Source organism: Castanea sativa, chromosome 12, assembly GCF_040712315.1.
Source record: "Castanea sativa cultivar Marrone di Chiusa Pesio chromosome 12, ASM4071231v1".
Classification (NCBI taxonomy): domain Eukaryota; kingdom Viridiplantae; phylum Streptophyta; class Magnoliopsida; order Fagales; family Fagaceae; genus Castanea; species Castanea sativa.
The window spans coordinates 46,699,160-46,771,248 of record NC_134024.1 but is presented as its reverse complement, the minus strand read 5'-3'; the positions used below and the strand labels follow the sequence as shown (position 1 = coordinate 46,771,248).

Genomic DNA, 72,089 nt, shown 5'->3' with positions numbered 1-72,089 from the left:
CAACTCCCAAGTACGTGACTAACCAATTGCGCGGATCCCAGTACGCGACTTCAATCACCAACTAGAGAAGATTGTTGGTTGAAAAGTTCTTCAACTCATCCACACGATGAAGATCAAGAAAATACTTGGTTACAAAACCCTACAGTGCACATTACACAACAACTTCTTCACAAGAGAGATGAACTAGGGCAAGAACTTTGTCTCTAGTCACAATTTGCTTGAACAAGGATTTCTCAATGCTTGTGCAACTTGTGAACACTTTGACGGTCCTTAAAATAATCCTTTTATATGTCTAGGGTTAGGAGAAAAGAAGGCCCAAAGACACGTCCACGGATTGGAATAAAAATAGAACTCAAAATCTGTTTTTCTAAAACCTCGACAAATAGAGGTGTCGAGATTACTATCGAGCAGCTGTCAAGCTACGAGGCTGGAACAGCTCTTTAAACCTCGACACATGCTAGTTGTCAAGCTTTAATGAACTTGCACTTTTCAGCTTGTTTCTTGAACAGACTTGATGACTTCAACACTTGATCTTGAAACACAGTTTCTTGAAGCATAAAACTCATCCTAAATCTACCTAAATACAAGTAAAGTGCGTTTTGTCAAAGGATTAATCAATTACATAAAAGAATGACATATGTTCTAAACAAGTGAAACACATATGTCCTAACATTATCCCAAAGGCCTATAATCGTGTTCTTCTGAGTATTGCGATCCCCTTGCCTATACCATTGTACTCTTGACCTTTGGTGCCATAATATGTCTTCACTATCCAAAAGATCATTAATCTCACCCTCAATTTGTTTCTCTCCTTCCCCATCATTCCATTTCTATCTTGCAATACCAAGGCGTTGAGTGCTTTCCTCTTGTTCAAAATTTGCTTTGGGATGTGGCCAAAAACCAAAGCATTCCATCTCAATAAATTTGTTGCACAACTCTGTAGACTAGCCGCAATTCCTTTAGGAGTGTTTTGATTCGAGCAACCCTCCCAAGCCGATTTTATGATCTCCTTACATTCCTCCTTTTTTGTCCACATGGCTTCAAAATGAAATCTTCTCTTCCGTGGCTGACTTGGAGTAATTTTATCAGTAATTAATAAGGCACAATGGTCAGACGTCGAGTCTACCAAATGAAGAACTCTTATCCCTTTTGTTGGGTTCTAAGACTTTAGGTTTAAATGTATTAGAACTTTACTTTGTAATGTTGGCAAACCATGATCAAAACGTTTAGTCTTGTTTTAGACTTGTTCAAAGTATGTTTATGTGTGAAGTTGGAATCGAGGGGACTGTAGGATTTACTGTGTAAATCTGCCTGGCTCGATCGATCGAAAATTAGACTTAATCGATCGAAGCTCGTGCAGATTGTTTTTCAGCAGAATTTTTCCAACTCAGCCCAAGCCTGGTTTGACGTATAGGGTTTTATGTTTTACTCTAGGTATAAAAAGGAAAACCCTAGCCACGTTTTAGAGGTTGTTGCAGCTGTTATTTATGCTATGTATCTGAATCTCTTGTGAGATCTAGAGATGTTTGTCTTCACATATACTTAGGGTTATCAAGAATCAAGATTTAGGTCGAGAACTTGATGATCATTCAGTTGCTGCATTAAAAGCTTAAAGATACACAAGAAGTAGTGCTTGTACTTGCTAGGAATCCAAGAAAGAAGTAGTCTGTGGACTCGGAGTTGTCACGTGGTCGTAGTAGTAAGTTTCCTATTCGAGGTAGCAATAGGATGTTAGTGGTTTAAGTCGCTATTATGTAAACTTCAATTCTTTCATAGTGGATTTGTTTTACCTTGAGGATAGTTAGGTTAAATCATCTCCAAGTTTTTACTGGTTTGGTTTTCCTAGGTTATCATATCGTTGTGTTCTTTATTTTTCGCACTTTACAATGATATGATATATTTGTGTTAACTTAGATTGTTTAATTTACCTAAGTTAATCACTTGGCTAAATAACTAGGTTAATCTCTTGGCTAAATAACTAGGTTAATCTATTTGTGTTTAAAGGGTCTAAAAATTGTACAACTGGTATCAGAGCGGGTTAGCTCTTGTGTTTAGATCCTTTGATCTAAGAGTTGGTCCTTAACCCCTGTTATCATGGAACACGATCACTCTCTTGTGATCCTATCTCATTTTGATGGAAATAATTATGCTTATTGGAAAGTAAGGATGAAAGCATTCCTAAAATCTATTGATGAGAGAGTTTGAAACTCCGTTGAATATGGATGGAAGAAGCCCACTACTCTAGTGAGTGAGTGGCAAACTTCTCTGAAAGAAGTAGCCGCTTTTAACAGAAAAACTATGAATGTTATTTTTAATGTTGTTTCTATGGAAGAATTTAAGAAAATCTCAAATGTTGAGGTTGCTCACACTACATGGAATATTCTCCAAACCGTGCATGAAGGCATAAAGGCAGTTAAGATCAATAAGTTGCAGCAGTTAACAACTAGATTTGAAAGAATTAGGATGTCTGATGATGAAACCTTTGATGAATTCTATGCTAAGCTTAATGATATTGTTAATTCTACTTATAATTTGGGTGAAATATAAGATCAACCTAAAATTGTTAGGAAGATACTTAGATCTTTAACTGAAAATTTTAGACCCAAAGTAACTGCCATTACTGAAAGAAAGGATGTGGACTCCATTCTTGTTGATGAACTTGTAGGATCTCTTCAATCCTATGAGTTGGATCTACCTAAGACTAGCAAATCCAAATCAATGGCTCTTAAGTTTGTTAATGATGTTGATGTGAATGGATTTGATAATGAGCTCTCTACTATAAAGATTGTCTGTCTTACCAAGAACTTTAGAAATTTTCTTAGGAACAAAAACAAAAGGGCAAGAGGTAAATACAATGCGAACTTAGAAATTTTAGGAGGAATAAACCCACTTAGGTGAGCAATAATGATTCATTAGGTTTCTCATTATTGACTTAGAAATTTTGTTGACCTACTTTTTCTTTAGGTTTCTCATTATTAATGAGAAACCTAAAGAAAAAGTAGATCAACCTTCTAATAATTCTATAGGTCAACAATGTTTTGGTTGTCAAAGGTATGGTCATGTGAAATCTGAATGTCCAACATTCTTGAGGTCTAAGGGTAAGGCTATGGTTGTAACCCTTAGTGATGATGAAGTTTTTGACAATGAGTTTGGTAGTGATAAGGATGGAAACTTCATTGCTTTCACTGCTACTGCTATAGTTGATGAAAGTGTTGTTGTTGAGGAGAACCCTTCTGATGGGGAACTCTCTGAGGATGCAGATTTGCAAAAAGCCTATAATAAACTTTGCAAAGGATGCTATGAGTGTTGATTTAGACTTAAAGAAAATTGTATCTCTTGAACTTGATAGGAAAAATTTGCTTGTGAAATTGTTTGATGCTAATGAATTGTTGAATAATGTGAAGACTAAGAACATGCTTTTGCTTGATAAAGTTAAGAATTTGGAACATAAATTATCTATTACTAGAGAAAAAACTAATAGGTCTGCTAGTTCCAAACTTGATCATATGTTGAGTGTTCAAAAGTCTCCTTCAGACAAAACTGGCTTAGGTTTTGTAGAAAGCATCTCTGTGCCTGAAACATGTACCACAAACTTTGTTCCTTCTTTTGAGCCCCATGTGAGTGAGGTTGTCAAACCTGTAGAAGTTACACCTCCTAAGAAGATTAAGGTTGATTTTCAAGAGTCTAAATCTAAGACTTATAATCCTTCTAAGGGCAAGTTGCATGATAGACTTGCATGGGTTTGTCATTTTTGTAGAAAGTCTGGGCACATACGTCTAAACTGTTTCAAGTTGCAAGCTATTAAATGAGCAAATAAGCCAAAAGTACATGTGCCTCAAGCACAAAATCCTATAATACTTATTGGTGAATTGGTAAAAGCTTTAAACCTTTATCTGGAGTTGCTCAGGATTCTAATTTGAATAATATCTTCAATGCTAAAGTTACATCTAAAAAGTTTTAGATGCAAAAGGCTTGACCTAATTGAGTCTTTTTGACATGGTCCTTGTGCTTCATCGCTCTTTTTTGTGACATTTGTTCTTTGTTGTTTTTGATTTCTTTGCCTTTCTAGGATTTGCATTGCATAACATTCATGCATTTCATTCTAGGTTGTTTTTGTTATTTCTTTTCAAAAAACAAAAAACAAAAAAAAGGAAAAGGGAAGCAAAATGTGTTTTGCATTTTTTTCTTGGATTTGAAATCAAGGTTGGTCAATTTATCTTTATGTAACATGTTTATATACCTTGTTTAGCTTGGATAAACTTATTTTATTGAACTTTACTAGTTTGAGCTTTGTAGTGCATGTTGTGTGGGAAGATGTTTATAGTTTTTTATCACATAATCTTAATCTTGAAATTACATGTCTTTGATTGTCAAACTTGAACTTATTAAGAAAGGCATAAATAACCATCTCATCATTGTTTACTAGCCAGTCATGAACACCTTAGTGCATATTGTAAGATTTTGTGCTCAAGAAGGTGTAGCACATGCACAAAAAGAACATAAGGTGTGGCCTCAGTTTAAATGCTAAAATTGGTGTGTACATTATTAGACTATAATGAATTCAATCAAATAAAATTGGTGTGTACATTATCTTGGCTATTTTAATAGGTTTCAAATCAAATAAAATCGATGTGTACATTATGAGACAAAATCAAGAAACTTAAGTGATTGCAAGCTTTTATTCTAGGAGATGTGGGAGTTATATGATGTAACTCTTTAAGAGACTCTTTCAAATTCATGTGATGAATTTTGTAGATATTGTGCTTGATTTCTATTCACATATCACCTCACATGTATCTCAAACTTTTGCTAGTTGCACACACTACACAAGTTACTCTTTGATAAACTTTGTACATGTTATTACGTGTGATTTTGTTTTGGCCATCTAAGATTGAAACTTCCTTGATTGTTATGCAAAATATGTTTGTAGTTTGAGAATTTAAGGAAAATTGATTGAAAATCTTACTTTTGGATAATGAGGGTTAAATTCAAGGGTTTTTGAATAACTTTTCATCTTATACTCATGCCTTTTATTCATAAAAGTCTATACTTTGAGGAGTTTTTGCATCAAAACGGACTATTTTTCAAAAAAAAAAAATTTGATCAATTGAGTGTGTTTTTCGATCATTTGAAAATGCAATTAAAATTTTGGGTTGTATCTATCCTGATCGATTATGCTCGATTGATGCTGGATCGATCGAATGTAATTTTCGATCGATCGAACCTATTTTTCGATCAATCGAAAATCGCATAGAGTTTTTTTTAAACCTTTAGCTTTTCATGTGTTTATCACTTTTTCAACTTTTTCAAAAGCTATTCTCTCTCTCTCTTCGATCTGTCAAGGAGTCAATTCAAATTTTTTTCGTTTTCCCTTGAATCTTTTGTAAGGTTTTTGTCTTCTAAGGCCGGTAAGACCTTTTTGCCCCTCCTTTTTCATTTATTTTCATGTTTCATACATTTTTGTCATGCATATTGGGCATTTTTCGAACCTTAAGAAAATTGGGGATTTTGATGTTTTCAACCTTTTCTTTGGAATTTGATCAATGGGTTTTTGTTGTAGGATAATATAAATCAGATCCTTGTGAAGTAATTTGATCAATTTGTTGAATTGGGAAAATTTTAATTTTCTTGGGCTTGAAACTACCCCGATTTGGGGTTTTTGTTCAATTGAGCTTAATTTGATGAAATTGGCTTGTTAGATTGATTGATTTGATCATTATTTTATGTTATCTATCATATGTAATGATCAATTGATTAATTTGTTGAGATTTGTGAAAGTGGGTTTTTCAAAATTTGGGGTTTTTGATATAAACTCTATGCTTAAGCAAATTTTGTGATTTTAAAGTGCAATTGAACTTATTCTCACTGCATTAGAGCATTTATCATGTGTTGATATTGTTCATGCATCATATAGATTGTTATTTTTTCTATATTTTTGTGCTAACTTGCAATCTGCCCTTGGTTTTTTTTTTTTCTTTATCTCTGTCTCTTTTGTGTCTATCCTTTTGATCTTTAGCATCATGACTAGGAATACTAGAGCAAATAGGAAATCCTCTTCTTCTTCTGCCCCCACCTTTGACAATGAGAGATTTCTGAGTGAGAAAAACCAAGAAATGTATGAAAAGCTGAACAATTTAAGGTCTGTGTGGGTTGAGCGGAAAGTAGTGTTAGATGGTGAGATTCGAAGAAACTTTGAGAGTAGGGGTTGGCTTCCTTTGCTAGACATTTCACATCCCCCTCTGGCTGCCTTGATTAGAGAGTTCTACTTGAACCTCTCTGTCCATTCCTATGATTCCAACACTCTAGTAAGGAGTTGGATACGAGGTGAAGAGTACACTATTACTCCTTCGGTAGTGGCTGCTGCTCTTAGGGTACCTTTGGTTCAGCATCTTGTTTATCCTTACGATGAGTCTCCACCCTTTAATGAAATTATGTCATATCTTACTGGGTCTTCTATCCAGTGGGGTTCTGATCCTCAAATCACTACTCACGAGTTGACTAAGATTTGTTACCTTTTTTTCCGGATTTCGTGTCATTCCATCTAGCCTATCTCTCATATGCCACTATTCCTTTGGAGAGATGTGCATTTTTGTATGCGCTAGTCACAGATGCTTCTATGAGTTTTCCTTATCTTTTCCTTTGTTCTGTGATTGAGGTTCATAGGAGTAATTCTGTGTCTCATGGTCTTTTCTTTTCTATTTTTATTCATCGGATTTTATTACATCTAGGGTTAGATGAGTTTTTGGTGACTAAGCCCATTCATATTATAACTCCTATAAGTGACATCTTTCTTAGGCAGAGGGCTGCTCATATGCGAGCCAGCTCTAAACCTTCTAGAGTAGATTCTTCCTCTGGTCCTCATACTCTTCCTCCTCCTCCTCCTCCTTCTATAGGTGATCCAGCTGCTGATGAGTATGTCGATCCGACTGCTGCTGCTGCTCCTCCACCATCTACTTCGAATGTTTCTAGCATTCGACGTGAGTTGGATACTGTCATAACCGTACAGGTGGCTCATGGTCAGCTTTTAGTGGACGTGCTTAACGAGCTTCAAGCTTTGAGAGCGGATTTGGCGAGTTTTAGGCAGTCACCTCCACCACCTCCTTTTGATGATGAGTGAGTGCCCTTTGGCAATTCGTCACAAAAAGGGGAAGTCCATATGGATAGGATAGGAGTTTTTTTTGCTAATAGGGGGAGATTTGTTTTTGTTGATTCTGGAGCTGTGGAGATGTAGATTGTATCTAGGTGTCTCACCATGTATTTACATTTTTTTTGGGTTGTCTACGATTGGGGAAGATACTATGATATGTTTATTTCTATTTCTTATTTCACATTGTGCTATATTGATTTTTTATTTATATTTATAAGGCTATTCATGATATATGTCTTGTAGTTTATGATTATGTGAAATCAAGAATTTATTTTGTTTACTTGTATTTTCCACACATGCGCATATGTGTTTGTTAAGTGTTACAGGAATATATAAGTTGATTCAGTCATGCTGCTGTCTACATTTACAACTGATAGATAGTAGTTAGGTTGAATTTGTTTTTGTTGGGCAATGTTTTGTAATGGGTTGTTCTTGTAACATTGAGCACTTTGTTTAATTTGTGTTTTGTCACGGATTGCCAAAAGGGGAGTTTGTTGGATTCTAAGGCTTTAGGTTTCAATGTATTAGAACTTCAATTTGTAATGTTGGCAAACCATGATCAAAACATTTAATCTTGTTGGCAAATCATGGTCAAAACATAGTTTCAATGATTGCGTTGATTTCAATGACTTTTTATTTTTTACTTTATTATTCTAGTTTTGTTATACCAAGTTTACAAAAACATAGCAATCTTTGGCCTTATTATGTTTCTTCTTCTTATTTTTTTTATAAGGCTGGATTATATTAATTTTTTAGGAAACATGAATTACAATTTTTTAATTCCAAACTTTTTTTACATGATATTTAAGTATGTGAATATAGGCTTTAACATTCATCGAAGGTTTTATTCTTATTAATATTTATTGGGATATTTACTTTGAATAATGGACAATCATACTAAATATAAAAAATTATTTAATTTATACATAATATGATGCTAAACTAAACCTACAAAAGGTATAAAAAAAAGTGTTTTAGAAATTTTTTTATTTAAGTGTGATTTCATTCTACCATCTTATCATGCTATACCAAAATTTGGAATGAAGATTCAGGATTTCATTCTTATGTTATTACCAGCTAATAAATAGTAATAGTTCTCCATTGCAGTTCCTTGTAATATTTATTCTTATTCTCATGTAAACATCATTACAATGTGTTGAATGTGCCTTGACTTGACATGCCAATATTTTTCTTGTAATACTTATTCTCCAACATGTATGGTTTAGTGACATTGTGCAGTTCATCTTAAGTAGATAACTTGAGTTCAAATGTCCATCTAATCACTTGTGGTGATATATATATATATATATATATATATATATATATATATATATATTGTAAATATGGACATATACCATACAAGAGGTTATGAATATGAATATGTGAAAAGTAAATTTGAACACAATAGAAGTAAGAGGAAAAAAAAGGGTTTTCACATTTATCCCAAACACACATAAAGAATAAACTTTAATTAACATCTTAATATAACATATCTTTTTAAAAAGAAAATAATATAATTAACATATAAACACACCGCTTAACCCAATAAAAATTATTTCTAGGTTTGAGAATCCAATTGGACCCAACAATATTTTATTTATCCTTCAAAATTTTTACTTTTCTTTCATACAGGAATTCCACTAACGTGTATGCCATTGATTGGAAATGGACCGCCAGCAAAAAGAATTTTGTATTTTTGTTTAGAGAAATGTTATGTCTACAATATTTTCGTAACATTTTCACACCAAATTCTAAGTGGCAAGTTATTACTGGTTGCTATAATTAGGGTAAAAAAATAATTTCAGTGATAGGTTCAAATTTGAATCAATAACAACTAACCACCTATGATTTATTGTGAAAATATTGTGGACTTAGATTTTTTTTTTTTTTAAGGAACATATGGATTGCTATTGCTTCCTAATATCATGCACCACAAATGTATTTTGCTTCATAAAGAAGATAGCGAGTTGACTATTATTGTCTGTATGTGTGGATGCAATTTTATAAGTACAAAACATTATTGTTGGGAGTTTTTTTTTTTCTTTTGGACGAATCTGAAGAAATAACCGTGTGAAAGCTAGCTGTCCCATTTTTTAAGGCACATATTTTTTGTTTCTTCGTGGTCGTGCAAATTTATGTCGTCATTTGTTATTTCTTAGTAGTTATGAACGAACCCCTTCGGAAGTTTCCTATTCCAAAGATGCCGAATCAGAGTACTTATGAATGACAGCTGTCCACAGTATCCACTATAAAGTCTGATTTGATAACGGAGTTAGTTTACATTCACAAATAAATTCACAATTTTTGTCACAATTTTCCTATATAGAATAGTAAATTATGATTGATTACTTATTATTTTCACATTGATTCACAATTTTTTTTTCCCGCTAAATTTGATTACTTGTGGTACTAATTTTTTTTTTCTTTATTAATAACCTTTTGATTGCATTGTAACAACTTGTCAAGGATTCTAGATCCTTGGAAGAAGTCATCGTAACGAACCCTTCTATATTCATTTTTGAATTTTTTTTTTTTTTTAAATTTAGAGTCTTGTTGTAGTTTATGTGTGCACTCTTATTTTCCTAAATACTTTTTCGCATCTTACTTCACTAAATTTGAGAACGAAGTTTACAGAACAAAGAAATCAATCACAAACACTTTCCGATCACCACAACCAAGATTATGGTAGATCTGGGTGCTCGAGTTTCCTCGCTCAACGAAAAGGCAGACAGAATTCAAGAAAGAGTAACGTTAACTACAAATACTATAAATTTTATTACATATTATTATTAATCACAAAATATAAGATAAAATAGAATAATTCAACAGTTAAAGTGAGACCAACATATATATTTTGATTGGGCAATAACATTCTATATCAAAACTATTAGCATTTTGCTTCAAGAAAAAGAAACATATGGTCCAAAATAATGGAACACTAAGTCTTAGGCGTTACTTAGTCGTAAAGTCTCTATTCTTTGATAATTAACTAGTCCAAGACCAGAAAACCCAAGATATTGGAACCCGTTGTCCCAAGAACAGCATGCAAAAGTACAGGAAAAGGTTAATGAGTTGCAAAAACATTACAAGAAATCAGAGATACAAGTTATTATTTTCCTATTTAATTAATAGCTGGCTCTTCCATGTTTTTTTCTTTCACAAATCTTCTGGAGCTTATGAGTTTGGAGAGCTCGAATTTAAGAACTTGTGCTCAAAATTAATGGACAAATATTATGAGTTTAATCTTGGACAAAACTGTTAGTATATATATTGACCACACAAAAAAGAAAGGAACATTAATCCTTTACATTATTTACACAAAATCAAGCATTTCTCATTCTAAAAAAAAAAAAAAAATCAAGCATTCTCAGTTACATAACCTAAAGCATCCTTGTAATTATTCCACAAATCAGATACCACGGTTGATACCATCTCTGTAAAGCCCTCTATAATCTCTGGGAAATCATTGAGCAACCCTTCAAAAGAAGTCCTTGTTTTCTCCACAAGACCTCCAATTGCCGAGCCCGCAACAGCAGCAGAGCCTGTGGCACCATTTATAAGAGCATCAAACACAGTAGAGATGATAGTCTTTATTACTTCTATAAGAAGCTCTAAGATATATTCCAAGCATCCCTTGAGAGCCTCCCCGACTTGTTCTAGCCCGCCTTGGAGCGCTTCGCCGGGCACTTTGAACGCATGAATCAATACTATGAGAAGGTTGGCGATTGAAGTGAAGAACAATTTAGTAATTAAGTTTGATAAGGTGATTATGGCAAAGAAAATGAATTTCAGAATGAAAACCACCATTTGGTTTGAGAAGAAGAGAAGAAGAACAGCAAGACTTGAGGAGGAAGGCTAAGAATTTTGTATAATATGTTATAAAACATTCAAAGAGTGCAAGTTGGTAAAAATGATGTTATTCTATATAGAACTAGTTTATATATATACAAAGACCGTTGAACATTTCATTGAGATTGTCTGTTTAGAGGTAGTTGTTGTCCTCACATCTCAGAAATTTCTGAGTCACCCTTTCATACGTAAACAAAAACCATGGCAACACTACTATTCAATTGTAATTAATGGTAAGTGGTTGATTAATTAAACATTGAAGATAAAATATTATAAGCAACTTGTAACTAGTAAGGCTAAGTCTTATGTGTTTGGATGTTTTGTCAATTTTATCTTTCTATTAACATGAGAGCATTATTCCATTCTATTGACTCTATGACCAACCAAAGACAAAGAGAATAGTGACTACTATATATAATTTTTGCATTTTTTTTTTAAATTTATCATTTTATAGATACAATATGATTTGAACATATGACATTGACTCTATAATTAATGATTTTTATTATTAGGCCAAAATGCTTACTATTAATTGATTTTTAATGTATACAAGATTCAAATCTAGGTACCTTATGTGGTCATAAGAGATTTTATTAATTGGACTAATTAAAATCCACCACACATGAGATTTTTTTAGGATACAAATTAAGAAACCTTGGTTACATATTTCTTTATCAAAGTCTTTACTTAGAAATTGGGATATATAATGGATCCTATTATTCTTTAAAAATTTAAATAAATAAAAACTATATTGATTCTTTAATATTCTAATTTCTAGAAATTCTACAATTCCTCTCTTTTTAGTAGATACGCATTTCTAAGTAGTCAACCTTCTATAACAAGTCACCAAAAGATGTATTATATAACATTTCATGCTAAAAGTGTAGTGATAGACTGGTCCTTAATTAGAAGTGTCAATCATGCTAAAAGTGTAGTGATAGACTGGTCCTTAATTAGAAGTGTCAAGTTTAACATCTTGAAATCAAGATCCAGATTTTAGCTTTTTTTTATTCCTTTTATTTTGTGTGTTCTTATTTTGGGCTAAATAAGATACAGATTTTAACTTGATAATTGATAGGGAAAAGTGGTTTTTTTTTTTTTTGAGAAAAAAAAAGGGATTTTTGAGGGGAAAAAAAGGGAAAAGGGTTGTTTAACATATCAAGCATAAGCTCTCTCTCAAAAAAAAAAATCAAGCATAAGGATTAATTATCATATTCCATCATTTGATTCAAAGCCAGCTGATACAAGTAAATTGAATCAATGAACTTTGACTATAGTAGCTTTATTTTTATTATTTGATGCCGATGTATATAATACCTAACCAAAACTTTATTAATAACAAATGAACCTTCACATGGTAGATTTCATTTCTTATCTTTTTTTAATGCAGGTAATACCTAATCAAATTAGGCTAAAAATATTGGAAGAGAAATCGTCAAATATTTTACGAGTTACATCTGCATCTCTGATTATTAGATCCAAAAATCCAGCTGACCCACATTATTTTAAAGAAATTACTATTGATGGACTGACCCTAATATGATATTTTAGTCCAGAGTAGTATCAAAAAATTTCAATAACCTTCTCACTCACTTCCAAGAGTAGCGCCTGAATAGGATTCTTCTATGCTACCTTTAATGTTTTTAAGGCTAGCTACCACATACTCATGGTCCCATGGAGGCTTTTTTATTATTTGTTTTGGATTCCATTATATTGAGTTATTATTCAATTTGTCATAAGTTTCAAACTTAACGTCATGTGTGACTATTATTACATGTATAAAATGAAAAAAAAAAAATTTTAAGCAAAAAAAAGAAACATAGGATTCTTCTTTACCTTTAAAGATTAGTGTCAGAAACTCAGAGTAAGATTCTTCTGTGCTACCTCTAAATTGTTTTTAAGGCTACCATACTCATGGTGTTTTATTATTTTTATTTTTAATTATATTTTTAAGAATCCATCTTGGAGTTATTATTCAATTTGACATAACTTACTATATAATAATAAATATGAAAAAGTTTTTTTTTGACTGAAATATGAAAAAGTTAATGTAATGTGTAACTCTATTATTATAGTCTATAAAATAACAAAAATTTTGAATTATGTTAACATACGACCTAATGGAACCTATCATCAGATTTTTCTTTTTTCTTTTTTTCTTTTTTGAGAAAGAACCTATCATCAGATTTGATGTAACATATCATCAAATTTGATGTAGAAATGTTTTATTTAAGCCCATCAAAATTTAATGTGCGCAAATAAAAAATTAAAAAAAAAATTGTCGAGTTACTGCTTAATGTGTCCATGGGTTATACTTATCAATGAAAGTGACAAAATTAGAATCATAGTCCGTAGTCCCAAAATAAATAAATATTTTTTTTAATTGTGGATATTATAGAATTCCCTTTAGAAATCAATTTTAGAAGTTTTGTAAACACATAAATTCTATCCAGAATGAGCAAGACTAGCATTTTCCACGCAGAAGTCAAGGTCTATTTAGTAATATAAGGACAAACCATGATGCGTTGGTTTGAGGTCACGGGTGAAGGTTTATATAGCATAGGGATAAGCAAGATGTGATTAAAACTTTGAAGTTTGAACATAAAATTTTAAATTTACGAGTTTCTTTGGGAAGAAGCAATAATACCATCCTTGCAAGTTACTTGCAAAAACTAGTTTTCTTATTTTAACACAACTACGCGTTGCGGCTTTTGATCTTATAACTTAAGAAGTCAAGCAATTGACCATTAGCTAAAGCGATCATTGCTATACTTTTCCATGAAAACTTTCCAAGGACCTTAAATTCCTTGAGAATTAACTAGTCCGCTTATTATATTAGAAAATCGTGTGTGAATCGTCATGTTTTGAAGCACTTGATGGAGAAAAGAAAATCTAAGGCCGTAACTTTTTTTTTTTTTTTGCCAAAACTTTGATATAGTAAACTGTGAGTGGTGAGAAAAAAATACAGAGTCAATGTGAAAGTGATAAAGCAACTGCTTACAGTATAGCAAGACAAAATTGTGGTAAAGTTGTGGCAATTGTTTTTCTTTTGAGGTCTTAGAACCACTAATTAGAGGATTGCAAGCAATTACCATGATTTCTTTTTTATTTAAAAAAAATTTAAAAATTCAATAGTTATTATAATGGAAGGAAAAATTCAAAGCCCGATTCTTTTTATAAAGAAGAGCATAAGTTCCGATAGAGTCTCCTGTCGTAATAAGAAATTTAAAGAACAAACCCTATTTGCACCAAAATTAATTAGTATCTTACTATTGTCACAAAGCAAATACTAGAGTTTGAAATTTTGTCATACCTATCAAAAATAATTTTATATATATATAATAAAGGGAAATTAATAGTAGTATAATTCTATACGCGTAACGCGTCCCCTCGCTTTTCCTCTATTGTGAAGTTTACTTACAATTTGGTCAAAAGTGGCCAAGTGAATTACGCTAGAATCCAGAGTTGTCAACCTCCAGAATCAAGGTTTTCTCCTTTGAAATGGACAAGTGAAATAAAGTTTAAGGAATATATGTTCTACTTTCATTCGTACTAGTACTATATGCCTGGTTAACCAATAATTATATATAAACTAAAACAAACATTTCAATAATATAAATTAGATTATATCATAAATTGCACCTTCTAACTTTGATCCTTTTAAAAAAAAAAAAAAAATTATTTCCAATGTAATCCTTTGTCCATCTATATGTCCAGACTACATATGTAGTTAAACTCCACGAAAACGACATAATTTTGCTATTCACCGCATCCAAACATCAAAAAATAAACCTCCTAGTTCCTAATAATTTATAAAATTTATGAAATTATAATTCAAAAATCAACCAGGAAATAAACATTATGGAAACGTTTTATGAGAAAAAACCATCTGAAATTGCCACCATCAATCACAAGGTAACCCTTGCACAACCCAAAAATCATCCATACACAACAACAAATCAAAAATCCGAAACCCATTCACCACAACATTACCACTGGGACCCCAAAGACACCCACTGAAGTAATTTCCCCACAAAAGTTGAAACCAACCCAATTTGGCCAAAAATCATTACGACACCAACACTAGTTTCCACCAAGAGAATCAATACTGTACTAGAGGTCGTTTTAGTTTGGTATGGAAAACAAAATATTTTGGTACCAGTTTATATTGATATACCATTTCAGAATTACCATTATATATATATGAACAGTATGATTATCAACATAAAATTTAAAATTCACATATTTTATGAGTCTAAATATTATCTTAAATCCCATAAAAAAATATATATTATCTTAAATACATTAACCAATATATTTGCTTAAATAACATGTCTTTTAAAATATTGAAATCTTAACAAATTTTTTTTATTATTGTACTAGTCAAAACATTAATATATACTTGCCGAAAGGCTCGAAATATGCCCTATATAGCTACTACAGGTCCGACCTTGTATTTTTTTCATTACATTTTAGAGAAGTATTGATACTGGTTTAATGGCTAGTACAGTATTGACTTCCCTCATTTACATACAAACCAAACTTTTCATTTTCAATTAATTTCAATTAAACTATGCCAAAAAAAAAAATTAGAAGACTTGGAAGAGAATTTGGCTAAGGAAGTTATGTGAAACTCAAAATGCAACCTGCAATCAAGCTTCATGAGAAGCTCAAGATCGTTTCCCTACAATTGAGGTCATGATAGATGCACATGCCAAATTGGCAAGCTAAGCCTTAATGACCCGATGAAATGTAAGTTATATATATTCCAAAAGAACTAATTGAGTTATAATTAGAGCTCTTCTTGATAAAGTTATATAGCCCAGCTGATTGGTTTAGTAAACAATCGTAGTGAACCCAGCACCAGCACATACTATACACTCTTATCCAAATCAATTTACATTGTGCAATATCACAATCTCACCCACTTAAATTCCTAGTATTTTTATCTCAATTCACATTGTGTTTTAGTGTCTTTGAGCCATATTGTGTTATTAAGTTGGCTTTGATACTATTTGTAAAATTAAGCCCAAGGAAACATTAACCACATTTGAGCTATACTCAACGTGGAACTTAGCGTGGGACACAAACACACTTGTCCAATCCAATCCACAATTTGGAGCATCACAGCAGCCACTAACACGAAACAACATAGAGAGAGAGAGGAGACATGAAGCAGTAGAGAGAGAGAGAGAGAGAGAGAGAGAGAGAGAAGTTCTTATTGATGTTTTTAATAGTAATTTTTATTTTTTATATTTTTAAACAATTATTATAGGGGAAAATTTTGTACAGTACATTCTAGATATATGGAAGGCCAAAGAGCTATATTGGAAACATATATAAATTAAAGAATTGAAATGAAAAAAATTGAAATTATATAAATGAAAATGAAAACATAACAAAGTTAGAGTGTGAAATTGTTATTAGCATTATATCCTTACGATGCATTATTTAATCAAGATTCATGTGTAAACTAAAGAAAATATTTCAATAATATAATTAATATTGAATATAAAATATTTAATAAAAGAAAAAAATTAAATTAAATTATATGAATGCACATCATGTAAGTCCACATTTTTATCAAAAACCAAAAATTATAACATATTTGTCAGGGACGATTTGAGAAAAGTGCTGAAAATGCTAGACTAAGCCCAAAATTTTACTAAAGTTCTTTAAAGTGTGATGAAATGAGGAGAGTCAAACCCAAAATTTCAATATTTAGTAAATAAAGGCTGGTGGTGCATCACAAGAACGAGTCCAAAGTGCTAGACAACTACATTAAGTTTGAAACAGTTTTACACATACAGCAAATATAGGAATTTAAGAGAGGTGGTGAGGGAGAGAGAAGATTTTTGTGTCACTATTTTCACCCCAAGACCTCAAAATGTTACTACTCTCTTGTTGTTGGATAGGCTTTTGTTTTGAAGTTAAGGTTTTAAGGGGAGAATGAAAATTGGTTGTATTAAATATGATATGGGCTTTATAGGAAGCTTTGGGATGTCCTTAGGGACTGCTCTTAGCAAAAGGAGTGAAGTTATTGACCCCATGTTGTTAAACAAGTGGAAAAGTTTCAGATTTGCCTTAGCTCAGGAGAGGGGAGGAGTTTCTTTAGTTGTAAATAAGGAAATTCACTAATCAAAGCTGATTGGCTACACATTCCCAACTAATTCAAACCCCGAGAGAGTTGCTCTATGTGGCAGAGTGCATCAAAAGCCTTCCAAGAAGTCAGCTTGTTTTAAAGTCCTAAAAATGTTTCGTTTGAAACTTCAACCATACATACAACAAGAGTTACTTCCATGATGTCACAAGGGTTTGGACCATGCTTAAAAGAATAGATATAATATAACAACCATCAATAATATTATAAAATAATTTAAAATAAATAATGAACCTCCTTTTAAATATCTTGAAACTTTTAGTAATTTAGTTTAAATATTAAAAAAATATATAGAATTTAATATTTTTAAAACATTGGTAAAAGAGTTTCACTCTTTTTTTTTTTTTTTTTTTCTAAACAGTTTCACTTAAAGTAAGTAAACCAGTGCACAAAAAGTCATATGGCAAATTATATCATACAACTTGTAATACTTTCATTGAGCTAGGTAGTGTAGGCCTAATGTGTAGCACCCAATTATTATCATTTAAACAAAAAATTGTGTAAGATTATTAAAATAATATAAAATAAATAATAAAAATTATTCAAAATTTCTTGAAATTCTTGTTAATAGAATTTCAATAATAATTGTGGGGGGTAGAAGGACCCAAATGGGCATATGGGCCTTTGGACTGTAGCATGGAGGGCCGACCTGCTCCAGAATTAAACTCTACAAATTGGCCCATACGCTGAGGATCCGAGGGTACCGCCGAGAGCGAGCTTCTCCTCCGACAAATCCAAGAGAACTCAAAACTTCATTATGAAGGTCAAGGCATAACTCTGGAAGGACTAATGGTTAAAGGGAGACACCCTGAACCTTCTAGATGCACCAGTGTTAAAGAAAATATCAAGTGCAAAGGCTGCCACCTCCGCATTAAAGGCTCTGCACCTACCTCCCTGGCCGCATTAATGGGGAAGTGACCCCTGAACAGTAAGACAAAAACTTCTAGTCACTGTCCAGGGGGGATGAGGAAAGGAAGTATTTAAGGGGAGTGGAGGTCAGAAAAAAAGGAGGAGGGAGATCAGCAAAAAAGAAAGAAACTAAGAATTGTAACTTCTAAGGAAGAAATATCAATAATACAGAAGTGGTCCTCGGTTTATGTCCGAGGAGGCCTATTTTCAGTTATCCTTTGTTATCTACATGTGTTTGTAACTCTTAGCTCATTATTAAGTTCTCAGCGCTTCTAATCTATGTTACAAGCCCACGCTCTACAAATTTTATTGTCTAAGTCTCATTAGGCCTGAGCCCGTAGTTGTCTTTGGGTCCAGGTGCAATTGTGTACTTACAATAATAATAATAATAATAATTATTATTATTATTATTATTATTATTATTATTTCCAATAGAATTTCACTTTGAACAATCATGTTGATTATTTCAATGTGCATCACATGTCATAAGGAGAGAAGAAAAGGAGAGTAATATAATAAAGGGAATCCACTTGCTGCAACCATAACATGAAAGATATAACTTTTATTAATATAGTAAATGATATCATTTGATTTCAACGTTCACCTATATAATTTACAATTTTTTAGTGAAATTTAGATTACTATAACTAAATGCCAAATTATTTTGTAATTTCACAATCCCCGTGTAATATATTAGATGTATTATAGTTTCACATGGAAATATTTTTTAATTTAAATTGGCTTTAGTTACAACTTATGTGACTTTCAATTACTTATATTTAATAAAGATTTATTGAGAATGTGAATTAAAAATATTCTAAAATTTCATGGTTTAAAAATAATTTTATTTTAAATCTAGGATTTAATTTGGAATCATCTCAAAGTATAGGAAATATATGAAATTGATCTAAATCTTTAACCAAGGATGATCCACTTAGGCCAAGGAGAATATAACTATTTGCAGGAGAGAGAAAATAATATTTTTTTCCAAAAAAAAATCACTTAGAATGACTGTGACTTCTAGTCTTCTACGCATTATCTATGGTACTATATTCCGAAAAATTACCTTCTATTAGCTGTTGGAACTAAACTTGTCCCATTAATTAGGTCATATATATGCATCCAAACAATATGACAGCTACTTAAATTTTGTTTTTTCTGGCACTATGCTTATTCTAATTGAACACTTCATTTCATGTAAGAGCGACATTTGGTTTATCTAAGTGAACTGTGGACATGCTCAAAGGTTTAAAATTAGCTGTTAGATTTGCCAGATCTATTTCATTATGTCTTCTACTGGTAATGAAAATGTCCAATACTTTCTTTTGTTATTTTCAGAGAGAGTTTTACCCTCAATTTGCCTCACTTCAATCTAACCCGTCGTTCAACCTAGGTAAGATTTATTGGCTAAGGGTTTAGTTTGGGTCTGGTGCATTGAAACATTGAATGGAAGTTTTACCATTTGCAAAAGATCAAACTTTTCCTCCAACATAGTTTGAAAAGAAAGTTTCATGAATCCACACAGCGTAACAAATCAAATGAATATCTATGTATGCTTTTAATCAATGAACTTTTTTTATGGTCCTGTAACTTATTCTGATAACTTGATAATATGATTTAGTAGAGGTGGTTTCTCACATGTATAGATGAAAATTCTGTTCCTGAGAAAACACCAATACTTGCGTAATGCCATTCCCCAAGCATACTTCATGAGGCTAACATCAATAGAAATGCCCCCATAATTCATGATCAAATTTATTAATACACCAATTGAAGAGACTACCATCCATAAAAATGCCATGAGAAAATCTCCTAAACCCACTTCATAAAGCAGGCACATAAGATAATTTTCAGACAGTAAAAAAGTCTGGAGCAGCCACATAAGGTAATTTTCTGACAGTAATAGTCAATAAGAAGAGCAGTCATGACATTATATGGAAGAAACAGCTATCAATTTAAATGACCAAATGAGAGGGAAAGTAGTTAGCATTCAAAACTATACATTATTGTACACTATACATCAGAAAATTGTTCGAGTACTTGCAAACCAGAGCAAAGCAGATGGCAGAACCTCTATATACAAAGAAAAGCACTCAAAAGCCACAAATTTGCTGTTTATAAGCCTCCCCTTTCAACTAATTATTCACCTTGAGTTTATACAAATTGTCAACGTATTCTTCTGTGTCCCAAAGGAATGAGCCAAAAGCAACAGCCTCCAAAACCAACCTCTTCATGCTAGAAAATGAAGTCAAGATCACCTCATCATTCTGAACTAAACCTGTCTTCTCATCCCCAAAAAGTGCACTACTATGACTCTCAATCAAGTTCACAGCCTCCTTAGATTTAAGTTTTGCACATCTCTGCAATGTCTCAGGATCAAACCCCATCACATAACATTTCAATGGTTCAAGTTTCATTTCCGAGTTACTTGACCCTTGACTACATGACACAGATTGTCTGTTACTAACACGGCCAAAGAGAAGGGCTTCCAATCCATAAGAACACAGCTCTTGGAAGTGAAGGGAGGTCTTGTGACTGAGATGAAGATCCTGGTTTGCCAAACCTACGGTTCGCTCCAAGCAGTGTCTCAACAAGGCTGACTTCAAAAAGTAGCCATACAAGATGGATGCCACATATACTTGGCCAAGCATGAGCCGTGTGATCTTTGTTGTTGCCCAATTTTCTGTGACACTAGAATCTGCTCTCAAGCCAGTGACAGCAGTGACATGTTCCTTAACCATATCCAAAACCTCCAAGCTGTGAATGGACTCCAGCTCCCAGTCCTTCGAAGGCCATATCTCTAGTCTGCCATTATAAACGCATCTAGAAAGCCTTGGAACCAAAGGGACTTTGATTTCAGAAAATTTATAAAATATTGACAGGTACATGACATCTTGAACAGCTATTTGGCACTCATGCTCCTTTAGTTGTGCAATCCTCCTGGCATTCAGATATATTTCAGGTCAAATAGAGAGAGAGAGAGAGAGAGGATAAAATACTTTGCTTCTGATAAATATATACAAAAAAAAAAAAAAAAAGTTCCAAAAATGACTATTTCAGTCCACAAACATCAATGGAAGATCAGTGCTAGTTTGTTTAATGTAGTGAAAAGTGTTGCTTAGCAGAAACCCTCTACATTGGTGAGCAATTTTAGCTATAACTAGCACATTCAACAGTGTAAGTAGAACCTAAGCGTTCCGTAGCCAACTATTCTTATGGAAAAAGGGGATGAAACATATTTTCAACAGGAACCAAACACAGTGTTCTACTAATTTAACTATTGTGTTACAAAGGATTATGTTGTCCTTTTAAGCAATGGAATTCACCATTATAAGACTCAGCATATGATATACTACACTACAAATGAGCTTCAAGCATTTGATTTAAATTTCTCTTTTGTTATCAATACATCTTAAATAGTTTTTCAGAGTTTAAGAATGTGATATTGAAATATTGAATGGTTGAAATTCTAACACAGCAAATGGTCAGGAGCCAGATATTAGAAAAGTGAAAATTAACCATATGATCCCAAATTTTTGTGGTTCTCTAATAAAGCAAGACTGCAAGACTTTTCAGCCGCCTAAAATCCAACATACAGTACACGTTCACCTACATCCAGTGAGCTGATATTAACCTCAAGTATTGGTTCTACAACATCCAGGAAATTTTTGAACTTGCATCTTAGCCTATATACATACATACATACATATATATATATATATATATATATATATATATATATATATAGACACACATTTTAAACTCATTCAACTGACAGAAAGCAATACACATTCAAGAGGGGCAATACACATTCAAGAGGGGCACAGGGTGGAATACTTGGTCTCCATCCACAGGAGCCAGGTGACTGAGCTGGTCCATCATAAGTCCATGGAATACTATTCTACAATTAATTGATATAGACACTACAACTCTCCTACAGTGAGTTCGTCCACACATGGTCACTTCCCATGCAATCAGTGTCGATCATGTAGAGTATTAGAATAGCAGAAACTAAGAAGGTTGTTAAATTACTGATTATCCTAAAAGCTTAAGTTGTTATGTTATTGATGATGTCTTGTTGCAAGTCATCATCAAGATACTCTAAAATATTTAAATTTTCAAACAGATGGCACTTCTCATTAATTCCATAAGTCTTAAAGTTCAAATTGTGCATCAGATTAAAATTTCGAGCTAGCATGCCCATAAAGTTAGAAAACTTTATATAGCATGAGAAGTTTCAAATTATCTCTCAATTTACAGGACACCTAAAGTAGTTAAAAATCATTAAATTGCAGTCCTTCATTGTATAATCTTTCAAATGAAAAAAAAATGTAAACCAATTGCAACTGAATTCATCATGAGTGGCTTCAATAGGTGCTCAAGTTAGGTTCAACAATAAGCTGTTAATAGATCTTATCATCACTTGAAAGGGGGATCAGAAAGACCATTTCATGATCCAACAACAACTTGGTTCACAAATCCAACCATCTGATTCAATTCCACACTCATAAAATTTTACCATCCAGGAGATTTGAATGAAATCATATGGATCGAATTATCAAAACAAACTGAAGTTGTCGCACATGATCTACAAAATGCAACCTTTCATAAAGTTGATCAAATCCTAATTCACTAGAATTCACAAGTCTAATCAATGGTAAGAAAGGAAACAAACCTTAAGAATCCAGAATAGGCCATGCATTTCTCTAATCAATCTTGTTAGTTACAACAAAGTTATAATTGTCTCTAAAATGTCACTAGTACAAGACTCTTATAATCTTTCATACAGACATGATATTTCCTTTAAAAAAAGGACCACCTCTGGCAAAACACAAATTAAGAAAATTAATTGTTCTATTCAATGAGTGTCCAAACCAAATCTTTCTTTTAATTAGCAGTTTCCCATGCCCAGGATGATATTTATTTAGGTACCAGGTCATGTCAAACTAAAACACCTTATCATAGATATATATGTCTCAATATAACGGCCTGCATCTTGATGTAACAAAGATGTCATTAAATGAGCACATGACAATTGACATAGACATTACTTATTTTAATTGTAAGCTACAAAAATAGCCGCTTGGTTTGAACCCACGACCTTATCTTCCATCCATTCTTGTGGGCATTTGAGTCAGAGCTCATTGGCCCAACCAAATTTGTAACGTGACATTATCTTGTACAATAATTGCATAAAAAATCTTCTCTCACATAGGAAGGGTCCCATGTTTGTAGGCCCCACACCCATGTGAGAGTGACATATGCAACCGTTACACAAGACAATAAATCTTTTGAAGGACTTGCGTCATGGCTTTGCAAGCTTACTTTTTTTTTGCATTTTTAAATTGGCTAAAATATTGTTTTCATCCCTAATCTTTTTAAAGAGAGGCTCTTTAGATAGTTTTTGGGATTTGAGAAGGGAGCAGTTTGGCTAGTTCAGTGCACTGGAAGTACTAATCCTAATCCTAACCCATTTGAGAAAAAGTTACCTTATTTTTCTGCTAAAGTGGGTTCCATTACACGTTTGATAGGTTACATTGCTCCAAAAGTCGTCTTTTAACCTCTTTTTTTTTTTTTTTTAATAAGCGATTCCAAAAAATGAACATGCAATAATTTAGGAGTGAAAGTGAACCTTATGCAGTCCTTATTGTGGATCATGTCCACCATTATACTAAAAAGATTTCCACTTATTTAAGATGTTTAAAATTATTGAGACAGTTTTACTGACTCAATAATTTTAACAGCCCTTTGAAACGGTGGAAACTTATAATTTCTCCTAATTTAGGGGGGAAAAAAAAACTAAATTCATGCAAACTTTTTTAGAGACTGATTCAAATTTAAACCACATAAAAAAAAAATCCCACCGAAAGAACCAAAGAAAATTATATAAAAAAAAAACTCATAAAGTTAAAGTCAAAGGCCAACAAACTCACCAACTCCACATAGATACGTGTAAACAAACGAGTAATATATATTAAAATTAAGGCTAAAATAACCAAAAGTTTTTTATTTTTAATTTTAAAAATATATACTTTTTATAAAATTAAAAAAAAAAAAAAAAAAAGTTAAGAAACCTGTGAAGGGAGGCTTCGTCAGAGTGAGAGCTGAGGAGCATGCGGGAAACGGCGGCGTTTCGATCATCAGCCAAGAGCTTAAGTTCTTCAGTGACAGCCACGTGGAACAACTGCCTGTGATTTTGCAACACACTGCTTAAAAACTTACCCGCCTGTGACCGTTGCTCTAGCGGCGAGTTCAGGCTGCTATTGCTACTGCTAGAAGACTCGCAGTGGTGGCTGCTAGCGCCGGCGCTGGCAATTACGGAAACGCCCCTGGGCTTGAAGGAAACGACGGTGGGCTTGGTGGGGAAGGTGAGGGTAGTTTTGGGAGAGAAGTAAAAGTAAAGTGAGCGAGAAGGGAGAGTGGTGGTAGCAAGGTCCATCAACTGGGTTTTTGGGATTTGGGTTTCTCTGTTTTTTTTTTTTTTTTTTTTTTTTTTGGGATGAATGGGAAGTTTTCAATGATTTATATATATCTGTGGTAGTGCTTATGGATAAGGACTTATGACTTCTTTTTTAGTACTTTTTTGCACTCGGACTAGGAGAGTGTTTGTGTGTGGGTGGGGGGGATATTTATTGGAGATACCGAGATAGAGTATAACAAAATCTCTAATTATATCAAAAATTGAATTTTGGGAAAAAGTGTAATAACTTTTAGATTTTTTTCGTTGTGGTTAGTATCATGTTTGGTAAGACTCTGTTTTTAGAAGGGTTTGAATTACTTTTATATTTAAATACTGAATTTAGAAAATATATTTAATCAATTTTTAGTTTTTAAATAATATTATTGAATGATACTTTTGTAAATATTTTAAAAATTGTAGGTTTCACTAATTAGACCACATGTCATCACTTAAAAACACACACACACATACCAAACATACAATTATATTTTTTTTCACTCTTGAAAAAAGGTTATTAGAAATATAGTATTAAACACATCTTTTGCATTATGAGTACTTTAAATGCGTGTTTTCATAATACTTTTTAAAGCATAGTTTTTACATTATTTTGAACAACAATACTCAAACACCTCTACCAAACAAACTCTAGTTTTCTTGAGCTTCAAGTTTTTGTTTTTTGTCATATGTAGAGTCCGTTTAGGAACAAGTAATTTAGCTAAAACTGAAAATTTTTTGCTGAAAGTATTGTAAATAAAGCTAAAATCTCACTGAAATTATACAATCGAACTCATAAATAGTATTAAAAAAAGGTAATGAGGCCTATAAATAATAGCAAAAATAAACTGAATAGTAAAAAAAATATACTTTTCTGCCAATGTCTTAGTATGTTGAGAAAATATGGGAAAAGCAAGGAATTTTTGTTTTGAATACTGGGTTTTTTAACCTTAATTTGGTTCCTAAAAGAAAAGAAATTTTCGAATCTATAAATAAACTAATTTCAAATAGATATTCTATTTTTTAAATTAAGGATACATGGTAGCTTATGTGACAAAAAAAATAATATCGTTGTTATCTGCGTATAATTTTAATACAATACCAAAAAATTAGAGAATAAACCAATAAATTTGAAAAGATAAGGACTATTTTGATGGATAAAATATACACCAGAAACCAAAATGGTAATTTACCCAATTAAAGGCTTTTAGATATTTTATCCATGTTTCCATTTCATTAAAAATAAATTTTTTATTAAAAAACTCTTAGATTTTTTTTTTTCCTTACTAACATCAATTTATTATCTACCATTAATAACTTGTCATATCAACAATTGTGAAATATTTTTGAATAAGTAAATATTCAATAGTGAATATCTGACATTACTCTTTTATTTGAAATAGATTCATAATACCATCAAGTTCTTTAAATTGTGACTAATATCTAATAATACTGAATATTAGAATTAGATGAATAAATAAAATATTTATTGGTTAGGAAATTTTAGGAAAACAACTTTTTTAAATTTTTTTTTTTTTTTAAAATTCTTTTAGATTTATTTTAGTTTTCTTTTCACAATTTTTTTTTTTTAGATGATTTGATATTCGCAACAGAAGTTTGGGGATTTAAACCCTAACTAATTCTTCTAAATAAAAGAGAGTAGGATATTGTCTTGAAGAAGTATAAGGTTCTTTCTTCTATGAGAAATGATATGTCCACAATATTTTTACAACAAATCTTAAGTGGCAGGTTGTTACTGGTTGTTATTGTTGGGGCAAAAAAGTAATCTTAGTGTTAGGTTCAAATTTGAACCAATAATAACTAACCACCTATGATTTGTTGTGAAAATGTTGTAAAAATGTTGTGGACGTAGCACCTCTCTTCTTCTATATATCTTTTTTTAATTGATATTGGTTATATTGTAAGTCAAATAGATATCCATATTTAACTCTTTAAAAAATAGATATTTCAAAATTATACCACTTATTTAAATGATTTAATTGATGACATGAACAAATGATTAATAGAAGTGTTAACTCTTGATTTATTGATCTTGTAAAATACATTGAATTTTAATTTCCTATGGAATGCATGCATATATAATAAAATAAAACATCTCACAAATATCATCCAGATTGAATAAAAATAATTACCTTAATTTATAAGGGTTTGACTTACCTCCAGTACTTTTTTAACTAGAATCACTTTTTGTTTTAAGGAGAAATTGTCATATCATCCACTAACTAAATAAAACGTGGAGATTAAAACTCATTACTACTTGTTATTGTGTATTTAAAATAAAAGAACTTGTTCAGATAGTAATTTAAAATTATTAAAAATTTGATAATAGAGATTTAGGTAGCTAAAATATAATAATTTTTTTAGGGGCAAGTTCCTTTTATTTCTCTCTCTCTCTCTCTCTCTCTCTCTCTCTCTCTCTCTCTCTCTCTCTCTCTCTATATATATATATATATATATATATATATATATTCTCTTGCAAATTAATGTAATATGACACATTTTGTTAGGGTGTACCCTCAACCATCCGATCATGAAAGTACGATCGTGATTTACCCTTCAACACTCTCCTTTTGAAAGGGAGAGGAGTCACATCCGTGTACAAGTTGGACACTACGGCGGGCACACTGGAATTTTGCCACCCCAGCACACTGTAATGTTGCCACCCCGGCACACTGTAATGGACCAGATATTTTATTCTTTTGTGGAACTGGAATTTTGGCCTTTTTCATTAAAAAAACAAAAGAGAAGAAACTTTGTCATCATATTATTATTATTCATCATCATGTATTAAAGAAATAAGAAAATATCTTGATAAGCTTCAATTATTGTGAGAATGCGACAACCAAGTAATAACCCTCCAGTCAATATAGCTTATCTTATCAACCCAAAACAAAAAACCTCGCGGTCATTATTAAATAATTAAAAAAAGCTAAAAATAAAAGAGGGGGTTTAAATTTTCTAGTTCAATTAATTCATATTTTATTTGTTTATAAATTAACAATTAGAGATAAATTTTTTGAATTTTGGACATTATTAGGAAAGGTATAAAAAATGTTTACAAAACTCTAAAGAGTCTTATAATTGGACTTGTTGCACTACCTATTTTCTACCTAATATCGAGAGTTCAAATTTCTCTCTCCATTATAACTATCCAAACTTTTTTTTTTTTTTGAGAGCCAACTATCCAAACTAAAAGACCCTTTTGAAATGAGTGATATTTATATATTGAATAATATCAAGTACAATCTATAGAAAACTGAATTCGTCATAAAGAGATAGAAAGGCAGGACTACTGATGCTCGAGGCCACCGCTGTCGCCAACATTGACAACCTCCCCACTACCACCAGTGGAAGAAGTAGTGACATAAATATGAGGGAATTTTTGCATCGATGTTGTTTTAACTGTGATTTAAAAAGTGCATAGGGCTATTATTATGTTTAGTGGCATGGTACCCAAGCAATTCCACCTTTGCTGTTGTTGAAATTGTATCCTTGTCTTTAGAGCTGTATGGGAATGGCTAATGATAAATACAAAGTTAATGAAAAATGGGATTAATTGCAAATCAAACTCGTGTTGATAGTAAGTTGCATTAAATTCAATTGTAATCATGCTAATAATACGAAGTTAATATTAGCATGATTCATTAATTTGGGTTAAAATCAAGTGTCATTTAGTCTAGAAGAAAAAATAATAACTGTTAGAAATACTAAATGATTGTATTGTATTTCTCAAGTACTAGAATATACATGAGTACCTTTATATAAGAGGTAGAGTATGCAGTACAAGTAAATGTGTTATAAAAGTAAACAAGATGGGTCTAAAGCCCACATACCCTAATACACCTTAACAGGTCCCCTTCAAAACTCAAGGTGGATGTGAGACCAACTTGAGGTTGTCATCCAAAGTATGAAAGCGTCCCTTAGGATGTGACTTGGTGAAGATATCTGCAAGTTAATCTTTAGAGGAGATTGATATCAGCTTGAGAGCACCATGGACAAGATAATAACGGATAAAACGACAATCGATCTCGATGTGTTTAATTCGTCTATGGAAGACATCATTGTAAGCAATATGAATAGTATTATGGTTGTCACAATAAGAGGAGTAATAGAGGATGTGGACACACCTAAGTCTTTAAGAATCCATCGTAGCCAAAGAAATTTAGATGTGGTATCAGCAAGGGCACGATATTCTGTTTCAGTACTGAAGCAGGCCACGTGAGTTTGTTTCTTACTTCACCAAGAAATCAGAGAAGAACCAAGAAGAAAGTAATAATCAGTGGTGGACCTGCGATCAGTGGGATCTCCTGCCTAATTGGCATCAAAAAATGCACAGAGAATAAAAGAAGATTGAGTAGAGTAGAAAAGACCATAGAAGAGAGTACCATTTAGGTATCGAAGAATGCATAAAACAGCAGCATAATGAGTCGATCATGGAGCGGACAGATACTGGCTCATCTGGTGAACAACATAGAAAATGTTTGGAAAAGTGACAGTGAGATAAACTAGGCTGCCAACCAAGCGTTTGTAAAAAGAGAGATTAGACAATGGTTTCCCCTACGAGGGAGTTAGACGCGCATTAAGCTCAATTGGAATGTCAACATTCTTGCTATCAGTAAGTCCAGCTCAAGACAAAAGTTCAGATGCATACTTGGTTTGAGTATTATAAAGTCCATCTGTAGAATGAGTGATTTCAAAACCCAAAAAGTAGCTAAGATGTCCAAGATCTTTCACCTCAAACTGCTGATTGAGAAAATTCTTGAGTTCTTGAATGCCACTGGTGTTAGAAATAATGAATGATTGTATTGCATTTTTCAAGTAATAGAATATACATGAGTTCCTTTATATAAGAGGCAGAGTATGCAGTACAAGTAAGTGTGTTATCAGGGGCGTAGCCAAGAATAATTACTTGGGGGGGTCGAGTTGTAGGAGAGAGATACTAAAATATAATTCAACCTATTTTCATGTGATTCAAACCACGAAAATTGAAAACTACGATAATAATTTTTCGGTCCTTTGTATGGATACTCTATATTTTTAGGTAGATATGAACCTGTTATGAGATAAGCAAGTCAAATTTCATCTTGTTCGTTGATAGGAAATTCATATATTTATTTACGTGATCCTGGATCATGGTCTGTCCTTTTAGATTGAATTCTTGAACATTTGGAGGGACGCTCATCAGGCATTAAGTATTAACATTTTTTTCTACAGATTACCTAAGTTTTGAATGACATACAACTTTTTCTTAAAAAATGCATTAATTGTTTGTCATTTGCTCATTATTTGGCACCTGATTTCAATCCAAAAAAAAAAAAAAATCAATTCAAAAAATGATAAACTAACTTGGAAGAGAGATATAATAAATTATCATAAAAAGAATTCATTCTTACACATTCTCATGGCCCTCACCCCACCCGGACCCACTCAAGAGACAAACAACACAAAAGCCAAAAAGGCTAAGTCATAGAGTCAGTGGGTCAAGAATAAAGAATCCAATAACAATAAATACAAAAAGATAAAGTCAAATAAATATAAAATTGCTTTTATGGCAAAAGATATCACATACACATACTTGATATTTCTATTATGCTATTTAGTATTTAGTTCAGTTCTAGAGAAAGAGAGAGAGAACTGAGATGAGAATGACTGAATGAGATACCTTGAGGAATTGAGGTGAGGGCTTTAGGATTTAAGGTTGAGCGATGAAGGCTAGGTTAGGTTAGGTCAGTTCAGCGGCTAGTGGAGCTACAGCATTATGGCGAGCCGGAGAGGCGTGACCGCTTGACATTAGGACTGGGAATTCAGGCAACATGAACTGAGGCCGTCAAGCAAAATGCAGAGGCATGACTACGTGAAGACTAGGAATTTAGGCAGAAGCATGAGATGATGACTGAAGAGTTTTTTATTTATTTATTAGGATTAGGGATTTCAGATTTGGGGTTGGGCTGGGCTGGAAGTGCCTTTAGTTTTGAGGAAAAGAATTTTGTATCATTAAGGATTTTGGGCTGGCTGGCTGGGCTGAATGTGGACAAATATTTTTGTTTTATTTGAAGTTGTATTGGACTGGTTGTTGAAAATAATTTGGCGGGGGGGAGGGGGGGGCGGATTTAATTCTTGGAGGGGCCCATGTCTTTTTTTTATATACTCAAAGGGAAATTTTAAAAAATTTAGGGGGGGCAGCTAAGTGACTCCTCCCTTGTGTGCTATACAAGTAAACAAGGTGGGCCTAAAGCCCACATACCTTAATACACATTAACAAAAACAATAATATTAACTAATTGTTGCTTCTGTTACTATGTTTCCAGGGGAGTCTAATTCCATTTTTGATAAAATATTGCATACCCTTGCTTCTTATTAACATATGAATTGTTTAGCGAAATCAAATGCATCTTATAAACTAAAAAAAATTGTTACAAATCCCTTTATTTGTACTTTACGTTAATGTTAGGACATATGTGATTCATGTTAGGAATATATGTCAACATTTTATGTAATTGGCTAATCCTTTGACAAAACGCACTTTACTTGTATTTGGGTAGATTTAGGATGTGTTTAATCCTTCAAGAAATAAGGTTTCAAGTTTAAGTGTTAAAGTCATGCAAGTCTGTCCAAGAATCAAGTGAAGAAGTGTTACTTATTAAAGCTCGACAGCTAGTATCTATCGAGATTTAAAAAACTGATTCAACTCAAGGCTCGACAACTGCTCAATAGATAGGGTATTTGTTGAAGTTTATGAAAAACAATTTTCAGTTCTGATTTTCATTCAATCCGTGAGTGTATGTTCGGGCTTTCTTTTCTCACAACCCTAAACATATATAAGGATTATTTTAAGGCCCGTCACAAGTTGCACAGTTGCACAAGAGCACAATTGCACAAGTGTGAAGAAAAGTGTGACCGGAAACCTAGTTTGCCCTAGTTCATCTTGAAGAAGTTGCTGTGTTTGTACACCGTAAGGTTTTGTGACCAAATAATTTTGTGATCTTCATCTGTGATGAATTGAAGAATTTTGCAACTAACATCCTTCTCAAGTTGGTGATCAAGTTGCATACTGTGATTCGCGTATCTATTAGTTAGTCACATACTAGGAGTTGTGCAATACAAGGAGAGATTGTCACTACAGAACAAGTTCAATTGGATATTGCAGTAAGAGTTCAATTGTAGGTTGGTATAAGGTACCGAAATTCCTAAAAATTGACCAAAATAACCTAGGAACCTAAAAATGACCAAAATACCCCCTAGAACCTAGAAAATGACCAAAATAACCTCGAATCCCTAAAATAGACGAAAATAACCCCGAAACGTAAAAATGACCAAAATTTCCCCATAAAACTATAAAATGACCAAAATACCCCCTAAACCTAAAAAATGACCAAAATACCCCTGAAACCTAAAAAATGATCAAGATACCCTCAAACTTATAAAGTGACAAAAATACCCCTAAACCTTTAAAATTACCCAAATAAACCCAAAACCTCTAAAATGGCCATAAACGACCTAAAACCTCTAAAATTACCAAAAATGCCCTGAAACCTCTAAAGCGACCAAAATAGCTCTAAACCTATAAAACGAACAAAATACCCCTCAAAATATCTAAAATGACCAACATACCACTAATCCTATAAGATGAACAAAATACACTCGAAGCCTTTAAAATTACCAAAATAAGGGTTTAGGGTATTTTGGATGTTTCGAGGGTATTTTTATTAAATTAAAGGTTCTAAGAGTATTTCAGTCATTTTGTAGGTTTCAAGGGAATGTCATTAATTTTTTAGGTTTTAGGGGTGTTTCATTAAATTTTAGATTTCGGGGCTATTTCAGTAATTTTCTAGGTTTTGGAGGTCTTTTAGTCACTTTTTAGGTTTTGGGGATATTTCAGTCATTCTTTAGGTTTCCCGGGTATTTTAGTTATTTTTTAGGTTTAGGCAGTATTTTGGTCATTTTTTATGTTTAGGGAGTATCTTGGTCTTTTTTTTTTAGGGGGGATTTTGGTAATTTTTTAGGTTTAGGGTGTATTTTTATCGACTTACAAGTTTAAGGGGCATTTTTGTCATTTTATAGGTTTCGGGGTATTTTGGTCATTTTTAGGTTTCGAGGATATTTTGGTAATTTTAAGGTTTAGGGGTTATTTTGGTCATATTTAGGTTTCAGGGGTATTTTGGTCATTTTTTAGGTTTCTGGGGTATTTCGGTTAGTTTTTACGTTTCGAGGATATTTCGATCATTTTAAGGGGTATTTTGGTCATTTTTAGGTTTTGGGGGGTATTTTGGTCATTTTTTGGGTTTTAGGGGTATTTTGGTTATTTTTTGGGTTTTAGGGGTATTTTGGTCATTTTTTGGAGTTTAGGGGTATTTTGGTCTTTTTTTTGAGTTTTGAGGGTATTTTGGTCATTTTGTAGGTTTCGAGGTTATTTAGGTAATTTTTAAGTTTTGGAGTATTTTAGTCATTTTTTAAGATTTTAGAGTACTCTGGTCATTTACATTTTAATGGCATTTTGATAATTTTGATAATTGGGTAATTAGGTGGGTTGGGGTTTACCCATAATAATTGGGTTGCATTGTGTTAGGTTGGGTTGGGTTTGGGTTTGGGTTAGGAGCAATTAATTAAATGAATTTTAATAAGTAAATAGATTTTATATACCCAACCCAATTATAGCCCCTCTAAACCCACCCAACCCACCCATTTGACACCTTATTATATTTGCACACATGCAGCCGACGTAAAGCTTCCCAGCAGGCCCGCAATGATCTAGAGCCTCTCTTCTTTGCGGTTCGGAGGAGTAAGGAGAAAGCCCAAGCCCACATTTCTTCTTCTTCTTTTTTTCTTTTCCTTGCTCCTTCACGTGTCTCCACTCTCCAGGCTGCTTCTCTCTATTCTTTATTCTTTTCTTTTTTCTTTTTTCTTTTTTTTTGTTGAGAAAAAGCTTTATTCTTTATTCTTTATCTTTGCTTTTATTTCTTTCATTTTACTTCACATGCGGACTTCTCTTTATTCTTTATCCTTGGCACTTTTACCACGTCAGATTGAGTAGTGGGTCACTTCTTATTCTTTAATTTTTTGGTCTTCTCTTGAATTCATGCCTACCTGGATGTAAGTTGGCTTGATTCAATTGGTCTGCCCTTGTTACCTGCAACACAAAGATTATTATACAATCAGTCACAAAATAACATAAAAACAAGGCTAAGTATGCAAATTTGATGGTACTTTATTGTATATATTTCATGCACATCACGCCTCTAAGTAGCTTTTAGTCTTTTACAAAGACACTTGCCACATGTTACAAAAGGCTGCAGTGTAGTGTCTTAAGTTTGGAAAAATATTGTGTGACATTCATACACATTCACTATTTCGCACCCATCCATAATTGATGTGGAAGTCGTCATGTTTTAACGCATAAAAGTGGATATGAAAATTGAAAAAGATGTGAATTAGTAAAATTCTAAAGACTCTCTCACTAAATAAAACTGAATTTCTTATTGATGTAAGGAACTGAATGGAGAGAGTACAAAAGAAAAAATTAATTACAAAGCCACTACCTCTACTTATACACGAAGCAAACAGCCCTAATCCTGTAACTAATTCCCTGATTTAATGGAAGAAAACAGTTATGAAACTAATCTCTAACTAACAATACACGTGTGCTAATAACAGTAACCAACTTCCAGCTGGCATGTACAGCTGTCTTTATTGCTCCAGCCTAATGCATAAAGTCTTGATGATAAGGCATTGCTTCTATAGTTTCTAACACCTTTGCACTTGCCATCACAGTCTTGATGGTGTTCACTTGGTCAACATGCTCTTCTGTTTTGACTGCCACATTACTACCTTTCAATTCAAGTATATTACCCTGTTGTGCCTTCCTTGCTTGTGCTCTGTGCTCCTCATTTTTGACAATTACCAAAATAACTTTCAAGTTTTAACAATAAAATGAAAACCTCAATAACTTCATAATTTGCTTTAATAAATATTTTTAATAAACCCAATTTGCTATTTGTCACCTAAAAAGAAGTTAGGATAAAAGGATATAGTGAATAGGGAGAAAAAGGACCTTTCGTTTGTGCTACTAATTTAAAGGAAGACTGGGTATTGGACTTTCTAAAATAAAGCATAATCTAAAAAGAATGCTTAAAATCAATTGAATATACTAATTAAGCATGGTCAAGTTTAATTCAAGGCCTTTACCACTCTAATTATTACTCCATTACTAGCTAACAAAGCATAGTTATGGAACTCCATATCTTATTCATGTACTGCACAAGTTTTTGCTATTCAAATCTTACCTATTTAAAAAGAATGAACTTGCCATGAGAATTATGCACAATTACAATCATGATGTATGTTACAACAAGAAAAAACAATCTCGCCCAAGTTCACAACTTTACACAACAAACACACAAAAATAAGGAAAATCTGTATATAAATGACAAGCACCTGGAGCATTTCAGCTCACTGCAGAAACAACAAGAAATCCAATGAACAAAGCCACCAAGGAGTTACCCATACTAACATTTGCAATCAAAGAAGCTGCACCAAAAAAGAATCCAGCTAATGTGTTAGTGCTCAAAACAACCACCATCCAATTATCCTCAGAGCCAATCCTAGTCTCAGTGTAGTTTGAATCCTTTAGATATTTTGCATATTGAGGTGTAGTATAATTAAAAAGCACCAAAAATGGGTCTAATTTGGGCACACAGACAGGCAATATGACCCCTTGAATTGTGTGATTCTCTTTTATGTCACAGCCATCCATGAGCTTGTCATATTCGGTGACATTAGGCTTAGTGCCAGGAGTAAAGCTGTAGTGAAAGGTGTTTTTACAAGTTTTGTTCTTTAATTGGCTTGCAATATTATTAGCTAGGCAAGCTGCATTGTTGTTCTCAGTGAAGTTGGGGGAAATTAGTGACATCCTATAAAGATTAAGTTCCTCCAAGAGATATTTTTCAGCTGTAGCTGTGAAGATGTAAAAGTTGCATTAGTTTGAAGATTAAGTAAATAATGCACCAAAGTTAACCCATTTAGCAGTAGTCTTCTCTATGTTCTACAACTAGCTACCAATGTTAATTGATAATTTTATACTCTGATGGAATTAAGCGGTGAAGTAGGGAGCTTGAGATTTTTGCATTCAAGGTTTATAATATGCCATTGTTGGAGCTTGAGAAGAAAATGCTAGTCTATCCTTTGTCAATTCCTTAAATTTTTTTTTATCTTAACAGTATAGTAAAGTACAGGTATAGAGAAAAGAAAAAAAAAGAAAGAAAGATTATTTAGCACCAAACACCAGTTACTCATCAACATATGAAATGGTTAGTGTACAATTTTTCTTATACAGGCTATCCTATTCTACAGCAAAATACTTTTAAGCACTGTTCCAATAACTTTGTCATACTTTCATGATTTTACAAAAGGTTGCCGCCTGATGGCTCTGGATTTTGTTTGATTAAGTTCACAAAAAACTAGTTTAGCAACTTAATGAAATGCTGTAAGAATTCTATGTAATCCTAAATATACAGGGCCCATTGATTGGAATTGAGCAAATGCCTGTTCCAAAACTTTGTTTACCATATGGCAGAGTGAGAGAGAGAGAGAGAGAGTACTGTCACAATCACTAGATGCTTTTCCTTGCACAACATGAAGAACAAGAAAAAAGAGGGAGAGTTTAAGTTTAAAGAAGGCCATGTTTCAAACTTGAGTGTCATACACAGCAGTACATAAAAATAGATAAGAGAAAAAAGAATGCAAGAGCTTTTAGCTTTTCTTAGCCATAATTGTCCTTTGAATATCTTTCCTTGTTGTAAGTTGCCGTGCATGTCAAGGTGCTCTAGGTGCCATCTCTGTTTCTTGTACCAAAGTGAAGTGTGACTTTTATGGCAACATTTTGACTTAGGAACCTTAAATGTGGTGTTTACTGTTTCTTGGTAATGCTTTCAGTAAATGGTTATGAGGATAGCCATCCAATGCAAAATTTTAGTCACTGTTACAGTTACTTCGTCTTTCAAAATTTTAATCCTTAAACATTTTTTTTTGGGATGAGCTTTAATCCTTAAACTTTAATGTATCTCACAAATTGATCGTTCCATCTATCGTTGTATGCCCAATAAAGTTATACTTAAGAGATGTGAACAATTTTATGGAAACGTTAAAGTTTAAGGACTAAAATGACAAAAACAATTTTCTCAAAAGAAAAATGAAGACAAATAAAAATTTAGGAATGAAAATGATATTTCATGTAAACTTATAGGGTGAAAATTTTGTTTTAACCAAAAAAAAATGATGATAAATAATAATCATATGTGTTGTCTGGAATTAGTATCTCATTTCCTTCAAAATTTTGAAGAAAAAACACTAATATGAAATTATTGATTAAAAAAGAGGGAAGCTCACATATGCATATCCAATAATAAGAAATTACGCACCTTTTTATTTTTTGACTGAACAAGAAACTACCTTAAAATAGAAATTAAAAAAAAAAAACCCTTAACCTCTTGTTCCTCAATTTGCTCTTGTTTTCCTAATGTTTAGGAAAAATATTTTGTTTACTAAATGATTTTGGCTGATAAAATTCAAAAAGCATAAGAATTAAAAAAATATGTATATATGTATATATATATATATATATATATATATATATATATATATATATTAAAAAGTCTCTCTTTTCCCCCTTAGAATGACCAATATGTCATGGGCCAAGCATATAATATTGTTGTTTTTTATTTATTATTTTTTTTGAACTCTTTGCATAAATTAAATTATTGGGGACTAGTTGTAAATTGTTATTTTTGGAGACCAATAAGATTTTTTTTTTTGGAGTTCTTGGGGAGTAGTTGACCCCTCTGCCTTGTAACCTAACTAGTTATCACTTCTTGTATTTCTGATGGAGCCATTTAGGGTTCAATTTTTTTTTTTTTTTTAGAGAACTTCAACCTATGGTGTTCGCTCCTGATGATAGCTCTTCATCATCAAACTAAGACACCAATTAGTTTTTAGTGTAGGCAGAGATTGAATCTCAAATCTCTTATTTAACCATCAAAGACTTTACCAGTTGAGCTAACTAGAATTCACAGGGTTCAAATTCTTCGAATCTAACTATTGAAGTATTAAAAAAATTTAAAAGAAGAAAAGTAAAAAATGGAGGAGGTTGTTAATTTGTTAAACATCCCTTAGCATCATCACAACAAAGCAATTCTTAAAAATGGCCACTCACATAATTCTGTGAATCGCCACCTAAATATAAAAAGTGTAATGCCATATTAGTTCTTGATGCATGAAATACGAATAATTTTATATAATTTTTTAGAAGTCAATTATATTTTTGTTTTTAGTCTATTGGATTTTTTTTAGGAAGGGATTTTATTTTAGACTTATTAATTAATCAATTTATTAGTATTTAATTTAATTTTCTATAATAAGAATTCAATAATTAGGCTTTGGCCCAAGTCAATTATGATTAAAGTTTATTCATTATTATTATTATTTTTTGGAGAGAGTTTTAACCCATAGCCGTCCGCTCTTAATGATAACTTTTTATTATCAGACCATTACAACAATCAATTTTTGGTATAGGCGGATATTCAACCCATATATCTTATACAACTATTGAAGACTTTAACATTTTGGCTAACTGGAACTCACAAAGTTTATTTATTATAGACTATATATAATATAATAAATACATTATTGCAGTTCAGTAAGAAAACATTTTCACATTTTAAACAACATTACACACTTTTTCACACACTATTTTATCTATTTATATTTCAAAAATTTACAAACAATATTATTTAAACTCTCCCGCTAAATGGATTTTTAATACTTTGCAAGGAGTTGGACATGGATTAAACAATCTTGCAAAAACACGAAAGGGACACATATCACTGTCTTCAAGTAAACAAACGACACATTGTCTGAACTTAACTAAACGTGGCATTCTCGGCCCCACCTCCTTTTTTTATATTACCAAAAATACTCTTTCTCCCCTCTCCTTCTCTCTCACACCCACCTCATGCACCGACACACAAACAGAATCACACACGGTCACTCTGTCTCTCAGTCTCAGTCTCAAATCAACGTAAGCCTTGTCTGCTTTGTAAGATTGAGCTCTCAAATTTGCGTATTTGAGTAAGTGTTTTTATTGCCCGGAGTTCATTATTTTACCATATTTGGCATTCATTTCACAGGGTTGGATTCTAGTGATGCTTGTAATGAGAACTAAGTTGTTCCTGGTCCTTTCCATGGGCTTCAAAATCATGACATAAGACATAAAATATGATCTTGAGATTTTATACTCCTTTTAAATGATTTTCATGCTAGTTTTTAAGAAATTGTAAGATTGATTTTCCTTTGGTTGCATTCCCTATAAATTTCTTGAAATTTGTCAGTACTTGGGTAGTTGGTCACTGCTATTGGGTCAGATTTTAAGCAAAAGATCGTCTGAAAATTTTTATTTGTCTGGAAATTGCCAATGTTCTTTGGGCCAAATGGAACCCATATAAGTATGGGCGGTGAGTGAGGTTGGGGGTTCAAGTCCCTTTGGGTGTATGAGTAACTTACCAAGAAAAAAAAAAATTCTGGAAATTGTAATCTGGTTTTGACATTTCAAATTGAATTGGAATTCAGTACCCACATAAGCTGTACATATGCATGGTTTTGAAACATTTAGTGTAGATTTCTTCTGTAGTTCCTTATTAATTTCTGTTTGTGGTCATGCAATTCTTTCTGAATTAGAATTTCAATATATAATGGTGCTTTTGTTTTGTCAGGATAATTCAGATACTGATGCTTTATTATTTGATGCAGCCAGTGAAAATAATTGATCCCCACTTGGTTTCATCGTTTTTTGACGATTACAAGAGGGTGTATTTGCATGCCACAACAGAGTTAGAAAATAGACGAGCCTGGGTTGCCGAGTGCTCTTTGAACATCCAAGTAACAATGGGAGTTGAGTGAAACATTTGTTTAGTAGGGCATCTTCAGACCAACACTTGTCATTCCCTGCTGGATCACATGTTGAATATACATTTCCTGAGGTCAGTGATAGCATTCTTTCTTATGAGAATTTTGTGAGGAATAGTCTTCTTTCAGCTTGCCTCTTTCTTAAGAAATTCAAAATTTAAGATACTCTTTTTTTACCAAGAAGTTACCAACCATTAAGTGCAAACTTCATAGTATCTCTAGCACAATTTTTAAGTCTTTGCCCCGTTGGATTGACCCCCCACATGGAAAAAAAGAAAAACAAGATTAGACCGGCTTGGGGTTGAAGTTAAGGAACTAGGCTATGTGAGCCATCTACGTCCTTCTCCCCAATTGAGGTGAAGAAGACTTATTCTAGCATCTTATGCAACCTTTTATAGTTATCATAGAAGTCTGTTTATTAATAACCATGTCTCTTTTGGTGTTAATACATTCCTCCTTATGCTTGTGACACTTGGTATACCCTCTTTTTTACTCAATTACTTGTTCTTCTTCTTTCAGCTATAGGATTGCTTTTGTTTCTACTCAGTAAATATGCTCTTAGGTCTTATCTTTTTTTTTTTTTTTTTTTTTGAGAAAGATTGTCTTATCTATTTGATGTATAGAATTTACTGTGGTGATGGTGGTTCACCTTGTTATATATGGGCAAGACTTAGGTGTTCCTTAGGTTCCCTTTTTAAGATTATGTCATGTGGATTTTTTCTCATGGAATGAAAGTGTATTTTTTAGTTAAGTAGACATGGTTGAATCTTAAGAGAGGAGTGTCGTTAGTAAGAGAAACGAATACATATATTTGCGGGCAATTAGAGTGAGTTATAAAATAGCAAGATGAGGAGATAATGGTTGAAGGATATTCATGATCTTCTGCCACCAGAGTGGTCTCAAATTAATTAATACATTAAACAACGGTTTCATTGTTAGTTTCTCTAGGAACCAGCAATGATTGTTGTGAGGCTGTGCACACTGCACTTGTTGGGTCAGAATTCTACTAACTCAACCATAGAAGGTCATTGAGTGAGTCAGAGGAATCTAAGGAACAACAACTAAGTTTTGTCCTATATATATATATATATATATATATATAGAGAGAGAGAGAGAGAGAGAGAGAGAGAGAGAGTTACACTTTTTTATAGCCATTGATATTCACAAGATTTAAGGGAGAAAAAGACACCACTTAATATGCCATTAATATAGATTATCGATTGCCACATTAGCTAACTTTTCTTAAAAAACCCACCCACATTCATTGTACCTAACGCTTAATCTTTTTCCTAAAAAAAAAAAATGATGGAAAATAATATTTTCTTAATATTGTTCATACTTCCTTATCTCTCATATATCCAATTTCTCGTAGATTTTGCTATTGAGGGAGGTTATTGCACAAATAATAAAAAGAAATTAGAAAATTAGTAATTATTTAGTAATCCATTAATAATGATCCCTCCCCCCACTGTCTCTGATCATAACAGTACCAGTTAGTCAATCTCATTCTATAGAATTTGTAACATGGGATCCTAACTAAGGCAGAGCTCTTTTGAACATTTAATATTGCATGGCCATGTAGTAAATTGTGTAAAGAAATAAAGGCAATAACTGAGAAATTTATCAAAATTAAACACAGAATTGCATCATCAGCAAAGTCTTGACCAAGTAACAATTATTAGCTGCAATTTTCAGTATCCAAAGAGGATGAAACACGGCAAAATCAAATAGGGACACAAGTGCAACTCAGGTTGAATTAAGGTTTTGTATTTTTATTTGTGTAATAACCTCCCTCAATAGCAAAATATACCAAAAATTCAATATGTGAGAGATAGTTATGGAAGTATGAACAATATTATGAAATTATCATTTTCCTTCATTATTAAAAAAGAAAAGAAAAAGGGAAATGATTAAGTATTGGGAACCGTGAATGGATGGGTTTTTTAAGGAAAATTAGCTAATGTGACAATTAATAACTCTATATTAATGATATGTTAAGTGGTGTTTTTTTCACCCTTAGATGTTATGAAAATTAGTAGCTATAAAAAGGTATAACTTAAATCCATCTCATATATACACACATACACATATCTGTCAACCACCAGATTTTTGCTAGTGCACGACATAAAGCTGAACCTTTTTTAAATATTTTTTTTTTTGGTAAAAACCTAAACTATTTTTGGCCTCTGCAGTTTTCCTTGTTACTCTCTATGACACTCATATCTTCCTCTTATGATTCAGTAAGTAAAATTAGATTTTTTTTCCTTCTCAATATCTTACAAAATCATACAATGATATTGTACATTTAGGTAATGAACTTCCTTCTCGATTCATTTCATTGATATTGTACATTACCATTAAAGAAAGGTGAAAGCATAAAAGACCCCCTCTTCCCCCAAGTTAATAAATTGCATACCGAGCCCAAGGAATATGGCCTTCATTACTTATCTGTGCCTTGAATGATCCAAAATGGTATCTAGAGATGTGTAATTTCTTATTACTGAGCATTCGGTGCATCCTATTATTATGGATTCAAATATCCTCAATTCTCATTAGGAGGTCGAACCAAGGACCTATGGAAGTTGGGATAGCCCTGTCCCCATGGGCATTTTTATCTAGTTTTAGGCTCCAAATACTTCTGTTGTAGGTTATAATGGAATAAATTTGCAGCTTTTCTTCTACAATCCTGACTTATGGTGGCTGAGCGGTATGGGAAAACAGTCCTGGATATGGAGAATTTGAAGGTTGGGGCCATCTATTTGGCTTCCGAAAAATTGAGAGCCATATTGATAGTGCCACAGGTGTAAGGTTTTATATGCCTTCTAGAACATTTTTCTTAGGTTTTTATTTTGATATTATGATATGTACTCTATAAATTTTTTATTTAAAGGTTGTTCAAGGTCAACGGACGGCCTTTCTTTATCTGTGGTGGTAATTGGATATTGTCAGATGGGTTACTATGTCTTTCAAGGGAACGTTACGAAACAGACATCAAGTTTCATGCTGATATGCATTTTAATATGACTCACTGTTAGGGTGGTGGATTGGCTGAGAGGACAAAATTTTATCATTATTGTGATATTTATGGACTTTTTTCGTGATCTCTCTCTCTCTCTCTCTCTCTCTCTCCTATGTGTGTGTGTGATCAATTATAGAGGGTGTATAGAAATAGAAACATAGAACAAACAACCACACAAGGAACATACAGATAGAGACTTACATGGTTCAGATTTAGACACATGTCCGAAGGCAGGCATTAAGAAGAAAAATTTACTAGCAAATGTGACTACAATAGTTGCACAAAACTAAACCCCATATACACCCAATGAGCTCTTTCTTACTAATAACAAAGATTATGGCTACAAAGTTGGTTTGGTGACTTTTTGTGGAGATTACCCAACCAAATAGGATTAGGCAGTACTATTTGCTTTCTCGTACACAACAAGAAGATGAAAAACAAACCATACCAAAGTCAAGCAACTGTTCTTAGTGCACAGGTAAAGGTTGAGTTCCACATTGAGAGGGAAAGTAAGGAAAGTGAGAAGTTGATGGACATAGTTGGGTCTAAACCATTTTGCTTAAGCTGTTTGAGTGGTACCCACTAGTGGAGCCAGAGGGGGGCGAGGGGGGGCACCTGCCTCCCCTGACTCCTAATTTTTTTTTTTTTGTTGTATTAGTAGTTACATGGAGGAAAAAATAAAAAAATAAAAAAAACTTCTACTTGTTGAAAGTGACCAAATCATGCTTTTGTCTTGTCTACGTACAACTTGCTCCTATTTCATTATTTTTTTATATCATTATTTACACAATTTTTACTATTTATGATACTTTTCACAGCATTTTATCTTTGAATAATGCTAGAGATATTACAAATTTTATTACTTATATCTTACAAATTTGTATGTCACCAATCACAAAAAATAATTTCAAACATTTATTCATTATATTTTTTAAGTAACACTAATCATATTTTTACTCCATTAGTTTGTAAATTTTTTAGTAGCTATGAATTGGTTGTTTTTACTCCATCAGTTTGCTTACAATTGTTTATTTATTTTGTTATTATTGTTGATTAATGTTTTTTAGATAAATTTCACTTTTAATATCGTCTTTTAATTTTGCCCCCTCTAGACTAAAATCCTAGCTCCGCCACTACCCCAATATATATCAATTGGTACCTCAATATATATCATTAGGCTCTTGTTAAACCCTAGGGACACTTCTGAACCCAAAAAATTGGTATTATAGTTATGGTTCAACTTTTGGTTTGAAATTTTAAATGTTTGTTATCTATCAATTTTTTTTTTTGGAGTATCTTGGTGTTGATGTGGTTGGTGTGAATTTGGTTATTGTTGCATTTGATGCAACTCTTGTATGCACAATCTGGATTTGCTAATGACTCACACGAAGTGGGAAGCTAGGTTGATGTGGTAGAGACTCACATGGGAGGGAGAGGTCTATTGTGAGTGCATGTGTGATGGTTGAGTCCCACATAGAGAAAAAGAAAAGAAAATGAAGAGTTGATATATATAGTTAGGTGCAAAACCTATTGGATGAAGCTTTTGAGATAGAATGATGTCCCTATATGTATCTCAATGGGAGGTTGGTGGGTTAGTAAAATTGGGACAAATCCTAGAATATCAAAGATTTTACATTCACCAAAATTTGTATGCTTTATACTGAGGGCATTGTCACGGGATGATTGCAGCGTAAGATGCTGGGAATGCCAAGAAAGTGTTGTAGAGTAAGTTTTATAATTGAAAAAAGCTTGTAAAATTACAGATTCTCTAAAAAGTTTAAGCTATTGGGATATGGTAAATTTAATCATTTAATCACATACTTCTAATACTATCATGTGTGGGCTCAAACTCCCTTTTATAAGGTGAGGCCCAACAAATGAGATTTTAAGTGAAAGGTTGAGTAGAGGAGCAGGGATCAAACTCAAAACCTTCTGCTTTGATACCAAATTAAATTACCAATTCTCCTAAAAGCTTAAGCTATAGGGATATGGTAAATTTAATCATTTAACCACATACTTCTAGCAAAGCTAACAACTATAATCTGCAGTAATTTCCCATTAATGACGGTGTTCTTGTAACCATATAAATTAATGATATGTTAATCACTGAAATCGGTTCCATTATGAAAGTTACCATAAATTGTGGCATTGTTGATTTTATAATGCTTTTGAAACTTATTAGGGTATTTATATTCTTTGACCTAAATTGTCCACAGAGCTTTTACCTTCAACTGTAGAGTACTACCATAGTGGCAATAGTGTGTCACAAGCAAAATTTATTTCCTTTCTTCTAATTGTCAAAATATGATTTTAAAACAAGCATAACTGATGTTATAAGAACAAGTTAATACATGAGCAAGCCTATGCTTGTGAGAAAATTCTTTATTTTCTTCGGTACAACTCAGCACTTCTTGATTTCTAATTTCTCAGTCAGCTACATGGATTATTACTACCATCATTATCATTTGACCTTGATCTCTTTTTCAAGCTATACACTCTAGTTAGACATTTTTTTTTTTCTTTTCTGACGGCCTCTGCCTTAGACCTAATATATTTCTAGCCCCCTCTTGTTTTCGAATGCTTTGAAATATAAATAAAGAACTCCTTACTAGCCAGCTCAACAGTTTTTGTTTACATAATTAAAAATTGTCTTAATCAAATTGTCTATATCTTCTCCTCAAAGCTACGTCTAGATTTTAGTGAATACATTTATTTTGTATTCTATCTTTTATTGCCATAAATAATTATTTAACTTAATTACTTAGGATAATGGCTTTGTTGAGTTCAGTTGTATTTTTTAATTGCATTAACCTATTTCAGCATCGCTTTTTTCAAAAAAGATATTTGACATTGTCTGCTGTTTGGTATATTGCAGTAGGAGCCTTTGGTTCTTTTAATTTTGGTATACTTGGTTATCTAGTAACTGAAGTTTTAAAATGTTCCTACCAGAGTGAATTCTGCATTGCATTTTTTTGAACGATTTGTTCTCCTGAGACCCAAGCTTGTCTACAAGGTCAAATATGGCTCAAGGCTAACCAAACCTAAGGATTCCAATATTCTAAGTTATTTCAGTATTAAATTACTCTAGTATAACTTGGTCCATAGGACTGATTTGATTTTTGTGATTTTTGTAGGTGTGGCAAGAGTTTTGGAGTGCTGAAGACGTTGAAGTGGTGACCCGGTACCAAATCCAAATGGTCCCCTAGATCATGATCTTCTCCTGCTATGTGCAAGAGACACTGTCAAGCTTCTAAGGAACCATCCATTTCTTGCTCTTTAGGTAGGTGAAAATGAGCAAGTTCCACCAGATGACATCAACAAAGCTTTAAAAAATGACCTAAGACTCCATCCTTATTTCGAAAACTCCAATGAAATCAGCAAATCTTCTGAAGATTTATCTACAGTGTCAAAAGATCCTAGCCAATATTTTGATGGGAAACGTGTTTACATCCAAGGATCCTTGTGGGATGGATTTGCAAATGTTAGGGGGCTACTGATGGCCCTTATGAAATCTAAAATCCTGAAGCATTTTTGGTGCGGACACTAGGTTCAAGCTCCCAATTATACGCATGTATGGGAGGAAAAACAAATATTCCTCCAGGTGTCATGCCTCGAGTTTCACTTCATGGCTGGAATTACCATGACTGTCCATAGAGCTGGGTAAAGAATACACTTTTAATGTTTGTTTGCAACCTTGTGGAAGTATAAAATCTATTGAGGTCAAGTTTTACAGAGGAAATATTTATCACAAGTTCCTGGAATGCTGGAAATTAATTTCCAACTCTTTCATACTTAATTGTCCTTTTTTGCACTAAGAAACATTTTTTGCTTAAAGTTTCACCTGTGATACTAGGAATGAAGCAACTAAATAAATTGAGAGAACCTTCTATATTTCTGCCAATGTTATTTAGTTCTTCTTAGGTGAAATACCTTCAAATTTTTAATATATGGTGTTGACTCCGTGTGTAAATAATTTGCAGATATGGACCTTTTTATCACTTGCTTGCTGTTTATGTGTGTGCTTTCTCAGTACTTTATGTCTTGATTAAGGGAGTGATGGAATGAAAGAAAGATACAGAGAGGAAGGGTGTTTATTCAATTAAAAAAAAGGGTAAGGGATGAGTGAAAGAAATGCAAATGAATTTAGTTTGTTTAGCAAGCTGGGAATTGGACTTTGAATTTGGATGCTTTGAAATCTAAAGTATAAAATTCTATATAATTTTTGAATTATCCTTTTTTGTTAACATAAACAATAGAAATCAATATTAGAAATTTCAAAAGTAATTTTTTTAGTTAATTCCAACTCAAAATTCACCATCTAAATGTTACACAAGAGATAAAATTTCATTTATGTTAGTATGGACACGTATGGAAACACAAAAGAAAAAGAGAGAGAAAAAAAAAAAAGGAAAAGAAATAGGAAATGTTACTATGAAGATTTAACTCCAAGTTGTCAAGGAAGCATTAGTGCCTTACTTGCTTCTTTTGTTCCTTCTTTCTCTTGTATTCTTTTGTGTTGGAGAAAATATTTCTTTTGTGCTGGAGAAGGTATATCTTCTTTGGCACAATGGCTTGATAATCCTATATATATAGTAGAAGTTATAGTGGGTTTTTATATGAACTTAGCCTTAAAAAATTTGATACAAAAAATAACTTGGAAGCTTTCCAAGATAGAGATGCATAAGGAAATCTCATAAATGAATGAGAAAAATTAATGTTAGTATGGACACGTTTGGAAACACAAAAGAAAAAGAGAAAAAAAAAATAAAAATAAAAGGAAAAGAAAAAGGAAATGTTACTATGAAGATTTAACTCCAAGTTGGCAAGGAAGCATAAGTGCCTTACTTGCTTCTTTTGTTCCTTCTTTCTCTTGTATTCTTTTGTGTAGGAGAAAATATTTCTTTTGTGTTGGAGAAGGTATATCTTCTTTGGCACAATAGCATGATAATCCTATATATATAGTAGAAGTTATAATGGGTTTTTATATGAACTTAGCCTTAAAAAATTTGATACAAAAAATAACTTGGAAGCTTTCCAAGGTGTGTTTTGACCGGAATGCTGGAAATTAATTTCCAACTCTTACATACTTAATTATCCTTTTTGGCACTGAAACATTAGTGCCTTACTTGCTTCTTTGTTCCTTCTTTCTCTTGTATTCTTTTGTGTTGGAGAAATATTTCTTTTGTGTTGGAGAAGGTATATCTTCTTTGGCATAATGGCTTGATAATCCTATATATATAGTAGAAGTTATAATGAAAAATTAATGTTAGTATGGACACTTTTGGAAACACAAAAGAAAAAGAGAAAAAAAGAAAGAAAAGAAACGGAAAAGAAATAGGAAATGTTACTATGACGATTTAACGCCAAGTTGGCAAGGAAGCATAAGTGCCTTACTTGCATCTTTTGTTCCTTCTTTCTCTTGTATTCTTTTGTGTTGGAGAAAATATTTCTTTTGTATTGGAGAAGGTATATCTTCTTTGGCACAATAGCTTGATAATCCTATATATATAGTAGAAGTTATAATGGGTTTTTGTATACTTAGCCTTAAAAAATTTGATACAAAAAATAACTTGGAAGCTTTCCAAGATAGAGATGAATAAGGAAATCTCATGAATGAATGAGAAAAATTAATGTTAGTAAGGACACGTTTGGAAACACAAAAGAAAAAGAAATAGGAAATGTTACTATGAAGATTTAACTCCAAGTTGGCAAATAAGCATAAGTGCCTTACTTGCTTCTTTTGTTCCTTCTTTCTCTTGTATTCTTTTGTGTTGGAGAAAATATTTCTTTTGTGTTAGAGAAGGTATATCTTCTTTGGCACAATAGCTTGATAATCCTATATATATAGAAGAAGTCATAATGGGTTTTTATATGAACTTAGCCTTAAAAAATTTGATACAAAAAATAACTTGGAAGCTTTCCAAGGTGTATTTTGACCGGAATGCTGGAAATTAATTTCCCACTGTTACATACTTAATTGTCCTTTTTGGCAGTGAAACATTTTTTACTTAAAGTTTCACCAGTAATACTAGGAATAAAGCAGCTAGATAAATTGAGAGAACCTTCTATATTTCTGTCAATGTTATTTAGTTCTTCTTAGTTGAAATACCTTCAAATTTTTAATATATGATGTTGACTCCGTGTGTAAATAATTTGCAGATATGGACCTTTTTATCACTTGCTTGCTTTTATATTTGTGTCCTTTCTCAGTACTTTATGTCTTGATTAAGGGAGTGATGAAATGAAAGAAAGATACAAAGAGGAAGGGTGTTTATTCAATTAAAAAAAAGGGTAATGGATGAGTGAAAGAAATGCATATAAATTTAATTTGTTTAGCAAATTAGGAATTGGACTTCGAATTTGATACTTTGAAATCTAATGTATAAAATTCTATATAATTTTTGAATTGTCCTTTTTTTTGTTAACATAAACAATAGAAATCAATATTAGAAATTTCAAAAGTAAAATTTTTAGTTAATTCGAACTCAAAATTCATCATCTAAATGTAACACAAGAGATAAAATTTCATTTATGTATAACCTAGATAGAGATGCATTAGGAAATCTCATAAATGAATGCGAACTATTAATGTTAGTATGGACATGATTGGAAACACAAAGGAAAAAGAGAAAGAAAAAGGGACGAAAAGAAATTGGAAATGTTACTATGAAGATTTAACTCCAAGCTGGCAAGGAAGCATAAATGCCTTGCTTGCTTCTTTTGTTCCTTCTTTCTTTTGTCTTCTTTTGTGTTGTAGAAAATATATCTTTTGTGTTAGAGAAGGTATATCTTCTTTGACACAATGGCTTGATTATCCTATATATATAGTAGAAGTTATAATGGGTTTTCATATGAACTTAGCCTTAAAAATTTGATACAAAAAATAACTTGGAAGCTTCTCAAGGTGTGTTTTGAAGCCAAAATTGGATTCTTCTTGTTGTAAGTTTTTATAGTTGCCTACGAAAATTTGTTCATATGTATGTGTGTTTTTGTATTGGTATCCATAAACAATAGTTACTTTGCTTACTTAAAATATTCATATAAATGTTAAACATAGTAATATTATATTGCACTTGTCACTATATTTTTATGAGATATATTACTCTAAATGGTTTGATTTATGCTATATTTGATGCAATTTTGATAAATAGTAAATCACTCAACTTTTTTATATAAATCATTATTTTTTTTAATCATGTATTTAATATTGATTATAGGTTAATCACACGCAAAATTTTAAAATAATTAGCTGCCATTTATTTATAAATTTATAAGGTAGCCATTTACTATATTTAAGAGTGCAAAAATATGTAATCGCTCTTCATAGATTAGTGAGCTTTTAATGTCCAATCATCTTGATATTCGAAAAGATTAATAGATCACTTTAATATTTGGTAAGCATGATAGTTGGAGAAAAGAAATTTAGTCTAACAATGGGATTAACAGACTATTATTATAGAAAAAAAGTATTGAGGAATATAACTTCAGTAAAAGTTTATAGTTACCGAAAAGTCTAACTCAAACCAATCTCTATCAAATATTTGTTTTGTCCTTTATTAGTACTAAAATAGATTACATTCTTTCTCAAACATTACCAAACTTTTTTCCACCCTATTTATCACATGTGGGGAAGAGAGGAGTTAAACATAAATTCTTTTCATGAAGAATATCGACCAGTACCACCGAGCTAAAAAAACATTAGGCAAAATATTAATATACATAAATGTTAAGGGAGTGATAGACTCAGTGCATTAAAAAATAAAAATAAAAATAAAAATATTTGTTAAATGAAAAAAAAAAACCATAATGTTGTATTTTTTTTTTTTTTTTTTCTAATTGGATTAATAGAACCAAGCTCGTATGAGATTTATGTAATGCTTTAAAAGGCTTTACTCTTTCATTATTGTATCCCCATACCACATTTACTACTAAACCTTCTCACGGTGATTTTGTTGGATTAGCTTTGTTGTTATGAGTTATAATGGGTAACCTAGATTAAGTAAAAGCTTGCATAAAGAAATTACAATATATAAATATGAAGGCAAACTTAGTTGCACTATTTACTTATATATTGAATAAAGGCAAATATAGATATGTGTTAACACGATTTTAAATAAATGATGACGATTGACATAAACAAGAGAAAAAAAAAAAAGTAAAAGCCAAATTATATTTTTCTAACAACAAGAATGGAGGATCAATTAAAAAAATAGTTTGAATTTTTGTTGTGCAAGCATTCTTATGATTTTATTTCTAACTTTTAGATGCATTCCGTTTATTTTTTTTTAAATCACGTTTTTTTTTTAATGAAATCAAGAAAGTAATTCCAATTTACACAATACTTTTATGCTTTCCCCAAAAAAAAAAAACACTTTAATTTTTAATGAAATTCAATAAAAAGAATTCCAATCAATACAGTAGTTTTTAAGCCTTTCACTGTTTACAATAAAAAATTAAAAATACCAAGTACCCCAACAAAAATAAATACCCATGGGCCACACCCAAGCCCAAAGCCTTTAAAGAACATTCACGATCAAATCTCCCTACCAAAACCACACCTTCTTCCAAATCCTTCCTTTTTTTTTTTTTTTACTTTTACTTTTTACAATTGTAAAATTCATTCATCCATAATCACGTTTATTCAACTCTTAAACCCATCAACAGAAGAAGATGGAGCAGCAGCAGAAGAAGATGGAGCAGCAGCAGAAAAAGATGATGGAGCAGCAGCAGAAGAAGATGGAGCAGCAGCAGCAGCAGCATCAGCAGCATCAGCGGCTGCAGCAGGAGCTGCAGCAGGAGCAGCAGCGGCTGCAGCAGGAGCAGCAGCTGCAGCAGTGGGATCTGCAGTGGCTGCAGATGATGTGGCAGCAGGAGCAGCAGCGGCTGCTGCTGGAGCTGCCGCCGGAGCTGCCGCCGAAGTGGTGGCCGCGGCAGCCGCCGCTGATGCAGCAGCAGGAGCTGCAGCAGCGGCAGGAGCTGCTGCAGCTCCCGGCAGCAGCAGCAGCTGCAACAGCAGCGGCTTCAATTTTTTAGCGAGCAGCAGCCGCACCAGCAGCTTCTACATTTTTGTGATTCAAAGCATCCCTTGGTCTTCATTCCAGACTACAAAGGTGGAGCTACTTGTTATGGGTGCCAAAAATTAATTTATGGTCCTAGCTACTGGTGTCCAAGAGATGGATGCCTGGGATACTTTCATCATAAGGCATGTGCAGAACTGCCCCTTGGGTTGCACCATCCCTTGCACCCAATCCATCCTCTTATTCTCTCTCCCGAACAGATAGATTATGGCAAAGACATACAATTTAGCAATTGCGTACTCTGCAAAGAATATAAAGATGAATACACTTATCGGTGTTCCTGCTGTGACTTCAACCTTCACATCACATGCGCTGCTGTACCACACTATATGGAAGCTGAATTCCATGACCACCCATTGATTCCCATTTGGAAGTCGTTCATGTTCACTTGCGACATTTGCGGCAAAGAAGGCAAAGGTACGCCTTATATGTGTCAACAATGCAGTTTCTGGGTTCATGGAAGATGTGCTTATCAGTTCCCACGCATAGTCAAAGTTGTGCGTCACAAACACCTCCTCCACCTCACCCATTCTTCTCTTAAATTCCATCAATCCAACTCCCGATTTTGTCGAATCTGTGTTCAAAAGGTGGATACACACTATGGGCATTACTATTGCTCTAGATGTGATTTTGCAGCCCACCTTGATTGTGCTGTGGAAAACAAGGAGAACATAAATTTGCAAGAATTTAAAGATGAGGTTGAAGTTTCAGAGTTCAATGAATTGGTTGACTCAACAACTTACAAAGTCAAAAAAATCAATATGAGTGAGGATGGAACTAAGATAGCTACAGAAATCAATCACTTCAGTCATGAGCATGACTTAAAGCTTACTAATGAGGTTCTAAATAACCAAAAATGCGATGGGTGCATAAGAGCCATTCTCCCTCCATTTTATAGTTGTGTAAAGTGTAGCTTCTTTCTTCATGAATCTTGTGCTAATTTACCAAAAAAAAAGCGACACCCACTTCATCAACACTCACTAACCCTGCTCCCAATGAAACCAAGTATACATTTTTGGTGTCATGCCTGTCATCGTTCTTGCAATGGCTTCACCTATCAATGTGAGATATGCTGGTTTAGTCTTGATGTTCAATGTAGTATGATCTCAGAAATCCTTATCCACCCAGGTCATGAGCACCAACTTCTTCTCTCTAGCATTCCATTTGAACATAATTGCAGTTGTTGTGCTTCTTCCATTCACCCAATATTCCGTTGTACCACTTGTGATTTTGTTTTGGACTTTAGATGTGCTACAATGCCACATTCTATAAGATACAAACAACATGAGCACCCCTTCGCTCTCAATTATAGAGCTGAAGATGACTCTGGTGAATATTATTGTGATATATGTGAAGAAGAACGGCGAGACTCAAAGTATTGGTTTTACTACTGTGAGGATTGTAGTTATCCTGCTCATCCAGATTGTATTATTGGGAAATACCCAAATTTCAAGTTTGGAGGTGCTTACAAATTTGAACATTGTCACTCACACCCTCTTACTTTCATTGAGGAAACTAAAGACTACCCTCAATGTAACAAATGTAATGGTTCTTGTGAAGAGTTGATCTATCAATGTGCTCAGTGTAATTTCTACATCCACAAAGATTGTTTATAAAAAGGAGAAATGTGATGTTAATTTTTATCAAATGGTGCGTGGAATTCATCAAATGAAAATGCAGTAATTCTTTTGAATGCTCCTTGTTGGCATCATGGTTCAAATACAATGTAAATACATTGTACCAACTCATGCTTGTTTGTGTGTGGTTGTACCCTGCCTTGTCCACATCTATTAGAAACAATAAGCTTGTTGATAATAGGAATTTTTAGTTTTCAACGTTTTATGGTTTGTACATTGTTTAGCAATGGAAGTTGGATTTCAGTGTAGACCATAAAGTTTAGGGTTGATGAACAAATATTGGAAATAAAAGGCAAATTTCTGGTATCTCATATCAGCTGTGTATGACTACTTTTTCCCCTATTTTCTATTTCTATGCAATTCCGATTGCATTCATTTTTCTTGAGCTAACATTAATTGTCTATGTCTTCTTCTTCTGCATTAGGTGAGCATCCGTTATTTTGAAGAGGGAAATGAGTAATTAGAGTCAAATCATGAATGCAAAGATTCAATAGCATTTTAAGTTATTATAGATTTACATGTTTATCAACAACTTTTATGTCATTAGTTTTAGTCATTGATATTATTGCTAGACGAAAATACCATTTTGGTCCTTACATTTTGGAGTCACGATCAATTTGGTTACTACATTTTTGTAGCAATCAATTTGGTCCCTATTATTTTCAACTTAGAGTCAATTTGGTCCCTAGCGTTAACTCACTAACGGAAAATGCCTACGTGGCTACCGGTGTGCTTTATTGGCATACACGTGGCAATATATATATATATATATATATATATATATAATCAAATATTTAACATTTAAAAGGCCACATAAGCATTTCAATAACAACTGGAAAAAGCCATGTCAAACTAAAAACTAATTTGGAAAAATTAATTTAAAAAAAAAAATAAAGAAAACGTTTTTTTTTTTAGATCCTCAATTTCTTTAATTTTCTTGTGTATTCTTGCACTTTCTTAGTTACCAAACACAACCAAACAATACACCAATTTGAAAATCCCAACTAAAATAAAATAGGTGGAGGACAATAACAACTACATTCTTCACGGTTTTTCCCAAGTAGGCTTCGGCTATTTCACGCATCTTTATTAGGACCATGGATGAGATTTCCTCAGCAGCAAAATGCTTCTCTTTGCCTTTGTTCACCACAATCATAGGCTTGTCACCAGGACCTTTAATGACCTTGAATAGCCACAAGTTGATATCAGTTTGAACCATGAGATCACTAAATCTTCTACCAATCAACTGCTTTGCATCTGCAATATAATACCTTATGAAAAAACATGAGGTTGCTAGATCGGCTATGGAGGCTCAATTATAGGTCTGGGTTGTAGTGGCAGCTCCAGGAATGTTTCTCAGGATGTTCCTGGCAGGGACAGACGCAGGATTTGAACTTAAGTGGGCCCGAAGCAAAAGGGTCAATTTCATACTAAGGCCATTTAAGTTTAGTTAAGAAGAAAAAAAAAAAGATATATTTGGATACCAATCAATCCTAATGTTTTTAGAGTTATCACTTTATATATATTATATTTAATTTGTTTATAAATTAGAACCCCACCTTTTTTTTTTTTAAGAGCTTTTAAAAAATGTAAATTCATATAATCTATTTTTAAGCCATAAATTCATAGAGGTTGTGTTTGGCATGACTTAATTTGCCAACTTATTTTACTATTTAACTTATTTTTATTATTATTTATGGGTCCTCAGCACTTTTTGGTATTATTTATGGGTCTCACTATACTATTTCAACTAACTTTTACCTTTATCTATAATACTTTTAACAAAAAGTTTTTAATTTCAACAAAATAAACGAATCCTAAACAGACTTTTAACTTAATAATATATTGCACAAGATACATTTTGATTTCTATCCCAACTCATTAATATGAAAAAAAAGAAAGATAAAAGGTAGGAAAAAGAAAGATGTGGAGAAGTGAATCCCACGTGTAGAGTAGATGGACTCTTGGACAAAATACAATGGTAAAAACCACATGTGTGTTTGACATTTTTGACCAAAAGCTTAAAAGTAGATATAGGGAAAGTAAATCTTGAGAAAATAGTGGGCTGGTGGAGAAATTGAAGTAGAAGAAAGAAAATAATGGAGGAGGATTTCAGCAAACTGGGGGAGAAATCTAAGCCAAAGAAGAAGAAGAAGAAAAATAGGAGGATTTTTGTTGTTCAAACAGTAGACAACATCAACCATAACAATCTGACAATCCAAGTAAGAAGAACTGAAGAAGCATAAAGGATTTAGGTAAAAAAAGACAGTTGTTGGAGGAAGAATAAGAGTTAAGAGGGTGAAATTGAGGGAGAGAAATTTAAATGGGTAAAATTGGGAATTTGTGATTTCTGTTTTGTTATTTTAGATTTGTGGTATAATTATATTATGTATATATATTTTTTTATGTTTAGACTGAAATTTTGTTCTATTTGAAGGTTTTTCTTGTTAAGGGATGTTGACTATTGTGATCTCTTTGGGCTGATTTGATGAAATTTTGATGGCCTAGATTTTGGAGAGAGGGGGGGCCGAAGTTGTATGTGAGTATCTAACTTGATGCATAGATTCCTACTAAATTTTTTTTTTCTAAAGGTCAGGGGGGCCCGGGCCCCTTTAGGCCCCCACTTAGGTGGGTTTGCTCTGTTACAGTTTTTTTTTTTTTTTTTAGTTCATATTTTTTTGCTTTTTCTTTTTGCTTGAAAGTAGAACAAATAATCCACCAAAATTTAATTTTACTGGTATAAAAAAATTTTGAGAGTGTTCCTAATTATTTTTTAAGGGTAGATAAATAAAAATTTTTAAATTATTATATATATATATATATATATATATATTTTTTTTTTCTTCAGGTCAGGGTGTTCCCAGGAACACTCTGGCCTGAACGTGGTGCCACCACTGCTGGGTTGTGTGAGTGAGAGTGTAAGAGAAAGTGAGATAGAGAGAGCTTTAGAGTGAGAGAGAAAGAGAGGTTTTGCTGAGAGAGCATCAGGGTGAGAAACGAAGGGAAAGGCCATGGAGGTCAAGGTTTAGTCACAGAGAGACAGAGAGAGAGAGAGGAGGTTTATGGGGATTTTATTTTGGTTGGGATTTTTAGATTGGTGTATTGTTTGGCTGTGTTTGGTAGCTAAGAATGTGCAAGAATACACAAAAAAAAAAAAAAAAAAAGAAATTGAGGATTTAAAAAAATGTTTTCTTTATTTTTTAAATTAATTTTTCCAGTTTATTTTTTGGTTTGACATGGGCTTTTCTATAGATATTAAAATGCTTATGTGGCCTTTTAAATGTTAAATATTTGATTATATATATATATATATATATATATATATATTTTTTTTTTTTTCCCCCACGTGGATGCCAACAAAGCACACTGTTAGCCATATAGGCATTTTTCGTTAGTGAGTTAATGGTAGGGACCAAATTAACTGCTACAAAAATGTAAGAACTAAATTGACTGTGACTTCAAAATGTAAGGACCAAAATTGTGTTTTTGTCTTAAATAAAAGATACCTTACCAAAAACTCAAAAAAAAAAAAATCTTTTTGATTACCTCTCTCTCTCTCTCTCTCTCTCTCTCTCTCTCTCTCTCTCTCTATATATATATATATATATATATATATATATATATATATATATAAATGATTATGATCATTGTGTTTAGGCATGGTGAAAGCTTGACTATTTATAGGTGCATAGCTCTTACTCAAGATTATCAGGAATTATAACTCAAATATTTACATATATATTATACTTGTTATTATCATGGTGAGAGTTTCTAAACTTAAAATTTGAGAGTTAGAATTCAAGCCACTAACAATCTATTAACAAATTGAAACAACCACCCATTTTAATTAATTTAAAAACCCATTTTAATACAAATAAGTAGCATAATTATAAGAATTTTTATTTTACATGTTATTTGTCAATTGATTTTTTTTTTCTTGATAAATTGATAGTTACAACAAAGACAAAATTTAGTTACAAAATTGGTTGTAGCTAAGGATTACAATGTACACAATATCTTTTTATTGGAGGTGAATTTTAATAAGTCCACCATTGGATTACATCTTCTTCTTATATCCTCCATACTTGCAAAATTTATAGAAAATTAAAGATTAATAGCTATATCATCAATAAATTGTTTAAATCGCAAATTTTCGTAGTTTAAAATTAAGTATAAAATATAAGCTTATGAATCATATAATAAATAATATCTTATTGACATAAAATTTGAGATGTATATTGAGCAGGAAAGCACATGTGCGGCTCCAGGGGTGCCGCACCTGCTGCCAACTTGCACCGACGCAATTGCACGCAAATCCATGGCAAGTCCTTTTTTTTTTTTTGTTCTCTGATTCGGGTCGATACTGTCCGATTCGTTTCGAAACGGACCAAAACAGGCTCCAAATCGGTTTGTTTTGGTAAATACTGGCCAAAATTTAAGATTCAACCAACATGAAGTTTTTACTTTAAAAAAAAAATCTTAAAACAGAAATGAATCTATATTCTATAGAATCTATACACCTAAAAACTGAGGGAAAAAATGAAAAAAGAAATGAAATGAAATGAACAAACGTACCTGTACAACTACAACCAAAAAATAAAAAATAAAGTCCCGATGAGAAGTGGAGAAGATGCACTGTTACTGGGTAGTCTTGGTTTATTGGGTTGAAGAAGCAAAGAAGTAGGGGTGTGCAGAAAACCCACCGACCCGCCAAACCCGACCCAACCCGGCGGGTTGGGTCGCTTTTTAGGGCTTGGTGGGTTGGGTTGGGTTGGGTTATAAATTTTTTTTGTAGCGGGTCAGGTTGGGTTTGGGTCATAAAATTACAAACCCGACCCGACTCACCCATATTTAAATATATATTTAAAATATATAATATATTTAATAAATACTTTTTTAAAGTTAAAACTCAGCTGTAGAGCACTTCATCAATTCCTACAAACATATATGATATAAAATTCTATTACTTTCTTTAATATATATTTAAATATATTATATAATTAATAAAAAAAATATGAGTTCAATTTAATAATAATAATTAAAAAAAATAAGTCCAACCCATGGGTTCAACCCAACCCAACCCGATCCACGTGGGTTGGGTTGGGTTGGGTTGGATTAGACATATGTGATGGGTTAGGTTGGGTCGAATTTTTTTTGACCTACCATAGTGGGTTGGGTCAAAAATTTTCCTCAACCCGACCCAACTCGACCCATGCACACCCCTAGAAAGAAGTTACGAAGGAAGAGGGAGACAAACAGAATATAAGAGATAAAAGTGGCATAAAGATGTGATGAAATTAAAAGCGGGAGTGTAGAAATCAAGGTAGAAGATGCGTGGATGACAAAAAACAAAGGGAAAAAAAATTAAAAATAAAAAGAAAGTGAAATATGGCTTGGAAATAGAGTTGGTTGGGCAGTGTGCTTAGCTGAAATGATGAAGCCACTGTCCACCTTATTTCAATGGGTAAATTGTAAATTACACCCTTAAAATTTGGGGGTTTGAATTTTACACTCTGAAATTTCAAACTTTGAATTTTACCTTCTGAAGTTTGGGGTGTTTGGAATTTACATCCTAAGGTTTCAAACTTTGGATTTTACTACATAAAGTTAGAGAGTGTTTGGATTTTACAGCCCAAAATTCTGAAACTTTAAGGTGTAAAATTCAAACATTCCCAAGCTTTAGAAAGTAAAATTTAATCACCTCTAAAATATGAGGGGTAAAATCCAAATTCTGAAACGTTAGAGTGTAAAATCCAAACACTCCCAAACATCAGAAAGTAAAATCTAATTTCTAAAACTTCTGAGTGTAAAATCCAATCACCCTCAAACTTTACAAGTGCAATTTGCAATTTACCCTATTTCAATATTGTCACTTTGTTCAGTTTGTTGCATTAAAAATAATTAATTAGTATTTTAATTAAAATAATATAGTGGTTTAAGTGAATTGATTAGATCAATTTTAAAGTAACAAGTTTTATAAATGTATGAAAATATAACATTTTATGTTTCTTAAAAAAAATAGGATATGAAATTATATATATATATATATTTAATAATTTATCAATAAAGGTATCCTGCCGCACCCGCACCCTATATTTTCAAAAATTGCTGAGTCATCGCACTGCACCCGCACCCGCACCCGCACCCGCACCCGCACCCGCACCCACACCCGTGCTTCCTAGGTATTGAGAGTGTAAATAATATGCAATTCAATGGTATCTGCACCCTATATTTTCAAAAATTGCCGAGTCACCGCACCCGCACCCGAACTTGAATCTGCACCCGTTCTTCCTAGGTATTGAGAGTGTAAAGAATATGCAATTCAATGGTTAAATTTTCAAAATATGCAGTAATGTTTATTTTACAGGACAAGTTTAACTATAAAATTGGCTGAAATAACTAAACTTTGTTCGTACAACAATGGGGTAGGAGGATTCTTTTTTTTTTTTTAATGATGGGACGGGGGAGGGGGATTTGATCATTGTAAGAGGTTCCAGATGAGTTACTCTTGCTATTTATCATTTACCATTAAAATGCACCAACATTCAACTTTTACTTTAGACTATTCTCAAGTTTGTATTTTGTTTGCTTTTATGTGAAAAGAATCAAAAGATAGAAATAATACCAGGCTGGCCCGATGCGTCAAATATTGGACAAGGATCATGTTTGCAATGTGCTATTCAATCTATTCTCTTTTTTTATGTGAAAAGATACAAATCATACCTGGGTGGCCTGCCTGATGTCAAATATTGGATAAAGGTCATCTTTACAACTTGTTTTAGTTCAATCTATTCCTAATATCAATTGCTTAACTGTGATGCTATTTCCGAGTTAAAAAATAATGGATATGTTAAGTCATAAAATGAAAAATAAATTAAAACCAATAGAATTTGTTTCAAGTATGCACTCATTTTTAGCATTACAAATTCTCCCTCAAATTGGCATTAGTCAACATAATAAATCTTTTGCCAAGATGTTTGAATTTGAGAAAGAATTAGTCTTAAAAGTGGAAAAAATAGATACGCCACACCCAAGTATAAATATATAACCTGCCAATAGCTTTTACTATTATATCACAACATAGAAAAAATTGTAAGAGTAAAGGTTGACAAAAAAAAAGATGAGCTTAACTTGGTTCAACATGAAGTCATGGTTCTTGTGCTTTGTTTTTTTTAAAGCATGGTGGTTCTGATCAATGGCGTCGCAGCTAGAAATATCAATGAAGATGGTAGCTATGTTCCTGTTCCAGCTAATTGGCCTTGATAGTAAGTTGCGTTAAATTTAATTGTAAAAGAATAATATTTTGGAATTTCAATGTCCTTGCCATAGCTTTTTTCTTCAAAGGATTGCTTAAACTAGTATTCTTCTTAGTATCTTCTTATCATCTTCAAAAATCCCAATGGTGGGAAAGACTGTCAGCATTGCCGTCGTCACCATCGTCGCCATCAAAGATGGCGGTGGTGGAAATGGAGATAGCATGACAACAATTCATTCAACCTATTCAAAATTAGCATCAGCGTATCTTAGCTTACAATTAGCATGATTCATTAATTTGGGTTGAAATCGAATGTCATGTAGTCTATAAGAAAAAAAAAATATTAACTAATTGCTGCTTCTCTTACTATGTTTCCAGGAGAGACTAATTCCATTTTTTATAAAATACTGCATACCCTTGCTTCTTTTTAACATATGAATTGTTTAGCAAAATCAAATTCATTTTATAAATTTGTAATTGTTAGAATTATATAGTTAAAATAATTAAATTTATCATCTCTTAATAGTTTAAACTTATAAAAGAATTGGTAATTTAACTATAGTACTCAAGCGGTGGGGAACTAGCTTTCATCTCTACGATACTTATAGTTACGGTTGGACCAAATGCAGCATGTTATAATGAAAAGTACATGGTACGATGCATTACAATAATTTAAGACATGGAAATCTCGCTCTTAGATACTTGCAAGACTATTTGACATCAAATTTTTATTCCACAAACTTTATCATGGGTAGAATAAACGCAATAGTATTTTCCACAAACTATTAGCCTAAAAATAGATCATAATTGTTCGTTTTTAGACCACTTTAACACAAGTTGTTTAACCTAATTATTTAGCCAAATAATTACTTAGATAAATTATTCAGTTTTAGGTTAACACATTTAAATCATATCATGTAAATAATGCGGAAATATAAAGAATACACGATATGAAAATCCAGAAAAACCAAACCGATAAAAAACCTGGGGAGGATTTAATCTAGCTATTCTCAAGGTAAAAACAGATCCACTATGAAAGAATTGAAGTTCGTACAATAAGACTTAGACCACTAACATCCTATTACTATCTCGAGTAGAAAACTTACTACCACAACCACGTGATAGCTCCGAGTTCACGGACTACTCCTTTCCTTGATTTGCAGCAACCACAAGTTCTCTTACTTGTGACTTTGAGACTCCACTCAAAGGTTTCAGATATTCTTTAAGTTCTTTAAGCAGCAATTGAAGTGATCACCAAGTTCTTGACATGAATCTTGATCTTGATAACCCTAAGTGTGTATGAAGGTAAACACTTCTAAATCTCACAAAAAGATTCAATACACAACTCTCCAAAAAGCTCTGAAAAAGGTGGCTAAGGTTTTTCCTTTTATACTTGGAATAAAACACTTAATTCTAAAGGTCAAACCTGGCTTGGGTTGAATTGGAAAATCTACAGAAAAATAATTCTACACGTGGTTCAATTGATTGAGCCTAATTTTCGATCAATCAAGTCTTGCAAAATTAGTCCAATAATTTTTGCAATCACTCAATTCCAATTTTACAATTAACCACACTTTGAGCAAGCCTAAATTTAGACTCTATGTTTTGATCATGGTTTGCCAACATTACAAATTGAAATTCTAATACATTATTTCCTAAAGTCTTAGAACCTAACAATAATAATTCTTATTTTTGTTAGAAATCTAAACGTGTATATATATATATATATATATATATATATATATATTTGGTTATTGCCCTTAAAAATAATAACTTGTCACCAATTAAGATTGGTCATGACACGTTGGACTAGCATAATATATCTCTTACGCACGTTAATAACCAATGAGTTATTTTGTAAGCAATCATTATTCACTTTCAAAATAATTTACACCAATACAGATCATAGATATGCTGATATGAACATCATACAAAACATTATCGTGAAATCTGTGGGCAACAATATACCATAAGGTACATAACAATGTATTTGATACATATCCATATACTTCATTTGAAATTTTATATTGCTCTTATAAATTGACATATAATCATCTCCCAAATTACATAATTATATATAGGGGTGGCAAAATTTGACACGACCCGCGAACCCGACACGACACGACCCGAAATTAGCAAGTTATGGGTTGAGGCTTAACAGGTTCGTGTCATATTCGGGTTGACACGGCTAACCCGTTTAATAAATGGGTTGGGTTAGTGTTAAACACATGGAACTCGTTTGACCCGTCTGACCCGTTTAATTAAATGATATTTTACCAATATCCCCTTCAAACTCTAGGTATATAAACTTATTAGTTGTTGTGATTTATTTTCTTTGACATATTGTGATTGATTATTTGTGATATTGGGATATACTTTAATTTTGAATGAAAATTTGTGATGTAGTTACTCGTTAGTTCTGAATTTTATATTAAAAATATTTATTTGTTTGTTTTTTCATTAATTTTTATTTTTCATTTTGATAAAATCTGATAAACAGGTCGACACGACTGATCCGTTTAATAAATAGGTCGTGCTAGGGTTGAGAAATCTTGACCCATTTAATAAACAAGTCAGGTTAGTGTTGACCTATGTAGTCGAATACTAATGACTTGATACGACACGAACCCGACACGCGAACATGAATTGCCATCTCTAATTATATATACATATCTAGGTAATAGCAGAAAATATAAAAAATTTACGAATTTCTTATATGGTATAAATAGAATAAGAGATAACTTACCAAAAACTCAAAAAACAAAATTCCTTTTTGATTCTCTCTCTCTCTCTCTCTCTCTCTCTCTCTATATATATATATATATATATATATGTTAAAATTTTTGTGTTTAGGCATGGTGAAAGTTAATTTGACAGTTTAATGGGAATTATAACTCATTTATTTACATAAATATTATACTTATTATTGTCAAGGTGAGAGTTTCTAAACTTAAAATTTGGGAGTTAGAATTCAAGCCGCTAGCAATATTCTAAAAAGTTGAAACTTTCCACACATTTTAATTAATTTACAAACCATTTTAATACAAATAAATAGCACAAATATAAGAATTTTTATTTGACATGTTATTCATCAATTGATTTTTTTTTCTTCATAAATTCATAGTTACAACAACAAGGTAGGGGGATTTTTTTTTTTTTGGGATGGGACGGGGGAGGGGGGGTTTGATTATTGTAAGACGTTCTAGATGAGTTAGTATCAAAGCCAAAATGCGTGCAATAGGTGGTTAAGTTTGTATAAATGAATTCCGTTTTTTAAACTCTCAGTTTTCTCTCCTCTGTAGTATATAAACACAGCTGGGCTGGGCTCAATGGTGTAATCAATTAGCCATTTTATGAAATAAGAGAAATCTTTCTATTTTAGCTTTGCCGAGGAGGCGAGCTTAATATAAAATTTCTAAAGTAAAAAAGTGGAAGTCTCATGGAATGAGTATGTCGTAGGAAATTACCCAAAAAAACTAAAAAATAAAACACAAAAATTATGGACTAATGTCTAAGGAGTCATAGTCTCATAGACTCGCAGTGCCTTACATGTACTGACCCACTGGCAACAGCATATAGGATCACATGGAATCCAATACATATCTTTTTACAGATGCACTAGAAATTACTAATAGATTTCTAGTCTCTTAAAGTCTGTTTGAGATTCGTTTATTTTGTTAAAATTGAAAACTTTTTACTGAAAATACTGTAGATAAAGGTAAAAATTAGCTGAAATAGTACAATGAGACCTATGAATAGTACCAAAAAGTGTAGTGTGGCCTATAAATAGTAACAAAAATAAACTGAATAGTAAAATAAGCAGGCAAATTTCATCCATGCCAGACACACATTTACTAGTGCCAAAAATCTAATTACAATGCAACTTTGTATATTATGTTGTATGCTATCGAAAAAAGTAATTTATATATATATATTTTTTCAAGTTCATGAGATTGTGCTAACCTTTTTTGGTTAATACTAAAAAATTTAATATAGTGGGTTCTGGTTAGCTCAACTGATAAAGTCTATGATGGTTGTATAAGAGATCTAAAGAGCTACTATCAAGAGCAGACAACATAGGTGTGAGCACAATGGAAAATGGAGGCGCTACCTAGTTATATAGTTTAGGAACCATGAATATAGCGTTCTTTCGAGAAAAGACCTTTGATCTTACTACTAGAATTTGGATTTAGAATTTAGGCACACTCTTGGGAAGGTGTTAGGCACCCAAGATCGCCCAACCCTAAGGTTGGCCTCCCATTGTTGTGTCTTATATCTTAACCTCATTAAAAACACTCTCAACACTTGCATCTATACTCACACACCCACTAGCATACATTTATACATACATTCATGGTATCTTTCATCCCAATACACACATACTTATCAATGCAAAACAAGAGAGAGCTAAGGCATAAAAGAAAACCCCTAGCATCCATCTAACATGTGAAAACTTAGCATACATCAACAACAAGGCAGCAAGCAAACATAATACAAAACCCTAATCATATATCTAAGCATATTCTATCATATCATCAAGGAAAAACCCTAATACAATGCATGGACATTATCAATGCATGACTTATCCTTTACTTATCTCTCAGCAGAATAGTACCTATGGCATCAATGCATGAACATGTCAATGAATGGCATTAATACTAAGAAACCCTAATCTACACATGTGATAACAATCAAACATGTTAAAAGGTAAACAAACAGTTATGGGGCTTAAAACATATGAAAAGGAGGCTACACAAAATACACATGTGAATACAGAAACAAAACATACAAATATAAGGGTTTCTGCGTAACGGCATCACGCACACTAGAACAGGTCTGTGTACACATAAGTTCAGCCTGCGTGCATAGGCTAGATCATGCCTATGCTGATCTTTACCCAAAAAACCTAATTTAAATAGAAACAAAATATAAAACGTAAAATCTAGCAACCTAAGATGCTTAAGGACATAAAGAAAACCTAAAACTAACCTAAAAAAATATATGTAAACATAAACTAAACAAAAGAAATAGATTAAAACAAAGATTAAAGGTAGAAAAGAAAAATAAAAGTTTAAAATGATACCTCAAAGCAAAAGCTCCTAGGCTTGATTTTTTATCGTCCCCCTTGGTCAAATCTATCACAATTCAATAAATAGTGATTAGCAATCTTAAACTCAAAGGATTGGGGCCAAAAAATGTCTCAATCAAATAAAAATGACTTAAAGGTATTTTATGAAAAACTCGCTTTTGATTCACTATTTTCTAGTGAATCTTAGGTTTTTTCTGTAGGATTTTTGTGTGTTTTGAAAATGTACTATGTAAGACTTTATATAGTGGAAAAAAATGGAGTTTGGAACGGCTCCCAGATGATGTGGGATTCGTTCCAAACTTTAGCCATTATTGCAAAAAACTTGTCTTTCTTATGTTTTTGAAACTATTAAAAGGAATCCCAAGTCAAATGTGTCTTCTACAGGAACAAGCTCCCAAGCAAGACATTAGCACTTAGAATCAGGGGAAGCAGCAGGTCTGTGTATCTCAGCGTGTATTGCAGCATCAGCATGCAGCCTAGGATGCACCACAAAAGCAGGGAAGACTGCAATTGAATGCAGGGTACAATGCACCACAAAGTCAAAGGAAAAACAAAGATGTAATCCTAGGCAAAGAATACTTAGAAGACTTAATAGAGTCAATCCCTCGTCATGATTAGATTATGCATTCTATACAAGAGATGTATCCAAGTGGGATGGTAGTTACATATTAATGTACACGTGTCATAGCTAGGCAGTTTTACTTGTAACAGTTTTTTCCTTGAAATCAGGGGAGTTAGTTATTGTTTGTTTTCTTTTGTACATGATTGTATATAAAAGACTAGGCATAGTTCATTAGAGTTCAGTTGGATTGTAATCTTTTCAATCAATAAAATTCAGTTTCTATTTAGAGAGAGAGTCTTGATTTTTTACACAAACCCTAGCTACGTATGCAAGAATGTGCCTGTGTACACATGCTTTGGCTCACGTACGCAGGCGGCGGCCCACATGCACAGGCTGAGGGCTACTCTGGTCATTTTATTTCCAAAATAGATTTTTTGCTCATTTAAAATGTTATATTTTCCATTTTAAAACTCTTCAAGTCAATTTAATATCTGATTGGGCTCTAAACTGGCCTTGAGCCTTAGAGTTCGAGCATCATTGGGGAATAGGGACCCAAGTTGTAAGGGGTACAAAATGCGTTATCTATAATTGGTTGAAACTCTCTAAAAAAACTTAATTTAAGAACATGTAATTCAATGGTTAGATTTTTAAAATTCATACTCAATATAAATATATATGAGGAGTTTGAAGGGTTTTTCTCCAAACTAGTTTAGAGAGAAACTTTGTTCAAGTTTTGATATCATTTTTATAGGAAATATAAATAATTATAAATTTCGTTTTAATTTTAATTTTCCATAATATGTTTAAAAAAATATTTATTATATAAATACATTCAGAGTATCCGTTAACAAAATCATTTAAGATTTATGTTATCATTTATCCATCATGTTTCTGTTAATCTTTTATTGTTCACTAAGTTTGTTAAACCTATCTAGTTTATTTGGAAATTGGAATGTAACTCAACTTATTTTCAAAACAAAAATATAATTTTTTAAATAAGAAGTTTCAAAAGTAGCCATACATACATATATATATATATATATATATATATATATATATATATAAAAAATTGTAGGAAGCCAATGAATTCCACATCTATTTTTACAACTATCTTATGTGGCAGGTTATGATTAGTTGTCGGTCACTTTTACATAAATCCACAAATTTTTTTTTCCACAACCTACTATCTGCTATATCAGATAGTTGTGAAAATGAATGTAAAATTGGTTGTGATCCTAAATTTTTTTTCCATAAAATTGTACATTGGCAATATTACTTTTTGAATGAGAAAGTTTATAGATACAAATAGTTGGACACTTACTAATGTGGTAGATAGTTAGTAATATATAAAAAATGTGATATTAGTAGTACGCTAGATGAGAATCAATACAAACTTGCAACGTAACAAGTGTCAAAAATGTTGTCAAATTTGGTGTGTGAGCGCAGATTGCTAATTTCTGAATTTAGTCAAAGTACATAGTTATCTAACTCATCCTAAAGCCTACATGGTTTTTGAATCACACACTTTTATGTTTCTAATCATTTTGAAAATATTGTTTGATTCTAGAAAAGTCAGGCTCGTCCGAGACAGAGTCAAGTGAAATGCATGACTCCAGTTCAAAACGCAGTAAAGTTAGAAGAAGAAGCATTGGTTCGACCATAATGCGTAGGGCATAGGTATTGGCCCAAACATTTCGAGACTGTGAGGAGAAGAAAGAGAAGAGGCACCAGGAAGTAATGGGAGTTGAACAACGAAGGCTTCAGATAGAAGAAAAGCGGAATGAAGTGAAACTCAGTCACTCATTTCAGCCAGCCATGACAATGTCAATATGTGACATGAAACATTTATTTTATGCTCAAATTTATTATTTCCTAGAATAGCCATTCTTTCTTTAAATTAATTGCTATCTTCAAAATAGATTTAGTTATATATTGGGATTTTTTTCTTTTTTACTTTTTTTTAGAGGGGATGTGTAAATAGAATCATGGGTTTCATGGGGTTAATTTTAGTTGTCTTTTATGTGGTTTGAGAGCCAAATATGGCTGAGTTTTTTTTGGTTTTTGTTTGCTGTTTCTTGTTATGTATTGCTGTTTAACAAAACAGAAAGTAGTTGACTTAATCTTAAAGTACAACACGATTTCCAGCTCTGCAAGAGTGAAATTGAAAACGGTGACGTGTTGATGTCCATCAGCTATACACACCGTATCACTAATAATAGGTGGTTAAGTGATTAAGTTTATTATAACTGAATTCTGTCTCTCAGTTTTCTCTCCTCTGTGTGTATATATAAACACAGCAGGGGTCAATGATAGTAATCAATTAGCCATTTTATGAAATAAGACAAATCTCTCTAATTCTTAGCTTTGTTCATCAGAAGGTTCAATATGAAACCGCCAAAGTTCTTGTGCTTTGTTCTTATTATAAGCATGATGATTTTGATTAATGGCGTTGCAGCTACAAATATCGGTGCAGGGGTCCTTGATCCATGCCAAGCGCCTGGAGGTCCACACCCAGGTTGTCCAGATCCTAATACCAAATCTCCTATTCCAGCTAACCCCTACGACCACGGTTGCAACAAGATCAATCATTGCCGAGGAGGCTAGCTCCCCCATTGAATAAGGGCTATCAAGCATTTTCAACCTGTGTTACATATATTTGCTCTTTCATGTGTAATTTATCTCTGTACAATGTTTATATGTAACGCATCAATTTTTTCTTTTGTCTTTCGTTTCTTTTTCTGGGTTTCCTGTATGAGCAGCAGTCATAATGCAATGTTGTGATATTAACTAAAATAAAATAAAAAATTTGATACGAAAGTGCAATTATTAATTAGGCCACTAATGGCTACAATTATTTAGTGATATTAATTATAAAAATTATAATGAAACTATTAAGCTATTAAAATATTAAAGGTAAAAAAATTCAAATTACATCCTTTAGGTTTGGAGAATTGTTATTTTAGTCTTTTAAATTTACTTTGGTCATTTTAATCCTGTACATGTTTACAATTTCACTTAATGTTAGTTCTTCCATCCAATTTAATATTAATGGTTAAAAAAAATTTATGTTAGAAAACTACTAAATTTTCTTTTAAATGTTAGACTAACAACTTTTACAATTTCGTGTCTACTGTTTAAAATTTAAATGGTCCATCATGTTTAAAGCTATTCAGATAATGTTTTGATAAATTTTATGTTAAAAAATGCTTACTCTTTAAATATTGTTCACAACTTGACATTTGAAAAGATAGAAAGAAGATGTTAATGGGTTTGTTGTGTTAACTTTGGTAATTGCATAATGGGTACCCAAGAATCTTGTTTGGACTCGGGAAAAAACAAAATGTTGGGTAATGAAGCTGAAGAATGAAGAGCATCTAATTAAAAAAAAATAAAAAATAAAAAGGATATACAAGAAATGCTATGTCCACAACATTTTCACAACATTTTTACAACAAATTATAAGTGTCAGGTTGTTATTAGTGAGCAAAAAAAGTAATTTTAATGATAGATTCAATTATTACTAATAATAACTAACCACCTATGATTTGTTATGAAAATGTTATTAACGTTGCACTTCTCTTTAACTAAAGGGAAGTTGGCGGTGAAATTGGACACCTTTATTTTGTCACAAATATTTCCATAACAGTTTAGCCAATTGCCATCTGAGCTCTCTAATCTCTATTACGTAAATGAATTGTTTTGTTATATCATAGGCATTCTTCATTGTGAAGACTAGGGTTTTTTTCAATAGAAATCCGCCGCTCTTATATAGTTTTCTTCTTCACACAAAGTAGGTGTACTACAAAGTATAGACATGTCCCCCCCCCCCTCTCTCTCTCTCTCTCTCTCTCTCTCTCTCTTAAATAAATCATTTAAACCAGACTTAAAACCCAATCAAAATGGTTTAATCAAATGGAATTTGAAATAAATCCACCACTCACATGTAACTTTTATAAATAGGAGAAAATATTATTTTGGTCACTATATTTTGAGATTATTGTCAATTTGATCTCTATGTGACAAGCGGTGTGCATAGACAACATGCAAAATGGCTAATTAAAAAAATCCTTTTTTGATTACCTCTCTCTCTCTCTCTCTCTCTCTCTCTCTCTCTCTCTCTATATATATATATATATATATATATATATATATATTATCGTTGTGTTAAGGTGTGGTGAAAGCTTGACTATTTATAGGTGCATAGCTCTTACTCAAGATTTTCAGGAATCATAAATCAATTATTTACATAAATATTATACTTGTTATTGTCATAGTGAGAGTTTCTAAACTTAAAATTTGGGAGTTAAAATTCAAGCCACTAACAATCTATTAACAAACTGAAACACCCACACATTTTAATATATCTTTCAAGCATGTGAACACTTTAAATTGCAAGCATAGCACTAGAGCTACTATTAGAATTGCATAAAACAATATAATGCAGATATCGAGCAATAACATTTGGTCCATTTTAAGTTCTTGGGCTATAAAAATACAGGGTCCTCACCCCGTTGCATAGAAATCAAACAATATTCATTAAACGTAAAGCTCAATTTTCTCCCTTAACCAGCTCCCGAACCCTCTGATCTGACAAGTTCTTCTGCTCACCCAATACAACAAACATATACTATGAGATTTGTTAAGAGTAAACTCTCATCTATATATCTATATATATATTATAAAATACCAAAGATGTTTAATTATTTGTTGACTTTCTAATATTTCATCACATTTTTTTAAAACTAATTACTACAGGACTCTAGGGAAAACCCTAAAACCCTCACAATATTACAAGATTTTGTCTCTGAAAACCCTAAAATGCCACACGCAGAACCAAACTGTTATAGAATCACTCCTGAAATCTTCAACACGTCCACATTCAGCATCCTTGAATTTGAACCAAGCAACGAGTACCACACTGAAAGAGAGCATGAACGTGAGAAATAAGGGGAAGCAATCACAACTGGTTGACATTGCTTCCTGCAGCTTCCACCATTGGTATTCTTTGTCTCTAAAAACTCTAAAACCCCCCCACACACAGGTAAGTTTTCTCGACCTCTGTTTAATCCAATTAGAGCAAATATTAGGTCACCCTGATTTCACTTTTTAATTCAGTGCTTGGCTATATTTTTTGAAGCTTTGATTTGTTTGTCTCTCTCTCTGCCAATCACCCCTCTAAAAAAAATTTCTTTATTATTTTGATGTGGACTAAATTAAGACTCTATGTTGCATGCATTAAAATTGGTTGACAAAATACCTGATTGATTTGTTCCTTTTTTGGAAGTTGTACCATGTCCATTTTTACAAGTCTCATTAGCTTGAATTCGAGTTTGACTTACGTTACTAATCAATTATAGAATACATAACAGAGCATGATCAATGTCTAACAAGCACACACGCAACAGTACATGCTCCATGTCTTACAGATAATCAATATGTAAACAACTAAACCGTAAACCCAACTACGTTACCTTTCATATTAGGTGAAAGCTATGTTACTCTGTGGAGATTAAGTTCTTGGTCTTAGGTTCTTAAAAGCTTTCTTTGAATTGTCTATATAAAATGTTTATTATATTGCTCTCTTTCTCCTTTTGGTAAAAATTTCTTATTAATCCAATCATTTAATCTAGCTCTATATACAAAAATCTACCATAGTCATTTAGCCTCTATTATAGGCATCAAAAGGAATAATCTTTGTGCCTTTGTGGTTATTGCTATCCACTAATAGGATTCATCATTCCAAATTTTAAGTTGGGTTGTTTTATGGTATTTTTGTTGGATATTATAGAAGAGATTGTCTATTTGTTAAATAATTAGAAAATATTCAATACGAAGCAGATTTTGTTAAATGGGTGTAGAATTTGATATGTTTGATTTTTTTTATTGTTTTTTTGTTTATCTAAATTGGGAATCTATGAGTTATGGGTTATGAATTATGGATTTTAACAAATTCCTCAG

The 72,089-nt window shown here is 32.5% G+C and overlaps 3 protein-coding genes and 1 long non-coding RNA gene across 4 annotated transcripts; 2 read left to right on the top strand and 2 right to left on the bottom strand.

The window, feature by feature from the left end:
- Positions 1-19,996: 19,996 nt before the first annotated feature.
- On the bottom strand, positions 19,997-24,611 carry LOC142619982 (UV-B-induced protein At3g17800, chloroplastic-like). The gene is made up of 2 exons (XM_075793401.1): positions 24,140-24,611; positions 19,997-21,005 (listed from the first exon to the last, which is right to left on the bottom strand). The coding sequence occupies exons 1-2, from the start codon at positions 24,502-24,504 to the stop codon at positions 20,201-20,203; spliced, it is 1,170 nt and encodes a 389-aa protein (XP_075649516.1). The 5' UTR covers positions 24,505-24,611; the 3' UTR covers positions 19,997-20,200.
- Positions 24,612-34,981: 10,370 nt separating this feature from the next.
- On the bottom strand, positions 34,982-36,216 carry LOC142618924 (putative GPI-anchored protein At5g19250). Its single transcript, XM_075791982.1, has 2 exons — positions 36,125-36,216; positions 34,982-35,495 (listed from the first exon to the last, which is right to left on the bottom strand). The coding sequence occupies exons 1-2, from the start codon at positions 36,214-36,216 to the stop codon at positions 34,982-34,984; spliced, it is 606 nt and encodes a 201-aa protein (XP_075648097.1).
- Positions 36,217-38,543: 2,327 nt separating this feature from the next.
- LOC142621227 (uncharacterized) lies at positions 38,544-46,401 on the top strand. Its single transcript, XR_012841728.1, has 3 exons — positions 38,544-38,658; positions 39,337-39,566; positions 45,646-46,401. It is a non-coding gene; the product is annotated as an uncharacterized LOC142621227 (long non-coding RNA).
- A 5,151-nt stretch (positions 46,402-51,552) lies between these two features.
- Positions 51,553-53,236, top strand: LOC142621180 (uncharacterized). The gene has a single exon (XM_075794498.1). It carries the CDS (start codon positions 51,918-51,920, stop codon positions 53,202-53,204), a length of 1,287 nt encoding a protein of 428 aa, XP_075650613.1. The 5' UTR covers positions 51,553-51,917; the 3' UTR covers positions 53,205-53,236.
- The last annotated feature ends 18,853 nt before the right edge of the window (positions 53,237-72,089 follow it).

Coding starts and splice junctions, on each gene's coding strand:
- LOC142619982 (XM_075793401.1), bottom strand. CDS start 24,504: ATGGACCTTGCTACCACCACTCTCCCTTCTCGCTCACTTTACTTTTAC. Junction 21,006..24,139: donor GACGAAGCCTCCCTTCACAG/GTTTCTTAACTT, acceptor TCTGAATGCCAG/GAGGATTGCACAACTAAAGG.
- LOC142618924 (XM_075791982.1), bottom strand. CDS start 36,216: ATGGCCTTCTTTAAACTTAAACTCTCCCTCTTTTTTCTTGTTCTTCAT. Junction 35,496..36,124: donor GATTGTGACAGTACTCTCTC/TCTCTCTCTCTC, acceptor CTTTTACATCTT/CACAGCTACAGCTGAAAAAT.
- LOC142621180 (XM_075794498.1), top strand. CDS start 51,918: ATGGAAGCTGAATTCCATGACCACCCATTGATTCCCATTTGGAAGTCG.